Here is a 72,089-nt window from a genome sequence, read left to right as displayed (position 1 = left end):
CACCAGAACGTGCTTCTCTGGAAAGAAAGAAGAGAACCAGTCTTACAACAGAGTGCCTGGATGGATTTCTTTATCAGATTGAGGTTTAACATAAGGAGCTAAATTTATTATTACCATAGATGTCTTTTTTCAGTACCTGTAAAACACAGGATTACTTTTTTTCTCCTAAATTTTCCTCTCCTTTGCTTTCCTTTTCCCCCAGCTGTTCATACAAAATCTACTTAACTCATAGAATGAAAAATATCCACAATGGCTTCAGTTACTTATAATATTGCAACGTGCTCGATTAAGTTTCTCTTCTTTTGGTTTAACTATTCCATAGAGATACACACCACTCATCCCTGCTGCATAAATGCATTTAAGAAATATACCAAGACAGCAATACCATCCCTTTTTTACTAAATCAAATTTTACTAATCTCTGCATGACCTTGTAAACCATTAAGGATACCAATTCTGAGATAGGAGCTCACCCACCTCTTTCATCCCAAGCAACAGTCCCCCATCTAAGAAAGACAGCTGGCAGAGCAACCTCAGAAAAACCAACCAACCAACCAACCAACCAAGAAACACAAAACCCTTTAAAACAAAAAACAACACATCCAAAAAAACGATGCAGCGCCATTGATACTTTCATGGGCCTACAACGTCGACAGGCACTTATAATGGGTCGCTAACTCCCTAAGAATTTCTGAAATTTAAATGGACTCAGACCCTAAGTTCACAGATTTCAGAGAGACTAACTAGCTTTTAAATTATTTTAGAACACATTTCTGTGAAGAATGAGCTATGTGGAAATATCCATCATCTATGATCCCTGGAAAGATTTCTTCAGTCTGTCAGTGATAGCGCTCTTTGCAATGAGAACAATAGACGTTTTGGAAATAGAGAAGTCACACAAAGTTGCAGAGCTCATAAGGAAAGAGGAACAGATGGTTTCGCTAATGAGTTTTCTGAAATACACACCCTGTCCTCGGTGGACACAGTGCAGTAGCTAAAATATTCTGGCAATTTTTTTCTTAAACGATTAGATCTTTTCTAAATAGATTTACGTAGTCAAATTCTATTTATCTTAAAAAATCAATGAGCAAAAGTTCTGGGTTGCTTTTTTTTTGGCTTGCAAGAGGTGGTTTACATGCTGTAATGCAATTCAAAGGTACCAAAATTTTCTTCATGTCATAGCAGTCTCAAAACAACCATAAGACTGAATTTTCATACTGTTGTCAGATCTTCAATAATAATTTATGAAGACATTTTGAGCTCCCTGATGTTAGGCATCAACAAATTGCTATTAGAATTGTCAATAAAGGCATCTTCAACTTTTTTTGGGGTGGGGTGTCTTTTATTTTTTTTTTCTTTATTTTATTGAAAGGACACTGTAAGAAACATCTTGTAAGAAACTGCATCTGTTGCTCTTTCTGTGGTAAATGATATGTAGTTGGTGACTTCTAGAAAGTAATTAATTCAGTAGTATTCAATGTCATAACAATAAATTAATACAAATTGTATCCTCAGATTAAAATTAATAAACACTATTTTTAATTTGCCATTATAATGAAAAAATAAGACATTTGAAAATCATGGAGAACTTTGGAACTATATATTTGCATTTTTAAAATGTTTCCTGACATTTTCTTTCTTTATCTATATGCATTTTTACATTTGTTGTGTTATTTTTTTAATAGTACAATATCACTATGTGCATATCTAGAAAAAAAAACACCACGCTATAATCTTTCAGTGTCCTGTAAATACAACTGTACCGCAACTTTTACATAATCACAAATTCTATTCTAAATTCCTGGTCTTTTGAATTATGAATACAGGATCTACAACTCCACAACTGTTTCCTGTATATAATTAAAGCAATCAAGTCTCCCTTTGCTTGCTATTAGGCTAGAAGGAGTCCAAGGTGAGTAAGGGAAGTAGATGCGGTGATTCTGTGTCTCAGCAATCAAAGAAAGCTTAGATATTCCCATGGACAAACACTACATTTAAGTGTGCCAGAATGAAAGGAAAATTTAAGAGACACACACTCCTTAACCCATAAACTGGGAATCTAACGTAGAATACTTGAAATAAAAAAATTGATTACATGTTAGGGTGAAAAACCTTCCCTGCTGATAGGTAGTTTGTAGCAGTCTTTGGAATAATACGTACTATTTATCTCTGAGAGATAAAGGTATCTTCAAGAGTATGCATGGCAAGAAAAATATGCATTTGGTACTCTCAGACCTTAAGCAGTTTTGGGAATACCAACTAGTGAGCATTTAACCATATAGAATTTCGATGTTGGGCAGTTTGATATCTTTGCATTTGCATAATAGCAGAGGAAAAGCTTCAAGGATCCAAGTTTGGAATTAAACAACTGAAGTTAAGGTAAGCTTCTAGGTGCATCAGTTGTGAAAATAAATCTAGCTGAAATATGACAGTGGAGAAAAAAAAAACCAAACTTCTTTTAACTGAATTATGATTTTCTATCAATTATGAAAGAAGCTCTGCCATAACATGTTACATACTAGCCAAAAGGCAGATCAGTAAAAGTCTGTTTTCATGGTGGATGGACATGTGGGTTTATTTGGGTTTATTTGATATTCCCATGGACAAACACTACATTTAAGTGGGCCAGAATGAAAGGAAAATTTAAGAGACTTGCTTCACTTTCAAGTGAAAGTGTGAAGTAAAAATAAAAAAAAAAGCCACCGATGGATGCTTTCTCTGCAGTGTTGTGAAAGACTGATTAAAGACATCTAGTGTTAAATGAAGCTTTAGAAAATGTACTTATCTTTGTTGTGCTTTCTTTTGTTAGCACAACACGTCACAAATAGGCAAACATAGCGAAATACACTGCAAGTTATCTGATTCACTACGCAACGGCTTCAAATGATTTATTGCTTAGAAGAAGCTACCCTCGCTCTGTGGAAACTGAAGGAGGAAAGAGAAAGAATGAAGAAGCACGAGCTGGCATACTCTTCCCAGGCAGTCTAATTCAAAACCATCACCTTTATTTTGTATTACAGTTTTGGAGAATTTTCTCAAGTATCCCAGAGTCATCTGTTGATGGACGTTTGTCCAAACTTCCCATTCCTGGATCCTGACTATTAAATAAATAACACAGCCAGTGGCACTGCCAAAGGCACTGCAGCTGTTTGGGAATTTAAACAATTCCATACTCTGCTTCAAAATCATGACAAATAATTATGGTGCTATTTCATTTTTTTCTTTTCTATTAAGATGATAATAATAATAATTTTTGGGAGAGACAAATTGTCATTCCAAAGTATCAAACTTTTAAGAGTTTTAGAAAGGACACAGGCAATAAAGAATGATGAAACCTGTTAACAACCTTAAAAGCCCCAACCCTTTCTGGAGTATTACATTGTACATTTGGTCATTTGTTCATTAACCGTAATTCCTGTAAGATAAAATGTGAGCATTTTTTTTTTTTTTTTTTTTTTTTTTTTCACAAAAATGATTATCAGAAAGATCCGTGCCAATGGTTAAAATTCCTAGTGGAATCTAAGTTTCTTTTGCAAACACAGATTGCTTAATGTTTGTGAATGAATTTGTTTTCATTGATAAGTGTAGCTCTTTAAATTAAGAGTTTACCACAAATTTTAAAATTATTTACAAATCTAAATTGAATACAGTACATCTCTGAAGGAAAGGTTAGTTCAACAGCATTAATCGTTCATCAGCGCATCATTCCAGATTTGCAGCTATAAATGCATCACAGGAATACAGTGATTATTTGGGACCAACACCCTTATTCCTAAAGGAAACAATTACTTATAAATATTTTAATTTTTTTTTTTTCTGCCTTCTCTGATAATTAATTCATTTTCAGTTGGTACAATTCATTTGTTTTAACTGAACAATATGTGCTAGATGTTAGTTTAAAGAAGATAAAGGTTCTGATGTTACCCCATTCTGTTTAAATTTCATTTTTTCCCCTGAGTCTTAGCTATGGTGAACAGTTGGCACTCATTCTCTGATACAAGTAGTATTCTTAAAAAAAAAAAAAGAAATCCAATTATGAGATTTACAGAAAACCCCCACAAATTAAAGACAGGAATGCACGAGAGCATTTAACCTCTAGTCAGAATATACTTGATGGCTGTCAAAAGAATCTGTGTACCAAAATTATACTCACTCTCTTTTCACACCACCTTTTAGGTACGGCATTTAGGAATATCTCAATGTCTTAATACAAAATGTAGACTAAGTTTAATTCCTTTGAAGTAATTCACTATGCTTTTTGCAAGTCTTAGAAAGAAAATATTCCTCGATGCTCTCAAAGAAAATGGCTTGGTTAAAGTACTCTAGCTCTTAAATTCATAACATTTTTCTACACTAATTATTATTTTATCATCCATTATTTCCTGTTAGACTATCCTTGTTGTATATAACAGGTAAAAGAAAATGTGAGAAGAATAGTTAGAACTTGAATTGCTGAAACTTTCAAGCTACAACTTAGAAGCACTGACCTGAGCTACAAGTTTTTAAAAGCCACAGCTGCGTGTAATTTATCTGTGTAAATTATGTGCAACTTATCACTTGGATGTTATGGAAACGGGATGAATAAGTAAAATTGCATGACTACAATCAATGAATACTAAGTGACAGGCACTCCATTTGTGAGCAAGTTCTTACTGTATGCCTCAAGTATGGTGGGGAAGAAGCCCCCAAATGTCGTGTGAGTTGAACCGTTAAAGTACAACAATCCTCTAAAATGCACTGGTCAGTGTCACTTCGTTGTTATAACACAGAAATTATTGTATGACAGAAATGATTGTACCTATGTATTCAACAGGCTTTACTGCATTAGGGGTGACATCTCTGGCAGACGATCTGGCAACTCCCTTTGTGTCAGAAGTTCCAAAGCTATTTCAGAAACGTCCTTGAATCTAGTGCCAGCTCCTTTCGCTAACCGACAGCTTCTGTAATAGAGACTAGAACTACTACTGCTGCTGTGCTAAGGCTTTTGCTAGAATAAGCTGCTATTTTGATGAAGATTAGCTGCAATTAGAACAAAATAAAAACTCGTCATTAAGTAGGCGAAGCAGGTACTGACAATGTTTTATAACTAGCAGTGTGCAAAGGGCTATCAAAAACACTCACCAAAACAGAGCTTTGCAGAAGATTTCATAAAACTATAGTTATTATGAAAACAACGGCATTAGTTCATAACTGGATTAGAATCTGACTCTTGTAAAGGTTCTCATTCTCTGCAGTGTGAACAAAAAAGGGTGGGACTATATATGGATTTTTATGCAAGAAATTATCTGCATACTCCAAGCACTAGGCTTTAGAGGCTAAGTTATTGCAACAGCAACTTACCTGAGACCAGTTCTGATGGCAGCTGGTTACATACTTAAATTTTTGTAGCATATCTATATCCCATATAAACCTGAACAAGAGAGCATGAAACGAACCTGATTTCACCTCTTTAGATAAGCTGTCTTTCCCAATGTATAACCAAACTTATGTTAGGTATTAACAACAGAATTGTACTTATTCTTACATAGATTCACGAGCTCTGAAAGTATGCTCGTTTTGATTTTAAGAATACTTCTTCATAACTTAGAACAGCTTTATTGTAACAGCACTACTCTCCGGTTAAGGTGCTATATGTGAAAATACCATGCAGAAAGGTCAAAAAGGCCTCCAAACGAAAAACAGTAAATGAATTGGACTAAAGGGTGAATGTGAGAAGTTTTATAAATTGCTGACTCCATTCCCCCAGGTGAGGCATCATATGGAAGTCCTTGTACGTACTTGGGGTATATACATCGATCTGGGGAACTGCATGAAAAGAGTGAAGGAAAAAATAATGTTTTCCTGTCTCAGTTGCTCTTTCCTTAAAAGCACAGTCAAGTAAGTTGAGCTACTTATATCAGTTATCAAAAATGTCTTCTTAAGACGCATCTGTCTTCATAGGAGCATATAACACTGCTTTATGAAATAGCTTTTCATTATATCATGATGGAAAATTAAATTTCTTACATTTTTGTTTTATGATCCAAAAATTTTATTGATTATAGCCACAAGTCCTACCAGATCAAGATAAAAGAAACTACAGATCGTATTAATGATACTCCAGACAAAAGTATAAAGGTACTGATGCTCATTATCAGTGTTATACCAACAATTTAAAATTAGCAAAAGTTAGGTAAGTGTCCTAGTGATTTTTGTTTCCTCAGGTGAACAAAATTTTTCAGATTATCTGTAGGACAGTGTGAAAAGTTATGAAGATCAAATGCCACGTTGCACTAACCAAGGAAATGATAAATGTAATCTCAATGGATATTGCAGTTGGATAGACGCAGAGATGTTTGCTAGACTGTGGTTGAAAGATACTCAGAAATAAACGAATAGAAAACTTAAACTGAACAAGTATAATCTGTCCAAGCCAAGACAAAAAGGCATTTGCTTTTACAGCTTGTCCATTCTAATACCTCTACTTGAACTTTCCCATGGGGAAAAAAAAAAAAATTAGACCATTGTTTGCTCTCTAAAAATAAAGAGATGAAAATTCTAATAGGTAGATAATACCTGCTCTGGTCGTAGTCCTTCCAGTTCACAGATACTGCTAATAAAAGTGAGTTTCTCCTCTGTTAGTATCGCTAGTAGTATATTAATATTTATAGTTTAGCAAGCAGCATAAAGCTAACAATTGTTTACGGTGCAGGGGACACAGAAAATGTAGTAAAAGAAATCTAGTTTTCCTGAACAATAGTTCATATACAAAAACACATTTTCAAGTAAGACTGTTCAAGCTGGGTGGAAACATATTCATTATGAAAGGCTGTATAACATTTGGGAGGATTTATTATTTCCTTCCAGCTTTGAAGGTAGTAGTTCCTTCCAATATTTCCCGTGGGAGCAAAGCAGTACCCACAGCAGAGGAAGACAAACTTGGAGATTGCTTAACCTTCTTGGACATACATAAATTCATGGGACCATGTGAGATGCATCTGAGGGTGCTGAAGGATGTGGCCTGATGTCACTGTGAAACTGCTATCATCTTTGAAAGGCCACGGCAATCAGTGGAAGTTCCTGATAGGTTTCTGATCACTGGAAAACAAAGGGCAAAGCAGAGAGCAAAAAGGAAAATCCCAGTAGGCACAGGCCTGTCAGCTACATCTCCGTTCTGGGGAAGGTTACGGAGCGAATTTGCTTAGAAACCATTTATAAGCAGATTGAAGGCAAGAAGGGGATTGGGAGCAGCCAGCCTGGGTTTACCAGGGGCAAATCATACCTGACCAACCTCATCGTTGCTAGGATGAGGTGACGGGCTCTGTGGACAAGGCAAGGTCAGTGGATGTAGGATACCTTGATTTTAGTAATGCTTTTGACACAGTCTCCCATAGTTGTCATCTCATCAAATTGGTGAAAGACAGGCTGGATTAGTGGACAACGAGGTGGGTAGAGAATTGTCGGGGGTGCAGCCTCAAAAAAGTCATGATCAATGCTGTCTCTCAGGGATCAGAATGGGGAACAATACTGGGATTTGTCTTCATTAATGCAGGTGCAAGATGGAACAAAGTGCACTCTCAGCAAGCTTGTGGATGACAACAGTTTGAGGGGCAGCAGTCAATACGCTGGTGGGCCGGGCTGTTATCCAGAGGGACCTGGACCGACTGGAGACATGGCTGTATGGGAATCTACTGAAGCTCAGCAAAGGGAAATGCAAAGTCTCACATCTGGGACGTAATAAACCCATGCACCAGGAGGGGTGGGCACTGACTGCTGGGAGGAGTCTGGCGGAAAATGACCTGGAAGTCTTGGTAGGCAAAAAGTTGAACATAAGCCAGGAATATGCCCTTGCAGCAAAGGCAGTCAATGGTATCTTGGGCTTGGGTATCATGCAGCCAGCATGTCCATGGGAATGATCCTTCCTTTCAATTCAGCACTGGTTAGGCTGCATTGTGTAGTGTTCAGGGCTTCCCAATAAAAGGAAAATACTGACAGAGTGAAATAAGTCCAGTGGAGACCACTAAGATGGGTGGGGGCAGGGGAATATGGCATATGTGAAGAGGCATCAAGAGGTAGGTTTGTTCAGCCTTGAGAAGAGATGGCTAAGGGGACACCTTATTGCTTTCTTCAATTCTCTGCTCAGAGTATACAGAAAAAACAGAGGAACACTCTTCTCAGAGGTGCACACCAATAGGTTGACAGGCATTAAAAACATGTTGGAACGTGGGAAATTCTGATTAGATATTAGGAGAAAATTACTTATTTTTACCATAAGGGTGGTCAAATATGGGATCAGAATGCCCAGAGAGGTTACAGAATCTCCATCTCTGGAGGTGGTTCAAGACTCAACTGTACAAGCCCTAAGCACCCTGGTCTACCTAGACCTACTGTTTTCAAGGGGCTAGACTAGATGACCTCCAGAGGCCCTTCTTAAACCAAGTTGTTGTATGATTCTACAAGAGCAAAGGATCTTAACAAAACAGAGAAAAAAAATACTGAAAGAATCCATGCTACTGATCCATCATCCGATTTCTCTTGCTGGTTTTTTTTTTTGGTTGTTTGTTTTGTTGTTTGTTTTTTTTTTTCCTTTTTTCTCCAAGTCAGCATTGTTATACGGAACATTAGCCTGAGCCTTTATTATTTAATAAAACACTCCTTTATTCAAATGTAATGAAAAGCTTATTATGACTTTCCAGTTACCACTGAAAACAGTGTACTTAGCCAAACGGTAATTGTATTGGTCTTCCTTCTATTCCAATACTGCTCTGAAACTTGTGTCCCTCAAATGAATAATTACCTACAAAATAATTAAATGTTGCTGATATGGTCTACTCATCCCACTTGTACATAGGAACAGCAAAGTCTGTCTTCCCTGAAATCTATCTCCGTCATGTTGGATAAGCTTACTGCCCATCACAGGGCTGGCATCGATCCCTACTCAATTACAGATGAACACAGCACCATATTAAAAGACAAATAAGGTTTAATTTTAATCACAGGCAGCCTGTAAGACCATGTTCCATTACAGATTAAAAGAACCAATTATTTTTAAAAGTAAAGATTTAATGAAAGGCCTTACTAATATATAGACACATTGCTCCCTCTGCATTCTAAGTCAGACTCTGCAGTAATGGCTGAAATTGCTGCGAGCAATCTAAGCAAGGCATGGGGATGCATCTTGGAGAAAAATGTTTTTTCTTCACATCACAAACACACTTTCTCAACAGGGTTTCTTTTGTAAGATTTCTCTTTAAAAAGTGTAAAATCACAGACCGTTTATAGACAACAAATTAACTCCACGGCCAGAGTTTTATTTTTACTAAGACAGAGTAAATGCAAAATAATTGCATTTAAGCAGACAGAAATTCCACACTAATGACACCGAATGCTGCTGAAATCACTTTATCCCAGATTCAGAAAGGTAGTTAGGAGCCTAATTCTCATTTGAATTCAATGGGAGTTAGGCACCTACACATCTCTGAATCTAGACATTATAGTCTTCCATCTGTAACAAAAGAGCTGGCTTGCATAATTAACTCAGGAATCTAGGTCATCAGAATTCTTATTTTCTTGCTATTCATTCTTTAGTACTAGTTTCCAATCTTCCTTGTTTATTGAGTTACTATAATGTTTGTGAGACTGTGAAATAATAAAAATGTAGCTATAGAATGCTGTTGATATTAGTTCTGAGAATGTGAAGAGATAAATGTCTATTTTTAGAGAGACATCTACTCACTGGATAATCAGACAGTGGTGTTGGCTACTGGTATGAATGCAATTTCGCTTGTACTGAGAAAGTACAAAAAGTCATATATATACACAAAGATAAGATCTCATTTTTTAAAGCTATTGTAATATAATGGGTAGGAATAATAATGGTTTTGTTTAGGAACTCTACGTACACATTCAACAACTAATGGTATGGCATGGTAAATTCTCGTCTTCGTTTTCTAAATCTAAATCTTTAGAAGGGTTAAAATTAAAGCACTATTTACCAACATAGACATTGCTATATCAATCTTACAGCTACCATTTAGAGTTAAAAAAATAACAAATACCTTGTCTATAAAGTACTGGGTTTTTATCTGCCCTCCTAATCTTTGAGAAAAAGGGTACCAAAAAACCCACTAAGTTGGGTCTGTAGAATGAGATCCTCAGAAAAAAAAAATGCAGGTGTTTCTCAAACATTGTAAGGATCTCATATCAAAAGGTCACTTAGAATACTTCTGATGATAAACAGAAGACTTGGGAAACCTTCTCATCTACTTATGGTCAGTCCTTCTTGGTTTTATCTAGCTAAATTCCTTTTGGTTTTGTCCTCACTAATGCCTGAAGGAAAAAAAAATCTCAACCTTCTCTACACTTGTTAGATATTCACAAAGAGAATATAGGAAAACAGCAACTCATAATACAGGTGCATTGCAAAGATACAGCTTAAGAAAAAAGCCAGTGAGTTCATTTTTCAGCTGGGATTCTACCCAGTTTCTCATACACACACATACATACACAGAATTAACAGAAACTAGTAACTGAGTCTATCAGGCTTAGGGACAACAAGGCTTGTGCAGAACCGAGTCCTTACTTTCAGGCTGGAATCCTGATCCACCCAGAAACTCCTGTGGTAGCACATCCTTCATTAGCAATAAGTGGGTATAACCGTTTTTTGAACAGAAGTAACAGGTTTCACAAAAATATTTAGAAAATGCAAAGGTAAAGATCATGCTTTAGTTGACTTAATATCGGTTCAACTCAAGACCTGGATTACTGGGCCAACTATGATTTTTAGACCAACACAATTCTTTTATTATACTGAATTTTAGAAGTGTAGAAACAGTTTATTGTTTTTAAACACCAAACACTGTACATTCAATTTATTATCACTTGATTTTTGAAACTTTCTACTTTATTGCTATTCTAAACCCTGTCAGTAACTTCAGCAAAGAAATACATTTATACACAAAAAAAATTAGGGAACATATCCGGTACTTCCAAAAGACACTTCTGTACTTGCTCTGCATTCAGCAGTTAAGAGCTGCGCATTGAAAAAGTAAGCCGATAGCTCACGCTGAAAATGTCACCTGCTATATTCTTGCTCTAGAAGAATTTCTTTTCCTGTTTTCTTTTACAGATTCAAAGGCCTCACTAATGTGTATTATCAGAAACCTAGCTAAGTACCTGGCCATATTGTCTACTAAATCCTCGTATGCATTTCATCTCTGGAAGCCAAATACTCTTCAAAATCTGCACTTTTGCGTGCTATGTTAAGCTATCATAAAATGCATCTTTATAGAGCCCACTGAGTAACTTTCACATTCTGTGCTTTATTTAGCCAGAGATGGTCTGAATTAAGGTATTCTGCAAAAGCATTAGTCCTCCCTCACGATTTGTATTTTCGGCAGTGACAAATAAGATTTTATGTTATTAGCTATCATGAAAACCGATACTGTATTTTACACAGACTAATAGATGTCTTCATTCTCCCTGTGAATAACAGCACTGAGACATTTACAGGAGATTGTTGGTGTCAGAGATGGTAATTAGGTGCCTGATTCTGACATGGCCTTCCACGAGGTCTTAGATACCTCAAATTTATGTTCTGGTACATATGTATATTATTTTGGGAAAAATTTACAAGCACAGTACTGCAATACGTAGACATATGCATATAGGAACTTTCCTTTGAACAATAACGCAATATAAAAACTAGTGCACTCAAAGTCAGAAATACTTAATAAAAATGGCTGTTTTTATAAGCATCATTTTGAAATTAACTGAGTAGTTTTGGCTGCATAATCATACCCCTGAAGGGATGCAATAAAATATAAATTTAATCAAATACATTTTTAGAACAGGCTTCAAGCTAGTGCACGTACAATTTTGACCCAAATATCTAGTCATGAGTATAATATCAGACCTTTAATTATAATTTCTATTATAATTGTTCTATTGAAGAAAATGTAGCCAGTGCACTTACCTGCAATTATGCACACACAGTCTGTGGAAAGAGTAGATAAAGACTCTCCTGTGAACCGTCACTTGCTGAGCTAATTCACCCAACTGGTTTAATTTCGTTTGCCCTCAGTCTGTCGTTACAGTGATTACATCTAAAAGAAAAGACAAGGTAACACCAAAATGAAAAAATCACTAGATTTATTATTTAAATTTTCAATTTGACTTTTATTCGTGAACAATCAGAAAGTTAGGGTTACAGAAAACATGTTGTAAGAAAAATTAAGTGTTTTGTACACTTTCTGATTATAGCATATAGGAATATCTTATCTATTTGCTAAAATGAATGGCCACTCCAAGAGTCATTGCAATGCGTACCTGGTGTTCTGTGATAGGTGCCCTGTATTTTACTTCTGAAGTATTGTGATTTACGAGCCCATAAAGAAAAAAAGGCCTTTTTCTGGAATATCTACTGTGACATAGCAGACTGTTCTTCAAAGCTAAATACTCTTTTTAGGCCGCAATATAAAAAAGTTTTCTGTGACAAAACAGTCTGAAGCAATACACAAATGTTTATTTGAAATATTCATATGCTAATATATATATATGCATTACATTATAATAATATACATCATCTTCTAATACAAACAATTTTTACTGCCACGTAGCATCCACACCGCAGCGTGGAGCATGCACTGCGGGCTCTGTTACCAATATCCAAAGAATAGTAGAAAGCTCTCTAAAGCATGGATGTGTGGATTCAACAAGCCCACGCTTCCATCCATATGAGGCCCTATTTATAGAAAGGAATTAATCCTGGAGGTAACTCAGTCTCTTCTATTGTATGCATTATGAAGTAACAGTATTACATTTCCACGCAGTGCACCTTTTTACCTTTTTTTTTTTTCTTTAAACACAGATGCTATGAACACACGAAAGCCATTCCAGAAAGATACTATAGGCATAATACTTGTATCAAATGGCCCAGGACTCCCCTCCTCCCATCTAATCCATACTTTAGGTACTTCTCTGGAAAATATCAGCTCCCTGTCATGTTTTATAGTTGCTTCATGCAGCCCAAATTGTCATTTAATAAGTTATATAAACAATTCAACCCAGAATAAAATGGTCAAAAATCTTGTTCCAGTAAATTCCAAGCTACTGTGTAATTTACTGTGAGATATAATGTCAGTTCTTTTGAACATAAGCCCTATATTGAATGTTACAGGAAGCCTGCTCCTACCCCCAAAATCTAACTCAACCTTGAAAACAAAAAAGTTGTTACCTTAGTCTGCTAGGGAAATAGTAGTAATAAACACTAGATTATTTAGGAGTACCAGAAAATAAATTTCCACCCAAAGCAAGCAAACAAAACAAAACAAAACAAATTAATTGCAGCAATTCTGCATGCTCACTCCTGCACTTTGAGGCATCGTCGATTAACTTCAATGGGATGTCCAATACAAAGTTAACTATTATCAAAAATCTTTGAGGCAGTACTTCTTTCCAGTAAATCCCAAACATACTATTTACTCAATCGATTATCCCATACCTGTAAAATAGGGGCAGGGGTGGTGGTGGTAAGCCATGTATCGATAATTTCATTAATTAATTCAACCAATTAGATGCATAAGCATGAAATAAAGAAAAAAATGAAAAAGAAAACAAGCATACTCAGCCATGTTGGCCTCTCAGGCAAAACAATGCTGACTGTATTTTTTCCATCACAGGACAGGTTATCTAAGCAGTACTAATTACATCATCTCCTCATCTTGCTGCCACTACGCGCTCGATTGCTATGGGTTGGTTTCTTTCCCTGAGGCTGTTGATACCTTTATAAGCATGGTGTAGGCACAAACCAATGAACCCCACCCCCTTGGGGGTTTTATCTTAGATAGAAAATGTTAGAAAAAAATAAAATATCTCATTTTAAAAAAACAGAGATGCTAGGGTCATTTTCTGACAACTCTGATTTGCAATTAGAAACCAGCTTGATCACACAGATGTCTATATAACACTCCTTTATATTCTTTATATACTAAGCAACAAAACATCTTTCCAGACCTGCTACAAATACATACAGCATAATGGCTTTAATGAAGATATGTCTATTATCATAGAAGTGTTCCAAAGGCTTAACTCTTTATTTAGATAACAAACAATATGTACCAGAGCAACAATATCTTAAGGTAGGTAACTATCCAACATTTTATCTTTAAAGATCCTAACGCACTCAGCACATCAGCGGTGCAAATCATGATGTTAACTACAACAATATGATACCTATTTACCAAATATTTAATGACTTAAATTGACATCTGGTCAATATGTTGAGGCAAAATTCCTTACTTCAGAAAAATACATCATGATTTTTAAAGACATGCATGATCAACATCCATCTTCATATCAGTGCATTGCTTCAGACATGACTCAAAATGAAGAGCATCATTAAAACCCACGGTGTAAGAACAGCTTTATGGAGCTAAATGATTCATTTAGCATGAATGTTATGGTAATGTTCTCTAGCTGTTTTTTTTCTATTATTATTATTATTTTTATTCCATAACCATTACACTGACAAGTTACATAGATATTTTTTTTCCTACAACAGTTCAAATTAGTAGCACATCTGGCCACTTATCTCTTCTCCTAACAGTGACCAAGAAAGATATATATGTTAAAGAAACATATTTATGTAAAGGTACTTAGCTTGTCGCAAAATTTTCTGAACTGTCAATATTAGGAAAAAGCCTTATTGTAAGGCTAAGAAGTCATGTTATTTCCTGTGTAAATCAGAGTATTCAGACTGATCACTGATGCCACATACGCATTAAAAATATATGATAGACTTGCCTGTATTTTTTCTGCATGTGCAGAAAAATGAAGTTTTGTCTAATACCACCCTGGACTCTTGCTGGTATTTGTGCTTTAGACAGCAAATTCAGTATGAAGGATAGCCTTATGTACCAAATATCACATACCACGTCATTCTCCTCTCCATTTCAGGAGAGGAGAACGCAACCTCAAGAAACAGATGACATAAAAAGATTCTTTGCCATGAGGTATCCATTTTACAGTAACAGTACAAGTCAATAACGCAGTGTCAAGTATGGGGACAACATACAGCAGCATATTCACGATTACCCACAAAGAAAGCGCGTAGAAATGTGATCTTTAGAGTATTGGTAGAAAAATACCACATAACAGCCCACTAAGCTTCCTTTCAATGAAAGCAAAAGTTCCTTTGAAATAAAATCAGATATAGCTAGCAGCTGCAGAAGTGGAGAAAGCTCAACAATGTTATTAGCAATTCTGAATGTTACCAACATTAACAAATTCAAATATTTACGAGGAAGAATATAGGGGATGTCTGCTAGTGCGCCTTTATGACACAGATCCATAGGATGCAAGAGAATATTAGAAATTCAAAGACTGCCAGTGCTTGACAATAACATAAACAAGGATGTACAAGAAAGAAGTTGAATCTGTACTACATAATAAACGTATTTACCTCTCTCACGCTTGGAGTTATTGCTACTGAAAGACTGAAAAATAACTGAATTCCTGAAATAAATTAGCAGGTTTGGTCATTTCTTCTGTAAAATTTGTAAATCCAAAGTATTTCACACACACTCTCAAGGGTTTTTTTGTTGTTTTGTTTGTTTGTTCTTGCTTTTCTTTGCTGTTGTTGATAAAAGAAAAGGCTAGCAGTTTTTCTCCAGCAAGAATTTACAGCTGTAGCAACACTTGTAGGTCATCAGCTTCAGCTAGCCAGGCTGGCACAGTAAATTCCTGAATGCCAAAGGCACAGAATCCAGAAATCCCCTCATTTACAAAAAGAATGAAAAAATATTGAAATGAAAAGAAAAAAAAAAAAAAACAAAGAGGAAAGAAAGGGGGGGTGGGGGGGGAATGATCATCTTCTATTTCAATGACAATTCCTTCAGCTACCAGACTATAAATTTTGCAGGAGTAGGAGCTCCATCCTCTTTTGAAACTTTCACAATACACTGAAAATTTATGAAGATTTACTGGGAGAGAAAGAGAGAAGCTGACAGAGTGCAAATCTATCTTTTCACTCTACAGTGCCTTCACTTGGGAAGCTTGACAGGCTCTGGTCCACATTCAAGGTTTGGATAGTCAATACAGATTTTGAAAATAAAGAGCAACCCTGTGTCTTCTAATAAAAAGGTTATTACATCTAGGAGACAACTCAGAGCCCTGGGTCCCAAAGGTGGTGCATCACTGCAGTCTGGAAGAAGGCCACTGTGGTTCACCAAGGGACAGAATAGAAAAGAAACTCCAGGTCTACTGAGGGGATTAAGAGCTACTTCTGAGCTTTAGGCAGGTCCCTCAACAGCATGGAAGATATTCTGGGTCCAGACATTAAATATCTAAGAGATGGGTACCACACAGATGAGTTTTGCGATATCCTGGTCCTTTATTTAGGTGGTTTAGTTCTAAGTAATTTATGGAAAGTAAAAATTGAATAACGGAGACTTCTTGGTCTAGCCATCAAAGGTGAGCCAAATCCTAGAAGCATAAGTATTACAAATTCAAACTGCAAATACACACTTTTAATATTGCAAGCGATTAACCTCTGTTGCAGTTTATTGAGTGGTATAGTACACTTACAAACTCTGGACATCTTAAAATCCAGAACTGGATTTTGATCAAAGTACAGCTCCATATCAAAAAGGAAGTCCCGTGGCAGCGGTATGCAGGATGACAACTGTTGAAGGATCAGCTTGTTGGTCCTTCAGGAATTTTTATTATTCAAAGCTGATCTATACGGGAGACTACTTGGAACACAGCAGAGCTTATACATCCATGCAGACAACTGAATAAAAAAAACTATAGTAACTGTACCAATTCAACTTAAACTTAGTTGGCTAGCGAGCTTCAGCAGCACTCTAAAGTGGTAAGATGCAAATGAGACAAACCAATAGGAATGAAAATTCAAAAAAAACGGTTTACTTTTTCCCAACTCAGTCCAGTAACAAGGAGGTGATTCAAATTATTCAGCAGATGGCTCAAATGTAAGAACAGCTTGGTAGAAGCAGGACAAGGCTAATTAGAGCATTATGCCTGCCCCTTTTCTTCTTTGCTTTAATTCTCAGATTGCTTCCTCATCCCTCCCATAGAGTGTATCCAGCCTCTCCCTTTTCTCTACAGAATATCGTCTTATACTTCAGCAACGCTCTTTTGCGGCAGCAGACAGTGCAGAAGTCCTACAGAATAAGCAAGAGATTTCAGCTAAACAGGAAGCCAGGAGGTAGTGTTTTCCTCTTGGCAGGTATGCTACACTTTTCAGTTGCTCTCAGAAAAACTGCTCTTTTGCTATATTCTCAGCTGTTGAAGTTAAAAGCGTCTGTAAATACCCTATGAACGTTCATGTGAACTGATGTTTGTGTTTGCATGAACTACTGCCGAAATTAAAATCATGCAAACACCTAAGATTGAAGGCTATAGGTTTCACACATCTACTAAGTTTAGACTCTCAGAAAGCTAAGTACATGAGGCCTTTGTGATCCCACAGCGTAAGTAGTGTCTCCATATAGACAACCAGAAAGCTATTAGGCACAGGTGTCTAGGAGCCAACCTAAGATTTGGTCCCTTGCGCAGCTATGGTATTCTCAAGCACATATGATTCGCCAGCCTCAGGAGCCGCAGGCTTACACTGCCCCACAGTATATTAAGACATGCTTAATCATACCACCCTCTCTTTAAACAGGAGCTAGCTGAAAATTGTTCAAATACACTCTCATTAATCTAGGATCAGAATTGTCTTCCCTATCCAGTATTGCTTCTTCCATTTTGTATTCATCTTGAAGACATTTGTTCCTACAAACCACAAGATAGTTGCTTTGGAATGGATAAGCTTACTGACATCCAGAAGGTTGCCAGTTTACACTGGAAAACAGGAAAACCATTTTGTCCTGTGACATGAGTCAAACTCATACAAGCAGCCAGGAAAAAAAAAAAAAAAAAAAAAAAAAAAAAAAGATCTGCCTATGGGAATGAATAACTAGTTCTCTGCTTCACAAATAGATCATATTATTATACATGTTCGGAATTATCTCTCATCTAATGCAGAAATATAGCGTACATGAACCCTGGGGCCACCTAGTAACTTTTTTCTTTGCTCATATAATTTAAAGTAAGTGTGACGGCTAATTTTGTTTCTTGTCTAAAACTATATCAAGGAACAGGATGGGAATCCTTTATATAAATCCTTTATATTTAAGATAATCTAAATGTGTGTTGCTCAAAAACACTGCCACCAACATTATCTTAGCATGAAATAAATGGAGATGAGAATACAACAGGGTCATTTACCATCATCTTTTTTTTCTCCAGCAAAAGCTACTACAATCATGTCTGTGTTGAGCCGTTGTGAGATATGCAGTGTTATATGCAGACCTAATTCTTTTTTTACTTTTTCACTTTTGTTGGCAGACAAGTTGGTAAGATTGCGACTGTAAGTTAGAGTATGTTCATGGAAAGCAAGAGGGCGTTTGAGTTGAATAAATTTAAGAAAGTTTCTGGAGTTTTTTAATTAAAACAATGTTCTATTTCAAAGACATAAGCTTGTTGTTAGTTACCTAGGTGTGAATTAGGTGTGAGTAACTGCACTGGAATTACTTTAATGACTCTACATTTATACCCAAGGAACTGAGAGTAAAATTCATAATTCATCCTTTTTTTCTGACTTGATATGTCAGATGGACAGAAACAAATAAGAGCTAAGTCTCAATGGTCAAGAATTTCTGATCTACCAGAATTAAGTAAGCTTTTCCATGAAGCACTACCTCAACGCAGAAGTCATTTAAAGAGTTGAAGAAAAATATTAGACCTAACATTAAGGGACCAAAGGTTATTTGTGAAAAGCTTCTAAATCTATTTCTGGGAATGGAAGATCGACAGAGACCCAGACTTGAGGTGTCTCTTAAGTAATAAGAGAATTTAAAAGACTAATAACAACCCAAAGCCTACATATTGTCACAGGAATAAAAGCTTTCCAAAACTGCAAGGGGAAAATACGGTTGTGCCAGCCCTTCTGGTTTTCTGACGTGCAGATCCACAGCTGCATTGGCTATACATTAAGAGAGCATCAGTACAGTGGGAGAAAACAACTGGGAATCGGAATACCCAGATTGTAATAACATTTCAGTATAAGACATGAATTTAATGTGGCACGCTAAAACAATCACATTTAGCAAATTTTTAGAAAGTAGGGTTAAAACAGTATTTAATACTGATTATGAGATTGAACTCCAAGTAGGCCTAAACAAACAAATGAAAATAAATGAAGATTTTTTTCACTTTTTTTTTTTTTTTAAAGTCTCTTGAAAGTAAATGCAGTTAGAGCTCAAAATTCCCACAGCATCATGCAGCAGTGATCTGGAGGTACAGAAGCCAGGCATATATCACCTATCTTGAAAAATGCTTTTTTGTAGGAGAAATTACTACTACACAGAAGTTAGCAGAGTAATGACGAGATCTTCAGATTTCTCTACACCGCACTCCCCTGCAGACACTCAGATGATACAGCGGCTGAATGCAGCCAGGATAACAAAGAACGTACATGCATAGCTTTAAATCATTCTGATCCTTTGGAAACTAAGGATCACAAGGAAGAATAAACACACATCTTCCATTTTCTTAATCAAGCTGTTCCTGACTTAATAGGACTGAACCCCAAGAAATATTTTTCTTTTTGCTTCTTGAAAACATGCAAGTGGTTGAAAATATCTTAATTGGCTTACACATAACACAGGCCCCTGCAGAAACGTAAGGGTCACAGACAAACAAAGGCTATTGTAACTGGCCCAGTGAAAGAAACAAGGCCTACAGTAATATGAAATAGTATTGTCAAGATGATCCAACACAATTTTCCACAAAACTTCAACCATCATATTTAGCAAATGTATTGTTATCCACATTCAACGTTTAAGTTGCAGTCACGCTCAGCCAGGTCAACATACAGTTTTGCATATAATCTGAAAACATACATAATAATCTGTGACCCGAAGAGATCAGTCAACTTTAGCTTATTTTACATCAAATATTATAGCTTCCTGCAATGAATGTACTAGCATACTGTTCTTAGGCAAGCAAACTGTGAAAACCACCATGCAAATGGAGTAAGTTCTGTACCATATTATTGTAAAAATTCTTGTAGAGAGGGGGCAATCAGTACAATACAATAATTTGAAGCTGAGATGTTTTAATCATACCATCTGGGTTGTGGAACTAACTAGCAAAAGGTTGTTCCTATTAGTGTCACTAACAGTAATTGTTATTTTAATTGGCTGAAATAAACTCTGTTGCCCCCAGGCCAGTCATAAAACTATGTTGGTGTAGAGTTTTCCCTTCACAAGGTAGAAGTGAAATGAAAAACTTGCCCTTTGAATAAAAAAGGAGGAAAAAGCTAAAATAGAGTTGTTACTAATTTTCATTGAGGTTGAATGTGGGGTAAAAACTAAAAAAAAAAACCCCAAACTAGGATGAAGTACAGTAACATAAATTTCCCTGGGTACTAAAGCTTTCTGGTATTACACAGTATTTTAGTCATGCATCCGGTATGAATATTCATGCAGAAAGGGTGGTCTTGTAATGATTCCATCTCCTAGCCCTTCTGACAAGAATCGCATGTAGGTGATAATTATCATTAATAATTTGGGTGATTTAACATTTATTGGAAAAAAAGGATATTAAAAATAATTTTAGAAACTTACCTTTTCAAAAATATCATTTTAATGATCACATTATATTGCAAAATCATTGGATTTGGGATGTCATTTTTATTAAAAAAAATGCTTCTTGATATCTTAACATGCAGAGTGTCAAAAAAAAATATCTGTGTATAACCCACTTTGCATTTTCACTTTTAATCATTTGATATCATATATTTTCAATTTTTCTGTCTGAACACTTACTGAGAACTATTTTGTCAAGTCCTATGTATATGAAAACAATCTTGCTTTCACTTCTATGTATTCCGCAGCATGCTTCATGTGAACTTAGTTTTCATTTGCAACAGCAAATTTTTTAGCATATGCTCAAGGCCAAACCAATACATAGATTTTGATACCCAAAACACACGGAGGTAGAACCAAGGTGCCTAACCGGTTCATCTTAGAAACATTTACTTAAGTGTGTGTTTGCACCCAAATCAAATAATAAAGGAAAGTTTTAAGACATTGTTCAGCATTTCTGATTACATATTCTAAGAAGCTCTCCGCTCAGCAGGGTTGCTGCTGTGTATTCTATCCAAGGATGATTAACTCTCCCTAGAGATGTCTACAGTGCCTTAGGTTGTTATACGCATGGAGTTCTTTCAGATTTCCAGCTTTTAAGTACTCTACGTAGCTAAAGTCCAATTAGTTGGGCCCTCTGTAAGCAGTAGGCATCTTGTCATGTTGCAATTGCTTCGATGTTGAAAACAGTTGGCGTATATTAATTCTAGGTTCGAGCAAATATACTACAAGGAAAAAATAGATATAAAATATTTTTGTCTCAAAGGCAAGGCAAAACCTACGTGCTCTTCTTGCTCCTGTATCGAAAAAGCAATTGTTTACACTAACTTCTATATTTAACTATGTCCTGGTTTTCTCTTTCTTGGGGAAGATGATATTAAAATAAAATACACGAAGGATTTTGGTTAACACTGAAAAAACTTGAGCTGACCAACTTAATTGCTGAGGGTAAAAGTTTTTACTGCAGGAGACTGTAGTTGCCCGAGGTCTCCTGCAGACTGAACCCTCCTGAAGGACTTCAGGACTTCCTGCTATTATATTTGATATCTTCACCACCCAATGCTTAATAACAGTGTTTTAAGGGATCTGTAAAGAAAAGAAAGTTGCTTTAAAAAACCAAAACAAAACAAAATAACTTTAGTAATGTCACCTTGTTGCTGATTGTGCTTGCCATATTTTAAGGCATAGAAAAGAAATTGTGCTTAGGCAACCAATAAAACAGAAAACCAAGATTTCACCCTATGTTGAAACATAGGTCTTGTCATCAAGGAAATAAAAGTAGCATTCTACATTTTAAAGGACTGAACTTTGAGATAACAACGGTTGCATGTCTCATGTTATAAGAGGTTTTCACAGTAGTTGTATTCTAGCTTTCTAAAACAACAGCAGTTACTATTTAAAACTTCAAGTATTGAAAGATTTTAGCTACAGTAGTGCCCTCAACTTATGTTTATGTCTTCTGTTTAATGGACTTGACATATACGTTTTGGCTCTATGCTTCCATCTCTGGAGATCTTCAAAACCCGCCTGGACGCATTCCTGTGCAACCTGCTCTAAGGTGGCCCTGCTCTGGCAGGGGGGTTGGACTAGATGATCTCCAGAGGTCCCTTCCAACCCTATGATTCTATGATTCTATGCTTCCATAAAAAAACGCATAAAATCCAAGAACAATTAAGTTTGGATGTATTGTAAAGACAAGACAGTATTTCTCTGCTTAAGAGTAAAAGGCCACAAGCTTTGTATTGCCCAGACAGTGCAGGGTCTCAGGAATTGTGTGGGCTTGTTTAGCTCTGGTAGCATTTGTCCAGCAATTAGGGAGTTGTTCCTTGAATTAGCTTTAGTTAGTTTTAATTTATAGTGCTGACAAATAGTTATTCACCGTGGAACAAACGAGGTATCATTCCAGCAAAAGTGTTCTGCAGAAGAGTACATAGGCGGTATGAACAGAGGCCCCAGGATATAAGCACAAATCACAATGAGGAGTTAATGATCAGTTTGGGAGTACAACCTTGTTTTAATCCAGTGAAACCAGTTTTAGAGAAAACATAGTAAACAAAAAGACTGAACAATGACACCGATGGAAATAAAAAAGTTCAGAAGTAGGTTACATTTTATAAAAAGAAACCAAAATTCACCCTAAAACTGAGGAGGAAGCAACTACCAACATTACAGGGCTCCCAAAAGAAAGGAGAAAGAAACCTCACTGGCATCACGGTCCTCCTGACAAAGGCCTCAGGATGCTGACAGCTTTTTGTAACCCCTTCTGTCAAACCTAGTACCCAGGGGTACAATAGAAGCATGAGAATTACACCAAAGAAAAGCAGTAGGTACCAGAAGGTTTTTCTCTATAACCATTTTTAATTGCATTGTTTAAGTGTTCCTGTGTTTATATAGACTATGCATTATGTTATTGTAAACAGACTGAAAATTTGGACCACCCAATTAGTCGAACCAAATTCTTGCCTTCACGCGTAAGGTGTGTCCTCCTTTCTGCCCATAACAAGGTGTTGAGTGTGACAACCCATCAATTCCAGTGCTAAGCCTGATGACTCGGAAGGAATGCTTTTCACATCCTTTTGTAATTTGTGCAATTTTTCATTCTAAGCATTTATCTAGTGGCTTCTCAGGCATTCCTTATAATTAATTGTCTTACAGATTGCCATTAACTCTTCTGAGGTCACTGAAGATCTTCCTGTAAGTATAACAAACTGGTCGCTAAGGTTTTGATTACAAATACTCAACAAGGTTTTTTGGGGCACTATTTGATTAATAATTACAGAACACATCACATTTTGGAACTAGAATAGATAACAATTTGCATTTGTTTTCAGACCAGTGGCCCTGGTTTTCTTCAGGTCACTGAACACCTTTGGTAAAACTTCTCTCCCAGCAGATGCAAACAGCGATGCCTACAGGTATATCTCTCAGAGCTTGCCCCTACAAAGACACCTTTCTATTACCTTATAATAACAAATTGGTCTTAATCACCCAACTAAGGTGGTTGCTATGCTCAACTGCTTTCCTAGCATCAGGTATCCAAATACTTACTATGAATCACAGAAACTAAAGTTTAATTGGCTATTCTGACCTATAGTGTATTAAACCTACCCATGATACTTTTCACTTATACCACACATAATACGTAGTTGTTATACATAACTGGAATCAGATGTCCAATATATTTCACACAGCACAGAATCTTTTTGGTCAAATGGATGTTAAAAATAAGGAGGAAAAAGGAAGAATTGTGAAAACTAAAAGAAAAAATAATGCAAATGGGAATTATGGCAATAAAAGTTTGTATAGATAGAAATTTGGTATGCTGTATAAATAAAAAAGCTTATTGTTTTCAATAATGATAAAAGTAAGGATTTTCAGAAAATAATACCAATGAGACCACTTCCAAAATAAATAAGATGAGAACTATTTAAAAGCTTTGATGTTATCCTACGGAAAAAACCTCATGCAGACAAAAAAGGGGAAGTCGCTTCCCCTTGCATGTATACTTTTAACCTATCCTTAATTCTTTTTTCCCCCCTCTAAGAGAAAGTCCCTCAAGACTGCTTGATATATTTTATCTTTTAGATATGTTTAATTACCTAGGGTTTAAGACAGCGTTCAGAGAAGTCAGCAGGCATATCTGTCAGTTTTCCTCAAATACTGGAGAAAACTCTCAGCTCAGCTGTGATAGCATGATAACTTTTCTGTGTGGAGTTCCACTCAATTTAGCAGGGTGTGTAGAGCAAAGTCAGCTGCCAAATAAATGGTTAAGAAATTCAACTTTCAGAAAGTGGCACCTGCCTGATTTTTGTTATTTACTACCAACACCCCCCAAAAAAAACTTGTCAAAGCTTACCCTAATATACCATTCTGAACAACAGATTTTCAGAAAATAGCTCTTCAGACAGAAAAAAAACCTGAATTTAGGTTATCCTGGTCCTCCTCGTGGATGTTCATTTTTTTAAACCACTGCTAATGCACCCTTTTTCATCTGGAGCAGCTTCTTTAGTACATAGTCAATGGTGCCACGTGGAAACATTAGCACCAGACGTGGCTGATTAATAACTGTGTAGAAAACCTAAATTTTTTATGATAGACCACATAAATCTCTCTACTACGAGATGTCAACTCGTCAGCCTGTAGCCCTCGTATAGTTTTTCTTAGGTGTTTTCTGCCTTTTTCTCTGTCTTGAAGGACTCAAACGATACTCACGCTAAATAATACATAAATAACAGAAAAGCAAAATTAAATACATGCCATCACATTTTGTAAAGCCAAGAGTGCTAGGAAAGAAAAATAGGAATTGCAGGAGGTAGAAACCATCACTTCACCAGGTGCACACTAATTATCACAGACCTGCAGCATGATAAAAAAACACTTATGCATATTGCCTTCTGACAGTTCAAAACTAAAAAAAAAAAAAAAAGCCCTTACAGTCAAGTTATGTCAATAAATAAATCGGGAATACAATGTGGAAGATTTTATTGAAATAAAACCTTTTCTTCAGCACAAAACTTTTATGTAAAACGTTTTAAGTTATTGGCAAGAGAGAAATTTTTTTTCTTGATAGTATTTTCATACGTCCATAAACAAAGTACTTGAGAGTTTTTAAGTTGAAAGAAAATTCAGCAAAACTATTAATGTAAAATAACTTCTAGTTAGCCCTATGCTTATCTTAAGTATGTCTCTATCTGGAAAAGTACTTAAGCATGTGCTTATATCTTACTGAAGTTAGACTGTGGCTGAATATATGCTTCCATACCTCCTGAATGAACCTGTAAATCCCTATGAACTGATTCTAATGGGACAGATCTGAAGATTCAGAAAAATAAACGGGGCTTTCTGCAGTTAGCACCCCCCCTCCCATACTCTATTAACCTGAAGTTATGAAACACTAATATGACCTAAATTCTACCAGAATTACCCTAAAAATTCTACCCTTCCCCTTTTGTAAACAAAATCTAGTTGTTTTTTTTTTTTTTCATTTAAGCAAGACTTACAGTAATACCCGCATGTAAAATGTTAGTTTCCCAGATTCTATATTAAATTAAATATTGACTTACCAAGCACTGTGTCATTCATTATTTACTGTACTCAATCTGTGGGATTTATTAAAAAATTGATAAGAGCAGCTACTGGTAAAATCCCTACAGGTGAGCTCCCTAGCCAAGCCAATTATGAAATAAGCAAACCTACGGTTACTACCATAAAATGACAGTATTCGATTTTAGCAGTTGGTGATATTTTAAAAGGACGCTTTGAGACACTTACTTGAAATGAATAAGCTGCACAGTTTCATAAAAAAATTTAAGATTGCTTTTATTCTGTTATTTGCCAGACCTTTCTGTTCCCCTCTGCCCTTTTCTAAAAGCTGATTTCTCATTTTATTAGAATGTTTTCCTTTTTTCATGTATTTCAATAGTTCTCTTTCTACCCCTTACACTCTCTATTTAAAAAAAAAACACCCCAATTTTAATATATCTGAGGAGTGCTAGTCAGAGTGTGACAAGACCAAGCTGCAATTAATTGTGAAAAAGTTTTTAAGTGGAAAGACTTGTTTTAGAAGAAAAAGGCGATTTCTAGCTACCTATTTCATTGTTGTTTGAAAAATTCTGCTCGGTCTAAATGGTTAGGATTGTATACTCAGTGTGGGAATGAGCTTTTCACACAATTTATTATGCATGCAATTCTATGGACACAGAGTTCAGGCCTGCAGAAGTTTCAAGCCAGTATTTTACTGGCTTAGATATTTTAAGATAGAAATTCTTATTTATTAAGTGCATTCCATTTCACATACACAATGTCCTTGATTCAGATTCCCCATTACACCCTAAGCAGTGTACATTAAAGGAATGATCAAAAGCATTCTTAGTACTGTGAAAAAAAAAAACAAAATAAACAAACAAAAACCCCAAAGGCCCTATCAGCAAGGGAATAAGAGGTACAGCATGATTCCAGCAAGCATAGTTGTTTCGGGTTTGTTTTTTTTTAGTTAATAGATATTTTAAAAATTTATGGGGAATATGTTACTGGGTTGCATAGTACACGTCCCCTTCCCACCCCCAACCTTCATTTTGTTAATGTTGTGTAAACCCGTGATTGCCTTCAAACAGAGATGCACTTCAGCTCATTTTGATCCCTGGAAAAGGCCAATAACTTTGGAATATAAATAAGAACTTGCACGTCACGCAGAAAAAAAATTACAGCCACAGGGGTTAATTGGTCACATCCTTGCTTTTGAAGACCACAGCTAGTTTTAAAAAAGAAAATTAAAGTTTGTGAAACTTAACTACTAAGAAGGTTCTTAGCAGAGAGAGCTTAAGACCTTTAACCCAAAGAAACCCAATGTTTGTCATTTACACATGCATGCACTGAAAGATCCCAGGGGAAAACCACCTTAATTCATTTCATTATTCGAACACTCCTCAAATGTCAGCCTCTAGCTCTACTACTAATAATTTTTGATGGGAAGAAAGAGATTTCCATTCTCAAGGAGGTACTTGTTAGAGCAAAGATCCATAGTGAAATCACCAGACAAGACGTGGTAGCATTTTATTAGCAAAAAGCATATGTCAAAGAGTTTGGGGGTGGAGGGGTGGGGAGGGAGTGCAGGCACGAAACAAAGTTCATCATGAAGTGAAAAGGTCCCCTTCCTGAGCTGCTGCTTCCCTCTTGGAACAAGTCTGATGTGAAAAACTCTGTTTGCTCTGGCATAAAAACTTTGCTTAAGCTTTGCAGAGATCTAGATGAAAGCAAACAGCATGAGAAGCTAAGTTCATGATTTTTCATTATGTTTGGATACACTATTAATAAAGATTTCGGTACAGAAAATCCTCAGCAACATCATATCTATTGATACCAGCACTCCAACATTAATGCTATCAACAATAAAACAGTGATCATAATCTTACACCTGCACATAAAGAGCTTATGGGCTTTTATTTGATAATGAATTACAGACGTGGTGTGGAACTGCAAAAAAAAAAAAAAAAAAAATATCTCCAGGAGAGAGGGTAAGAATTAACATACCTATAAATCATAACTGGGGGGGAAGGTGGTGGTTCTTTTTTTAACCAGAGTGTGTGGGAAGGAAAGAAAATGGACCCTCACACACAAGTACAAACCCTACTTAAGTAAGAACTCTGAGTCTTGATATGAAGGGGACAAGATCTAAGATATGAATTTTAATAATTGCTCCATTAATTTTAGAATATTTTGCTAAGTTCATTATTGTTTACCATGCTAACATCTTACAACAGGGAGATGAGGACTAGAGCTAGGCTTTATTCTTGTACCAACGCAAAACCTACATTTTAATTCTTTTAAGCCTGAGAAAAGGTAGACTCAAGTCAACCCTTTCAAAATTTGAGATTTTCAGTTTAACCCTTTATAAGTAATACAAAGATTTTATAAGACATAATTAAGTATTTGCTAGGCATGAAGAAATTATTTAACATAACACCGAAGGGTAATCAAAGGATGGGCATAAACACAAATCATCTTAACAGGAACTGGGAATGTTTGGAAACATTCTAGATTCAATGCACTACAAAAAAATACAAGGCTTCCAGTTTCATTTCTTTTCACTTGCAAACAAGCACACTTTCCCAATGAAATTTTCTTCCAGGCTTTCAAAAGAAGCTATCCAATGTCTTTCTGTTCTTTAGGGGAAATCTGGAGGTAGGGAACTTACACGCTGATCTCTGGGTTACGTGTTGTCTCCTTTATAATAATCCATTTGAAGTGCCATTTTAAGAGATCGGGAAGCTTCCAAATGAAATGTTAGGAGCTTCATATTAAGAATTATTAAGTTATGAAGCCAATGTTTTAGAAATAAAATGTTATGTGGCAATTCCCAAAATAACTGGATTCTATAGTAATTGAGGATAAATTATTAGCTTTTAAATTCTCTAAAATACATGCACAAGCAAACAGCAGTTGTTTCTTATGTTATGAAACGGACATCCTATACATACATTTTCAAATATACATCTGAAGCACAGCAGTATATTGCATTTGAAGCTGTGGGGCTTAAACTTCAACTTGTTTAAACGTTTTGTAAAGATCTGAAACCTTTTAAATATAATTTCTTGAAATTAAAATACATGAAAGAAGTAGTCACAGACAGTGAATGAAAACACAGCATTTAGCTGTCACTAAGTTACTGAAATATTGCGTTTATTTGAATGCTGTCCCATGTATTTGCTACAGATGGGTGCTTTGAGACAAGACCACAGTGAATCCTTACATCATTCAGAATTGTCAGTCAGAGTATCTCCAAACCTCTCACCCCGAGCAGGGAGCTATGTAAGAATGCATGACAAGTAACTAAGGGAGGCTTGGTTGCTTCTATAAATATTTCGGTGAAAGTATTGCTGTAAATCTTATCAACTGCCTTTGGGTAACACCAAATGCTCCTTGGTGGTTTCTTCCTCCCTTTTAGGTCACAGCTTACACCAGGTTTTACAGAAAGGGTCTTGCAAACACTAAGCAGGCTACGCTTTCTTTTAAGAATGATTGCTCTCTCTATTTGCAGTTCAAGTACTCATCTAAGGTGAGACAGAGAAGGCTGGGTTTTGTTTCCATCCTCATGTCAGAGGATTTAAAACCTCAAATTCTTCCCACCAGAGCTGACCTAGTCAAAAAGGTATAGGAATTTGAAAGACTTTCAAGCGTGCCTAAGAGATATGACAAGCAGTACCATTCAGAGCATAGCAGTAGCATCAGTAATAAAAAAAAAAAATAAAAAATTACTACTATATTTTACTACATAATGTAAAAAAATCCTTAATTTGGGGCTTGTACCATTATCTTCACTATCTTTGCATTCACATTCAAAATTATGTTGTCCATATTTTAAATCAAGTCTTGAAGAAAAGCCATTGAAATAAATCGACAGAACTTTGGGTTTTAATAATGAGATGTTTTGATAAACAATGTATCAGAATTTCCTGTAAATATATTTCTTATCAATAGGAGATAGTTATCTCGCATGCACACCAATCAATAGGCAGTTGATTAGAAGGATGAGACTGAAAGCAATTCACTTACTTTTTCTTACTTTCATTCATTAAGTGCCACCTTATTGAAGGCAAATATATTATAACTTGCAATAGTGTCAATTAGAATCCATTAGTACCTGAATGACCTGCCTCGGCATTATACAGCCCAGAACAAGTTTGTCCTTGCAAAAATGAAGATCTTAGCTCTCAGAATTCTTCATTTGGCAGCTGCTCTTTCTTTCAGATCTGGATACCTTGATCAGTCCAATCAATTTCAGAGACCATTCCGACAGGACACTCAAACCACAGTTGTGCACTACTAATATTAATAGTTAAGAATACACACACACAGTGCTGTATTGCTATTAGTGTTACATTTGCTAATAAGGTACAGCAAAAAAGGAGCTTTAAACATTCCTTTCAAGTAATAATTTGTTAGGTAATAATTCCATTAATCCAGAAATTAATGTTTTCACAATCAACAAGAAAGTAAAAATATTTGCTTCTTTCTTTCAGATTTCAGTTTGTGAAACAATACCCTAAAATAGTTACATCATTCCATTAAGAAAATCCTCACTGTTTTACGAGGAATCAAAGTTTACATCATATCTATATTACCACACGACAGGAAGGGGGATAGTGGGTGGGTACCGCTCATGCCATAAACAATATACCTCTGTTCTTTGCAGTCCTTGGAATTAATTTATACTGCCTTAAGTATTGTAAGAAATACATATGTGCAGTCCGACAGTAACTATTCCCGAGAGTTATAGAAAAACTGAGTCTTTCTATGTGGCCCGGTCACCAAAAGGGGAGATACTGGCAACATAAGGAATGAAATGTTTCTTAGCTGAATACATAACAGGTTTGGTTCATTTAGTCTCTTGAATTTTACAACTTTTTTTTTTTTATGCTTCACTATAGGTATATTACTTTTCTATGTGACACGCTGTAAATTTTCAGAAGAACTGGTATGCTGACAAAAATGAAAATAATAATTATATAACTTCAAGGTAGAAATTAAAGAATGACAACCATTTTTCAACACCAATTTAATTCAAAGACGAACTGTAGATTTGTTTCATATTGCAAACCCATCAAATCCCTCTTTGGACGGTTTAAAAACGTATCTTGAATTGATCATTAAAGCCATCTCAGTTTTGTATTTTTCAGTTTGTCAAACTAAACCAAAAAAAATGCTTCTCTGCAAATTATGTATTTCAGACTGAAACATGTTTTATTTTCAGACATTATCCTTCTCGGTTCTTTTAAGTTATTTTTAATTCTTGAATATAAAAATACCTTTTCAAATTGAGAACCAAAAATGCTTAATCTTGAAAATACAAGAGCAAAATACTTCAAGGTTTTCTAAAGAAAACAGTTTGAGATAATGATGAAGTAAATTCCACAAAGATCTGAACATTAAGTTCCTTCTGACACTTCATTGACTAGTTGCCAAATCTGGCTGAAACCTTTCTGAACTCCACAGAATACTATATTACCTGTACTCTTAAATTGCCTTGCCAATACATCACCTAGCATGTTGACGGGGTGTGATGTGCTGTTAGACACAGTCCAGCTGTGATTTTTGCTTTGTCTGACTCAAAACTAAGTATTACAGTGTAATTAGGCCCTAGTTCCTTCTGTGAGATAGCCACTTTAATAACTATATTATCTTTCAGATCATCTGTTTGAAATGTTTTCTTTAATCTTATATAGCACACACAATTTACTTTTGGCCCACGTTTTAGCAAGCCACTACTGGGGAAAGGGCTGTGGCTCATCTTCACAGGCCCATTCCTCCTAAGCAGTTACTGTCTGTGTCGTGTTGTCCATGTCTGTGTTGTGCAAAATACCTTCTGAACATAAAGAATGTCCCACGGGACTTCTATTACAAGCACAAAAGTGTAATTAGCAGATACGGAGGGAAAGGAAACAATGGATAAAAAAACACAATTTTTTTTCCTTCTTTAACCTAGACCAATCAAGACTAGTAAGTATTAAAAAATTAATGACTGACAAATTTAAACCTCATCTTGTTCATTTGGGGCGTTTTTTTCTAGTATGCATTGTGTGGACGGTGGAGTGATTGACACTTACCCTGCAGATTCAACCAAACAGCCAGACAATGCTTCAAAGCAAACCAGTACAGACGCTAATTTTACCCAATGCTAAAATAAAACCAGCAGCCCAAAACACATTACCCCATTTTCTACATTTTCAGTGAGAATAGCTTGCAGCTGGCTTAAGCATCAGTCAGATAAAGATCAAATTTTTAATACCTTTTTAAAAAATTTTCCTCTAGCTCAGTGCATATCCTGCTTTTCCTTCCATCTACACAATTCCAGAAACTCTTATGACATACATGAAATATTTGTTCTTTTGGTTTGATTCCTTCTTAGTTTAGAGAAAGGAGAATTAGAGAGACCCGCAGGTATTTAAAGTAGATTGAGACTGATACTCCCATTGTGAAAAATTTCATTACCTGCGTAATAAAATGAGAGCAAGAGAGAGGAGGGAGGGAAGGAGAAATTACATCCTTAACAGCACGGACTTTGTAGCTTTCTAGTGTGGATGTGGTCTGCAGTGGTGTCCTTCCGAGCTGTACAGAGTAAAGCCGCTGGGGCAGCTGGACACGGGTTTTAGCCTCTGCCTGATCGGCGGATCACAGTATCCCATGAGCCTCTATGCGAGGTCGTTACTAACTGATTGAGTATTCACTTTCATGCCTTAAATCTCAGAAACCCAGGTGTGTTGTAGATTAGCACAACTTACAAGCAGTGTGTGGAAATTTATTATGATAATTGTTGCTTTTATTTTTTATTTCCCTGAACTCAAAGATAATTAATGCCAGTATGTGTCCTGATGTCTGACTCCCTTAATTGGCCCTATGGTGCCTTGGGTGTTTGAAAATCCGCTCACTTAAAGGCGCTTTTTTTTTTTCTTCTGCCTTTTTTTTTTTTCCTTTAGACTTGTTTTCCTGGAGCTGTTCATTAGTGCCTAAAATATTTGATTACATTTAATTGTAATGTCTTCAATTCTGTGCACCTGCTGCAATTTATGTAGTGGGGGAAAAATAAGACCTACAGAAGCTAAAAAGTGAGATGAGAAATTGAATGTTAAAAAGAATTCCCCTGCAAAGGGTAATTGGGGTTAAATATGGAAGCAAAGTAAACATATTTTCAGTTAGGTTTTCCTAGCTGCTGTGATAGTACCAAAAGGATTTATAGCATAACGTTTTCATTTTTAATGTATCTAAAACATTTCCACATCCGAAGATTTCATCTCCATTTTAATATTCGTAGTTATTTTAAACTGTATCTCTAGCATGAGAAAGTCCACATGGTGTGGGTCCTGTCTGGCCAGCGGTACTGACACCCACACCCACTTGAAGATTCGCTGCTCTAGTATAAATCTTTCCACCAGCTTTCTTTCAGTAAAATACGGACATTTTACTACCATGTTTGTTTGGGTTTTTTTGTTTGGTTTTTCTTGTTTGGTTTTTTTTTTTTTTTTTTTTTTTACAAATCCTGAACTGGATAAAAACTTGCCTGAATGACACTTTAGTTTTAAAAACACAGCTTACAGCATTTGTAAAGCAGTCAATAATACCAATACAAATTAGCATCACTGAATATTCAGATTCCCCTGACATCAGTAGAGAAGGCATAAGGGCTAGAGTAAAAGACAAAAATCTTGTGCATTTTTAAGAGGGAAATTACGTCAGCACTGTTAAGCTGCACTGCATCTTCTCATTTATCTGTAAGGGGTAGCATAAACCCATAGAACAGCTTCTAAAGCCTTCTAAAATCTATTTTTCAGAAGAAAACTAATTCAATTAGTTTTAACACACTCCGTGCTGGCATTGCACGACAAATTTTTGTTTCAGCACTGCAGTGAAGTAACAGAGAGCAAAAGTATCACCTACTGATGGCTGTTGGTTTAGAGAAAGCAGCCTACTGTTGTGACCCATGAAGTACTCTTTGCCAAGAAAATCCCACAATTCATATACTGTAGCATCCCATTACTTATCTTTATTTCTCTGTATTGTAAATATTACCAGGGGCATTTTACACCCACAGTTACTGATCAATACAAATTGAGGATCAGAAATCAATTTATCCCTGACATCACTTGCTAAGTATGGAATATGCTGAAAAATACAAACACTGACATCTCTGTTTTTTAAACCTATATTATTAATAAGAGTTATCAACTGTAATGAACTGACATGGATCCTACGAACATTTTATGTTAATATCTACATTTCGCTCTGTTCTGGAAACCACAGAGCTGTCAGCAAATGCTAGAAATTAATCTTACATAGAATCAGTGACAGCATATAGCAGTGTATGCAACATGTTGATGAGAGATGCGATGACAGAGATATACACTCTTCTCTACGTGTTCCCAGCTAGCCTTTAGACAAATGTTACTACACACGTATGGCATATTTTTACTTCCATTCAACAATTGTCCCTGGCACCAGCAACAGAAGACTGCTCTACAACTGAAGACATGGGACAAGAGTAAGCAGGACGGTATTTTATTCTCTAGTTCACAATGGATTTCCTGTCAAGATCCTTGTTTTATGTTTGCCTGTCCTAATGTGCAAAATGGAAATAAATGATGCTCTTTGCCAGTTTTTAATCACAGCATATTTGGTACCCTCAGAAGACACTGCTTTTGAACCTCATTATAACCAGACTCTCAACCAGTTGTACTCTAAATTACAGGGATTCTGAGATTTCAAGGGAATATCCATTCAATTCAATGTTTTAATTCTGTTTTTACAAATAAGTCTGATTAATTACCTCAGAAGAGATGACAGGACGTATTTTATTTAATTAAGATCACTCTCATTAACTCTATTTTGGAATCTTGCAGTTGTTTGACAGTTACAAGCCAAATGTGGCCAATGCTCTACAGTTCTTACAGTATGACATGCAACTGTGATAATTTTGGTACATAAAGAGAACCTTAAAGCAAAGCAGCAGAAGTGTACGCACAAGCAACATGCAACTCTTAATACGGCAAGTAATTCTTTTTAATTTTAGACTTTAAGATAAGTGGATAAGTCAAAAAAATTTGGGGTTTAGTATTCAGATTTCAGATATAATATATAAATAATGAAAAGGATGCAAAACCTGTCTACTTGTCTTTTTTAAAAAGGCAAGTAAAACTAAGACATTCCTTCCAGTTGACTGGGAAGGGAGAAAAAAAAAAAAAAAAAAAAAAACCCCACACAAAAATCTGAAACATACATTTCCACCCTGTGATAACGTCAAGCAAATGAGAGCCAAACATTTCAGAAAAGACCAGCAATTGCCAGCTTAATGTTTATGCAGGGTAAACACCAGGCTATGAAACAGCTCTTTCAGGCACTTCTTTCTGCATTGCCTCTTTACATCTAACAGGTTTTTAGATCTTTCATTTTAGGGAAGGTCATGCGTGCACCTATGTTGTATCTGATGATCACATTCAATTTAACTACAGAATATAATCTCTGCCTAAGATACTGCACTTAAGCCTTCTCTCTTAGCTACTGAGAGAGTTTGAGGTTTATGAAGTTTAGTAGCTTTGTGCTGTTAGGCTTGGAACTATTCCAGAGTCATCCTTTGTGCTCTCCTACCTGCAGAAACACACACGTACCAGGACAACAGATAGCATAGATGGCATTCTGTACGGCTACTCTCAGGCTGAATTTTCTGAACATCTGTCACGAGCACATAAATATAAAACAGAATAAAACTGTGTAAAAGCAAATTGGACAATAAGAGTTTAAAGCTGAAGCATAAAAAAATTAAAGGCTTCTTGGAGAGGCAAGAAGCAAACTGACAGTTGAGAATACGTACAGTGCACAGCTGTGTGGGCAGCATATTGTGCGGCATGGATGAATCCTGTATGTGCAGTTGTCACATACTGACTAAATTTACACACAAAAGATCCGTTAGATGATTGCACACCACATGGTACGTAGTAACACAAAGGAAAACACAGGTTTACACAATGAGAGCTAGTAACAAAGGTTTAAAGATATATACAATGTTACAGTAAGCTAAAATTTTTTTGCTTCTCAAATTCTTCTATTAAGCTCATCATGATGGCACCTCCTGCATTTCTCTTTCTACAGGACTGCTGTTCCATGATGTACTCATCAACAGCTGAAATATTTCACCCTGTTAACTCATGAGCCCATAAAGAACTCGCTCTATCATAAAGACTTAAAAAAAAAAAAAAAAATATTGTATATGACCAAGAAAAGCATAAATTCCACCCCCTGACTCTGGCTTCAGCTGTTTCCATCTCTAAGTTCCAGCAACTGTTCTTTTCTCTTGTTTTTAAGCTACTCATGAAAGATACCACTTTGGCAGAATCTATAAGCAATTTGCAAAAATCAGTGATTTATTGATTTTCAGACCAATCCACTTTTAAAATATGCTAGTCCAATTTTATGATAATCAAACATAACAAAAAGTAAAATGACTACAAAGATGCTGTCATCCTGAACATTTAAATGTAAACAGCATATGTGTTTTTAGCTCTAATATTCCTCTAGTGTGCAAACCAGTGTTCAAGGAATAACAAGGTTTTTGTTACAACTTGAGTTTCGAAATAATATTCATAATAACATTTCAAAGTGGAAAAAAAAAAAAGTAATCTTCCTTTGTGTGCATTATGAATATTTAGAGATCCAGAAAAAAATCTTGCTCACATGTAAAAACCTGAAGGTTGTTAGAATCCTCCCCTTGATAATCTGGTTCAAGTACAAAAGTTTAGGGAGAAAGGAAGAAACGTAGTCCAATTATAATCCATGAGCGATCCAATTATGAAATAACTATATGCATTCTGTTCTTTTTAGGTAAATCAGCCAGATCTTTCTGTTGTTTTATTTATCCCAAGTATTAAAATAATTAAAGAGGAAGATGCGGGAGGCATAGAGCAGTGAATGTCAAGGACACTTGATGCAATACCCTAATGATGAATGTTCCAGCATACTCAAATAAACAGGTTTCTCTAGAGATTGTTTGAATGAAAATAATGTAATTGCACAAATAGCATAAACTGAGTGTGTGTGTGCAGAAGAAAGAAAAGGAGAGACAGGCAGCAGTCATGCTTCTTGTAGTTGATGGCGTGTGGTGAATAATTGATCATTCCTTCCTTCCTTCTGATGAGTTCACTAATTCTCTCAGTGCCGCACTTCTACAAGTGTCACGATCACTATTAAACCAGCAGAGGAACCCAACAAGCCCTTGAGAATACCTACTGTCTGAGATGCCTTTTAAAGCACCAACTGAAAAATTAAATGCGAAAAGCAAGAAAATTATTCCAAAGTCTTCTTCACCTTTGCTGTGTGCTGTAATGCTACACTCGATAGGCACTATTCCACAGCCAAACACTGAACTTACAGTGCCTGCTATTTATAACAAAGGAAGGGAAAGTAGATAGAGCCATTCAGTTTATCGAGAAAAGAGGCATTAACTGTTTTTTTTTTTATATTCAGTCAATTAACAGCACAATTTACAGGCTTTAAAACGATTTGCGAGTTAATTTGTGCTTTTGAAAACGGTGGGCAAATAACATAGCGAAAACTGTTCACTATAATTTCATAGTGAATAAATTTCCCTATGAGATAATGAATTAAGAACATTGCTCATTTCTAATCCTGAAGACAAAACTGCCCTGTGTTTTTAGTCTGTGGTTAAAGAGATTGAAGAAAAAAAAGGATTTTTGTTTGGTTTTAGTGATCCACAGAAGTAATTCAAAAGTCAATGCTTTTTCCTAAATTCAATAAGATACCCACTGCCTTATTTTTGAAACTATTAAGGAATCCAAGAGCTCAGATGGACAAATCTGTAGGTACACATCTGAGCCACCTGTATGAGTAAGGGCAGATTTGCCTCAAAACATTTTGGTAAATGAAATGCTACAAGTAACAGTAGCATACACTATTTTTACAATATCAGCACTCACACAACTGGAACCAAGAAAGCTATGTCACAAATGAAGTGGCAACTGAAAGCTCTTTCTAGCACTGCTACCTAAGTCCACCATTCTCCTAGATGCCATACATGCACACAAAACTATTCTCTTGACTAAAGGGTTCTCACTAACTGAATAGACAAATATGAGAGATATGGGGAAAAAAATCCAAAATTGTCTCCATTTTGCATACAGGCTACAAAGACACAAATGTACAATCCCTCTCTTCTCAGGAAGCTAAGGCAGAGAAAAGAATTAAACAGAAAACTTCTCCCTGAAAGTAGCGATGCTAGGAGGATACAGGAATTTATCCTGAAATTTTACCTCGGAGCACACCACTGAGAAGAACTTCCCTATTTCCAGCTGAAACTGTTTCACCCAACTCATCTGAAATTTCTGGTTCTTTCAAATAGCCATTTTTGCCGAGTTCACTATTTATTGGAAAGACACTCTCAGACTCACTGACCATTGCTTTTCCTTCAAATTCCACAAGAAGGACCTATATCGAAGTATGTACGCTCCAATTATATGAAGTGACAAAATTAAAATAGATAAAACAGGAAAAGCAAAAATAAAAATGGGTTGACAAACAACAATATGAGGAAAAACCTGCACAAAAATGAGCAAAGCCGTGCAGAACAACGACAGAACAAAAACAAAGACAAAAACGCAGCATGGGTAAAGTCAATGTACAGAAAGAAAAATATGCCAGGTTTTGAGTGAAAGCCATTCACCCACCGATCTGTCAAAAAAGAGAAGCGTTGTCCTCTAATATAAACTATGACAGGTTTACTTTGTCAGAACACAAAGAGAATATAGTGCTCCTGCATTTATTACTCTTAAACATCATTGCCTTATTTATATGAATTATATGTCTTTTTGCCCATGAAAGGCTGATGACATCTAAACAATAGTCGGGAAGCTCAGAGGCACAAAACAAAAAGCTATCTGTGCACACACAGAAACAATGGAACAAAGTATTTTGGACTCTGGGAAAGGCCAAGTTCAAGGCCAGGTTGGATGGGGCTTTGAGCAACCTGGTTTAGTGGAAGGGGTCCCTGCCCGTGGCAGGGGGGTTGGAACTAGATGATCTTTAAGGAACCCTTCTGTGGTTCTATGAAACCATGTTCCCCTGGCACAAAGCAAAACCGAAAGGCTTGAATTGATGCTGAAGACAGTACACATGAACAATTTCTGCTTTGCAGCTTCAGTGGCTTAGGAACACACGCATGGTCCGTTACCAGCTAACGAGCAGCACATAAGGAAGCCATGGGGAATTGACTGCCTGCCATTATCTGTCTGTGCCCTCTGTTACAGCAGAAAGACTCAACACTCACGGACGCACAGACATTGCTCTGATGGGATAAGATCATAAGAATGTAATATCACAGGGAGGACCGTAGCTTTCTGACATTTGCAGACAAATAAGCACCAGCATATAACATAAATGTGTCACTCTCTCCCCTTCAAACTATCACCTCCACCATTTTGATATAAACCTTGAAAGAGAAATCAATGTAGAGACACAGCCCAGGCCTACCAGCTACAGTCACACCTGGGACAGGCTAGCAAAACACAGTCACACGGGTTACACATAAGTACACCTAAAACCCAGCCTATCCTTTTTGTGAGCCTTGGGCATCTTCCTCTAAACACATTTTGGCAAGTATATTCCTATATTCCCGGTTCTACAGTAAAGGCCAGGCAGCATTTGGCAAGGCTGTTGGCTATATATGCCCAATATAATTTTATCCTAATAACTGTAGGAATCCTTCATCCTTAACATGAGATTGAATGGAGGGAGTGATCGTAATGTTCTTTGCATCTTACTAAAAATTCCAGGTCAGTTCAGCTAAACCATTTACATGCTGATACTTTGCATAGCAGCACATTGACTGAAAAGTAGATGTGCAGAGATCATTTTCACTGAAAGTAATTGCCACGTTACCAAGCTTTCTTTGATGTTGTTTGCCATAGTATTCTGAGCTACAGTATATCTTATGTTCAGCATTGGAAGCAACGGTGATTATTAATAATGTTACCAAATAAAGGTTAACAAGAAAAAGTTTTTCTGTCTCTGAACATTTCTGACATATCAAACATTATTACATCCTGAACTCAAGAGACAAAAAATCAGAAAACATACACATACAAAAAATTTAAACCATCTGAGTGACTCAGAAGACTTCGTTTCTGTTGTGAACTTGGTTACTTGTAGTACTGCAGATTACCATAATTTCATACAAAGTTGTTTCAACTTGAATAGAGGTACATTTTAATTATAGACAGTCAAATGGAATATTCTGACATATTTCAAATGTTATTTCTGAAATAGAAAACTAATGAAAGCTTGCCCTTTCCTACAAATACTTTTGATTTCCTTACCTGCTCCATTGCTGGTAAATCTAGCTCCAAAGTATGGAGTCAAGTGTCAGAAACTTAGAGAGAAGCAAATGTTGTACACGAAACTGTTGCTTCTTTGAGTTATTGTTCCTCCTTTCTAAAGGAGGACATCAAATAAATCCATTATAGGTTTGCTCATGCTTTTAGCTAATGCTATTAGCTGATATCGCCACAAGAATTTAAGATGACATAGGTACATTAACTCAAAGATACACAGCACACAGTCTGAACTAAACAGAGAAAAAAAAACAAAAAAACACCAAAAGAAAAGCAACAACCCAAAACTCTTATCGTGGAAGTAAGAGCAAAAGACAGACTTCGCAAATTTTTGCGGAAGTAGACGCTTGTTATGTATGACATAATCTAATGGTGTAACAAATGAGGATTCTTGTTTTCTTTGTCCTAATGCAAAGTGGATATGAGTACCCACAGAATGACAGTGTGCTTTTCTTTAAGCTTATTTCCCTAATCTTAGCAAATCAAAGTGGAAGCGTATAAAGATTCCAAACAAGCTATGCCAGTTCATACACAATGAATCACTTCCTTAAAAGTTTTTTCCTTGCAATCATCACCTACATAGCTATAAAATTCTAGTTATGACACACATGAAGTACAAACTAAATGTCTAAATTGTTGAAAGGCAGGAAACTTGCCCATTTTTTAAAGGACTTCCTTCCAAAAAAGTGATTTTAATTAGAAAATATAAACCCCAACCAACCAAACAAAAAAACACCACAAAAGAAAAAAAAAAAAAAAACACAAGAAAAACCCCAAGTGTATCCTAGCCCCAAGAGTGGAAAAGGGAGCAACTTGGCCAATCAAGTTTTTTTAAAGAGGGCAGACAACATCCTCAAATGTTTTATATAAAAGCATACAAATAAAACCTGATAGACTGGATAGTTATACAGTAATAATATCTGGAGTTAATGAAAAAAAAATAATTTCTTTTAGAGATTCACTGTTTGGAGAAAGATAGCAGATAGCATATTTACACAAAGTGTTTCACAATTGTTTATTCCGTTATGACCCTTGCTTTCCCACAGTACCCTGTAAAAGGAGGGTGCTCATTAGCCCTGCATATCCTCCAGTAAGTTGGTTAGTGCTCTCTAAGCCTGATCATTTCAAAAGCTTACAGTAAACAAAGAAGAAATGCAGAATTTACAGTGCAATTTTAAAGCCCAGACAGAAAAGAAACTCCTGTTGGGCCAAAGAATTTCCTTCCTCTCTGCCTCCCCTGCCCTGACTGTTGAGAAGAATACTGGACTAACAACTGAGTTAAGTTTTTTCTAGGAATGTCATGAGAAACCTCTGTGCGTATTGTTATGTATTTTCAGGCACATTTTTAAACAAGAGTTAATCCTACTAATAACTCATAAGCTTGCCAAGCAGGCATTCTTTCAATCAAGTGTTACAAAAATTAGCCTGTAAAATACTTAATTGAACACACAGGTGCAACTCCACTTTGATGGAATTTTGTTACTTTTTGAATAACTTGGAAAATGTGTTGAGGGGCTGTACATATAGTAATATGTTCCCCTATCCTATTTAATAGATTTATCACGTGATTGAGTGTCTTTTTTCTTTCCTCGTTTAAATCATCAGAATTGACATTAAGAAAGCTAAAACAGAATGTAAATAAGCTTCTATTTTGTTTACGATCATGAAATAATACAGTAAAACATTTAAAAATGCATAAGCGAGCAAATGAAAGCAAACCTGCAATTTATCTGTTTATATGAATATTATATCTCACAGGATATTCTTTCTCTGAGTCCAGCTGAATTGCTATACTCATTTCTCCAATACACATTATCTGGGATTTCTCCCCAAATTTCAGTTCTTTCTTATTTGCCTTTCCACTTCATTGAAGAAGTAACATGCTTTATTAGACTAGATGTCGTTTCTTGCTCTTCGCTGATTAATCTACAATTCCTCGACACAGTAAAGGGTAAAGCCCACACTTAACTCACAGTATATATGGGAGCTAATATATATATATGTGCAATATATATATGTTCCTCAGCATAGAACATTCAACAAAGCATCTCCATTCACAGGCTACTTTTATATCAATTTGTATGTTACCAAATAAATTGACATAAACGTAAATAGTATCAAGTAGATCTAATTTGTCACTATTCTTTTGTTCAAAACTGTATACAACAATATGTATACAACTATAACCATTGACTACGGGAGTCACTGAAGATTTGGATAACTACAAATGCCAGTATAGCAATTTTAAACCACATAAATTTTTCAAGGTGTTGTGGATTATTAGCATCTCCATATATTCATTATTAACCATTATAGATTGCTTAGACTTCACAAACCATATCTGTAAAAAGCTATCAGTTAAGCTGTCACACCTGCTTCATTGCAAATTAGTACTCTTAAATCTGTCTACTCTAGAGCTTATAATTTTAAAAGGTCAATTACTTCCCTAAAGAGATTTCATCATTTGTTTTGTATTTTCAGAGAGTTTCTAAGCCTCACTGCTTGTTTTTCTATACACTTAGCAGCAGCATTTAAGTTCTTAACTAATCAGTGGTATACGCATCTTTCAGCTATAGAAATCAATGAGAGATATAATTTCCATAAGCTTCAAGTACAGGTTCACTGCTTCATTGTCCTTCATTTCAAGTCAATGGGATTCGAGGTACTATTTCACTTAGGTTTCACTACTGAAAATTCTACCCATGCTGTACAGGAGCCTTTGCTATTTGCTCTTTAAAATAGCATTTCTGTTTTCCATTTTTTTCTGTTCGGCTCCACAAAAATCCACTCCAAACAGATCAATGCTATGTGACCACATGGAGATAGATCTATCAGCAGGATTTCCAGGACAACACAGAAGCTTAGGTTATCAAGCAACAAATGAACAGATGGTCCTGTCATTCCTTATTTCAGAAAAGGTGATTCCAGTGATAACATCTGCTAATAAGCCTTTCTTGAGTATCCTTTAGAAAGTCAGCAAGCTATGGTGTTAGAAATGAAAGATCAAATTGGGTCAGGCATGCTCTTCTCAAGGTGCACTGTAGCTTTCATAAAGGTAATAGCAAAATGGATTGAATGTTCACTCCACATCAGCTTCTTTTAAAGACCTAAAAGTATGTCTAGGCTACAGCGCCTAAGATGTATGGATTGGAAGGGGCTGCGGTGGGCGGCGAGGGGAGAAGTGCTTGGGCTATGCAGATTGCTAATCATCATGGAAACATCCCAAAGTTGATTTTTTTTCTGTTGTCTCAGCATCTTTTTGTTAATTTTGGGGTCAAGTTTAAAATAATTTTTCTACTGCAGGAAGAACTGAAAGTCCTTAAATAAACAGAAATCTGAACTCCAGATTTCTCTGTAAATGTATTACACTATCAGGAATGAGGTGTATTTTTCTTTTTATGCTATTTGACATCTATATAGAAAACAGTCTACAAAATCCTACAAAAAGCCACTGAAATGGGAAAAAAAACCCAAACCACCAAGTATTTGAAAACAACTAGCTTTCTTTGAAAGTTTTAGTCTATCAGTGACTGTTTAATAGACCTTTCTTCTTGGAATATTACAATAGGATTAGACTTTTAAGGTATTACGCAACTACCAGAAGAACACCAAGTAAGACTTTCAAAACTCCCAGCTATTAATTTCCATAAGTTACATGGGCTTAGGCAACTATGTACTTTGAAAATTTAATCGAAAGTATTTTCTGGTAATTGAAATAATTTTGAATATCTAGGGATCTTTAAATATTTGACGCACAATACTTCACCATATATTATCTCTGGTGAAACAATATAAACTCACAAATTCAGTGGTGTTTTGTTTGTTTTCCTTGTTTTCATCATTCAAAGCATTCAAAAGGCTAGCTATAATATTCATGATTTACTCTACCATCCAGGAAACAAGCCCTTATTTTATACTGTCTCTTCAGCAGGACCCAAATGTCAGGACAGTTGGGCCTTTGTAATCAGGTTACCCTGTCCACTGCTTAGGGAAAGAGTGAAAAAATTACAGTTGAGGTAAAAATTCAGGAGAGTTCACTTGAAACTCTGGAAAAACTTCCACATAAAGAACACTGACATAGCCTCTGCTCAGCAGTTTCACACGGATGTTCCACAATGTATATTTTTTAATACAGGCTTTTGTAAAATTAGTGCTTGAGCTCATTCAGCAGTAGAACCTAAAGAAACGTATGAGGTTGTGCAAGCCTAGAGATCCTCATATTCTGCCATGTTCTTCAATTCGGGAACAGAGCTAACTCTTTCCCATGAAAGCCTATCTGCCTCTGGTTCCTTCAGTGAGAAAAGTTTGGAAACAATCCATCTGTTTTAATCACTGTCTTATTTCAACAAACTGAGTGATTCTACTGTTATCTCAAGAACGTAGCTTATGAGAGAGCACAAATAGCTCCCCCAAGGACTTTGAATATCAATTAGATGCATTCCTTCCTTCCATTTGCACCTCCTTCCCAGACACAGACAGTAGCAGAGATGTAAAAAGCAAGTTCAACACCAACTTTTTTCCTTTAGCATCAATAAAATTATAGCATCTGCAGAGAACTAAAGTAACAGCAGTAGAAATCAATATTCAGTGAAGCACCAGAGATAGAAGGATGCTCAGACAGACTCTAAATTTCTAGACTAGAGTTCATAGGCGGGTACAAATCTCAAATAATGAAGAAGCTTGATACTAGAAATTCTGAGGATTATTCTTTAAAAGTTAAGTTTTAAATTAGCAAAGACAAGTGAGATAGATTTAGATGTTCTGAAGAGGAAGAGAAATAGAAAGCCTAAAAGACATAAATAGAATTCACCCAGTCTGGAACTATCCACCAAAGGAAGTTTCCAGTACACTGGCAACATCAGCAGCTCAGCTTAAGTCAAATACCAAATATGAGGATGAATTACCTAAGAAAGATTTGCAGAAAATTACTAGCAACAATTATTAAGCATGTCTACTTACTAACACTGTGTAGAATAAGATGACTTTCACACAGATTGTAATTAACAAATGGCAATACTATCTGCACCTTATTTTCAAACTGTGCTTTCCATTCCTCCAAACAGCACTGTGTTCTCCCTGTTTATGGAAAAGAGATACTAGGGAACAATCATCAGTGGGTGTATACGCTTAGCTTCATTGTTTACAGTAACATTCATCTGGTGGCTTTAGAGAAGCTGTACTGAGTTATATCAGCTGAAGCTCCACATCCTCTTGTCAGATTACAATGAGTACAATTGTGTTATTTTAACCAAGACAAACCAGGAATACCCTTATTCCTCTCTACCAGTACACACTTATTCAATTATATTTGAAAAAGTTTCTCATACAGTGTCTACCGTAACCAATCGCTTTTATTCCTTAATTATTCTCAACATGTCAGCATTCAATTCTATTTGATTATGAATTGCTCTTATTATGGAGTGAAGAACCACTGCTAAATTTCAGTTTTTCTTGTTTGTTTTTTAATTATTAGGATGCAGTTTACAGACTACCCAACCTTCTGTTTTGCTTAAGTTGTATTGCAGAGAGAAGGCTAATACAGTTATTTTTGTTGAAACATTTTAAATAAAAGCAGATGAATTACAAGCTTACTTTTCTTTGGTTACCACAGCTTGTGGAGGATGAGAAGGAAGGCCGCTGAGATTGTTTGTGAGATCATAAAAAAAATGAAATGGTAATAAGTAAGCCTATAATCTGTTATTCTCTTTACATAAGATAGCGAAGCCCAGGATGTTCAGCGAGTTGTGAAATACAAAGACCAGCAGATATAATATCAAAAGAGGCTTTTTTTAAGAACACAGTTTCACTTTTCCATAACTGTTAATAGTGAACTTGTGTTCTGGAAGACAAATAAAAGTATATAACATACTGTGTTATTGTTATGTTACACAACTTTAAAAAGAAAAAAAAAAAGGTGGAAAACAGACTACTTAAGAATTCTGTTGAAATACTTTTCCTGAATGTTAATATATTCATGAATATATATGTAAACAGTCAGATATCATGAACTATTTATAAAATGATAATACTTTACTAGGGAAATATCATCTTGATTATATTACCATGAAATGCAATCTGATTAATTTATTTACTTAATAACCTCTTTCAGAATTAGGTGCTTCAATTACAGTCATTACAATCCAAAACAACAGGTAAATAAAAGACTAAATAAAATGCATGGGTCCTAAATCAAGCCTCAGTGATAGCAAACTCAAGCTCCCGCTCCATGAAATACCTGGAAAGGTGCTGGTTAGAGATGGGCCCTCCAGACTAGAAAGCCTTTACGCCCAGAAAGAGAACAAAACCTAACAAGGCAACATAGCAAGAAGCGAATCTCCACATACCAAGACCAGCAATTCATTCGCAAACTATAAGTTGTCATGACAAAAACTCCTAAAGGTGCTCTAAAGTGTCACTGAAATCATTCAACACAGTCATGTTTCTGTGTTGACCGTGTCACTGCTATGTGTGCAGATGAGTATTCAGAGCTTTCTGCTGAGCTTCCACAGTTCTTTAATCTATGATATGTTATATCTAAAAAAAAACAATGCCGAAGAGACTGGTATATTGTGGTGCTTGTACCTTCGAGATACGGTCACACACTTCCCAGGCAGTGTAGCATCGTCACTGGATAAGTGGGAACTACAGGCTATTTTGGAAGTCACGTGCAGCTCCAGAAAAATGCGATGACGTACTCTCTGTTCACTAACCTACATAAAGCAAGGATTGTTTTCAATTTATCTGAATATGCAAAATCTGAATTGAATGAAATTGAAAAACGGAAACAGATATTTTCAAATAACTTCCACTTCCACATTTCAGAGTTTCTGTCTTTGAGTAGATTATCAGTCAGAGCCGGGCAAGGAGACCCTCCTTTTGGATGAAAAAACACCCCTACAAAATACTGTAGATTTTAATGCACTATTTTGGTCAGATAATCTTATCTCTAATATCCCATCTGTTTCACAAAAGATAAATTCTTTACCAGCTTATACTAATAATATAGTACTTACATTCTGGGGAATTACACTTAAAAGTTTCACATATTGAAAGACATGTGGAAGAAAACACGGTTGTTACTTCTGTATTATGTATTATAGTCATAGACTAATGGGAGTAAGAGAAATTTCATAGTTCTTTTCTTTTAAATTTTAGATAAATATCTTCCAATCTTACCATTATTTTTACCATGAAATAAATGAAGATTGGAGACTGAAGCTAGGAAGTACCAAAACTCATTACACTGAGCATGCTTTCAGCTTAGTGGTAGCAATTTGTACAAAATCTTCAATTCACTAACTAAATTGTGTTTCACCTGTTAAAGGAATAATGGGTCACAGTGCACATTCTATGCGTTTCAAGGCATCAACCAAACTTCTAATACATTTAATATGCTGAATACCTGATTATTTTCAAACTAGTATGTTCGGTTTGGGGGTTTTCTTGTTGTTGTTGGTTGTGTGTGTGTGTGTGTGTGTGTGTGTGTGTGTACAAAATGTAAGAAATTTCATCAAATGAAGAGCCATGTATTTCTTCAAACAACTTTCAGGAAAACAAAAGAAAAAGGCTTCTTATTAATATCCAGTCACTGTTTGGATACTTTTGATAAAAGACCATCAGATATACCACAGTCTAAACCTCTTACGTTTCACTATTGCTCTTTATGATTGAAAACCTCAGCAACAAACCAGACAAGAGGTGTGACTACAGTAACATACTGTGCATACTGCGCACAAGGAAACTCTCCCTGACAACTGCCACCCATATTTTCATTCTGCCTCTCCTCTGCTGTAAAAAACAAAAAACAACAACAACAAAAAACAAACAAACAAAAAAAACCAAACACCACCCCACAAACATTTCTTTTTCATGGTTTGAGGCAACACAGAACCAGTTTTCTGTTCAGTAATTTTACTTTTCAGTTAAGCGTCTTCTAACTAACTGAACTCTCTGAAATTAACAGCATATTTTTAAGACCATCATCCGCTCCCAAAGTGATAAGACCTGATTGTTTATAATTTATGCCCAGGATGGTATGCAGAAAGGCTCTTGCTTATACTTACTGCTACAACTCCCAAGGTCAGCTAACTTTGTTATTTTCCCCGTTGGAGAGTCGGAAGTGGAAAAGGGTAGCAGGGTCACACCTTCAGGGAGGAGTGGACAGGACAGATGACCCAAAACTGACCAAGAGGGTATTCCACCCCATCTGCCTCCCACTTGGTATAAAAGCTGAGGGACCAAAGGATCAGCCTCTCTTTCTTCAGCGGCCAGTGTTTGAGGAGGACTCTGTCTGTCTGTCTGCCTTTGATTCCAACTCGTGCATTCCTGAATCCAGATCTGTAAACCAGTTGCTGTCCATCACTGAGTCCAGTCTGGGACTTTCCCAGTGCCTGCTGGTGACGCGATCATCACCATGGCAGCTCGATATGGTTTTGTATATATTGCATTTATTTCATTATTTTCTTTTTTATTATTATTTTATTAATATTTCCATCAAAGTATTTTAGTTTCCTTTTTTAAACGTGTAAGTCTTTCTCCCTTTCCCTCCTGTCCTTAGAGAGAGAGGTGGGGAGAGCATCTGTCATTTGTTTCAGTGGCCAGTCCAGCCCAAACCACAACATTGTTCAATAGCATTCTTGAAATAAAGCTACACTAGGTATCACTATAATTGCCTAATTAATTTGATTTTGATAGACACAAAGTAAATGAATGGACAAGTGAACAGACAAGACATAATGAGCACAAACTGAAATACAAGAAATACCATTTAAACTCAAGAAATAATTGGAGTTCTTTTTGGGTTTTCTGTAATGAAAACAAGGATGGAACCAAACCACAATTTAAACACGCTCCAGGACACTTCTATATACAGACTCCCTAGACATTACTTCACAATTCCATACCAAAAAGGAAAATGAATTCCAAAAGTCGCACTCAAAGCTTGTAAAGTACACAGGGATTTTGTCCTTTAACAGAGGGGCTCAGAGCCAGACAAACGTACTGAAAATCCTTAGAGAAATACATTTCACAAAACATTTTGGAAACAGATCCATTACTGAAAGGATTAGACACTTTGTAAATCTATGCTTTGTGCCGCATTCTGCTACCATACTGCTGATAACACATACTGTACCATAAAAATCACAATAAAAGACAATAAAGAAGAGGCAACAAAGCTTACAATTAGCAGAGATATTCACTGACTGAATATCAGAATGTCCTTTGCTTTTTTTCAGTTGTGAAAAAAAATATTTTTTCATGCGTATCATACTGTTCATTGACACGTCCAAGTGCATAAGCAAACAAAGTTCAGTTTCTGGGATGGATGGGTGTGTGGGTGTGTGTGCGTGTGTTGTTTTGCCTTTTGTTTTGTTTGGTTTTTTTATACACAAAATACAGAAGATCCGTCACAGTATTTGAGTCCTTACTACACGGTCTCTGGCCTTCAACATCAAAACAGGGGAAGGATATTCCTGATGCTAGGACTTAAACTCTGAAGCTAAATTTTCAGGTGAGCTGGGAAATGTTCAATTTCAGCTGTGCCAACCGCTGTAATATGGTCTCTAAAGAATTCATGGCAGTATGCATCTGAAGTACTCGTCTACAAAGATCAGATCACTCAAAACCACTCTACATCTCAAGGACATACTATATATTATTTTAAAAGTTAAAAGTTATTATTATTATTATGCCTCTGGTAAGCGCACTACATTTTTCTCCAGTATTGGTTCAAAATGGCCTGCCAAACTAGGATTAGTCATCTCATAGTCTGCATTTAATCAAGGACAAGAAGAAAATTTTTGTGAGTTTGGCAATGAATATTAAGCAATGTTTTGGAAAATAGGGGACATGGAAGATGAATGTCCACCTATTGGTGAGAAATAACAACAACAAAAACTGATGAAACAAAATATAGGAACGGATCATCCGTAAAAGGATAGGCAATATAAAATAAATACTGTAGCAACTACTGAGATTGTTACAACCAAGCAAGTGCTAAAGTTAATGAAATATTCCCTTGGACAGCTTGCTCCAGCCTGCTCCAAGTTTTACCTTTAGCCAAGAAAATGCAACAAGGAGTTTATAGTAACACCGTATGTAAATGCAACGGCACAAGTAAATTCCTTCATTTTTTCTTACAACAGAGTAGGTGCATGTAACAGGATAATCTATAGAGATCCTCAATTACACTCACACATTTTGCAAGATAAAAGACTAATGTTTATATTGCAATTTAGTGTGATGTGTTTGTCTTCTATATTTCTCTCTAAGTTATAAAAAGAAATGCAGTTCCATATCATTCTTGGACTGTACCTCAATCTGACTGTGTCAGTACTCTAATGGTACTTAATACACTTTTCCAATTAAAGTCAGAAATGTGCTGAAGTACTTAGCTGAACTGAGGCAAATATACAATAATCAATAACTGGTCTTCTGATCAGTGAAGTCCATTAATAAAAGAGTACTGGAGTAGAATGGTAAGCATATTATCCTGCTACTGTACATTATTAGCAGATTTAGGTCACAGGAAAAACTCTTGGAAAATGAAACAGAATAAACGTGGCTGTAGACTAGATACAGATCAGAGGAAAAAACACCATGGGCCACCTGCCAGAAAGCATTACTTCTCTTGAAACACTTTGCCATTCTGGCTAAAATTCCATGGCATGGACATTCTATTAGCTATATCTTCAAAATGTTCTTGTCATGACCACACCACTAAGTAAAGAGGTATATGTAAGAAGACTTATTTTTAAGTGCAAAGCAGATATTCAGGAGGCTTGATTCCAAGGTAGTGAAAAAGATTTAGCTGATATCAAATATTCTTAGAGAGAATATAGCTCCAACAATAGATTTGGAAACTGCGCTGATGGATCCTGAATTAAGAATTGACAGCAGGATTTTTAAAAGACCCTGAAAGCTAGATATCCAATTCAAAAGAAACACTGGAATACCCTAGCAATAACCTTTTGCACTAAAACATCCTACCTTTCACAAGGGCTTAAGATTGCAGTTGGAGATTTTAATGTAACCTAATACTGCTTAAAAGAAAACATTTCTAAGGTTCATTCACATCAGCCAAATCAGTGAATGCTTTAAGTGTAACTTTCAGAGAAAACAAACATATTTCCACTGTTAAAAAGAACTAATGTTACTTATAACGAAATTTAACAGATTAAAGACTTCAGTAAATCTTGTTTAAAGTGTTGTCCTAGATTTAATAGTAAATTCTCACAAGAACCATTTTTAGAAAGGCAGAAATATGAAAGGACAACAGAGCAATAGAGTGTGCCTAATTCATTCCAATTCACAGAGTAATGCGTTTCTATTCACACAGTGATGCATTCTGGTTTCCAACAGGAGAATCCAATCTACTTGATGTTTAGTAGAGTTGAAACAAAATCACAGCAGCAGAAAACTGACATTGTCTATTTTGCTAAATAGAGAAGTACTTTAAAAATGGCTTTTCTCTGTTCATAAACAGTGTTGGGCTTTATTTATCAAAACACATGTTATGACAGTAGATCTAAACTATTCACAAGAAATACCAATATTCAACTGTATCTCTCCATCCTGGTTTCAGGTAAAACAGAACCAATTTTCTGTTCAGTAATTTTACTTTGAAGCTAAGCTTCTTCTAACTAACTGAACTCTCTGAAACTCTCCGAAATTAACAGCATATTATGAAGACACTTTTTTGTTTGACAACTATAGTTTAGTTTGTTATGCACTTACACCTTGAAAAGCTATTACTCTGTGACATATGTGAACTTGTCACTGAGATTTATTTTTTTGAGTTTTGTGTCTTACCAGATTTTGATACATGCCTGATTGTTGTGATGGGTACAGGCTAATCAATATTCATATTAAAAAACTCAATCAAAAATAGTGGATTACTTCGAATTGCAACAAACTAAGAGAAGCCTAATTTAGAATACAGTTCTGTCTGTGTAACGCTGTGAAGTCTTTGGTAACGAGCAGAAACCTGAAGTACAAGTCGCGCATTTTTGGAAGTGAACACAACCTGATCTCTTAAGTGTTTTTCCTGTTTTTTAAATAGGTTTTCTGAAGAAGTATTCAAAACTATTTTTATTTCTGGTGTACTATGCAAGAGTGTATCCCAGCCTTATTTGATACAGCGAATTAAGCCAGTAAACTGTTTTGAAGAATGTTGGTAACATGGATTTTCCAAGGGACTTTGGGTTCTAAATGCACAGGTGCTTTTGCACATTCTTCCTCTAATTGTTTGCCACATAGAAAATACTATGGTTTTTAATAACCATACACTAAAACTTTGTATGCCCATATAACTAAGTTACCTTTACATTGACCCTCGTACTCCAAAGTTCAGTATAACATAGCTCAAACTGCCCACATAATGCACTTCAAAGTTATCTCCTGAGTGATTTCCCATCTGTCCCCTTTTTGCACACTGAAAATAACACATTTTTTAGTATTTAATCTACTTTATTAACGGGTATAAGCAGTCTTTCACTGTACACAGACACAGGATAGTACTTCTTACAAATACACGTTGGTATTTTACAATCTTGCTCTTTAAGTCCATGTGTGGTGTTAGCACTGAGCAATTTACAACTTCCTGAACTCTGTATTAGTGTACACTAAGACATATTTAAGAACTTGACAGACAACATCATTTTGATAAACCCGATCTAAAGGGGAACAGAGACGGAATCACACGTTTGTTGTGGAGTTCACCCATTTCCAGAAAAGCAAAGATGTCTGTGTGAGTGAACTCAAGTCAGGATTTACACCTCATATTTCTGTATATGTCTATTGCAAAAGCAGATTTGCTGTATTATGATGCAGGAGACAAACTGGGGAGTGATGTTTCTTTTTAAATGGTGTTTCTAGGTCTCCATATTTTTTTATAGCAATTAAATATGAGGACTAAAGGAAAGCAATTCTAAGGAAATACGTTGTCTTATTTATTTATTCATTTCATAGAACGGTTTGGGTTGGAAGAGATCTCTCCTGTGCTGCAAGCTAGAAGTCCATTTCTGTATAAAACAAGATAAATGTTTGTCATTTAACTACACTATCATAATTTTCTCATTAGGTGAATGTGCATTCAAACCAATTTCCTTCGTAAGTAAACCCAGCTCAGCCCCAATAACATACCATTTACATAGCAATCCACACAGAATATCTTGCAATTAGAACACTGAGCTTGCTTGATCTTAAACTATCCTATCTTGGGTCACAGAAGTGACTGAAACACTGAAATTCACCTTGAATATTACTACATTACTAGCCCTTTTTATGACCTGACATTTTAACAGTACAATCTAAATGCTATCAGTAAGTATTAGTGAAAGTGTATCCTTGATCTGCACTTATTTTAGTTCACTAAAGGTCCCATTTGTTTTTATTGAGGTTAATGGATCTGTATTCACAGATCCATTAACCTCAGAATTTTTAAATGTTAAATCAGCAGCTTTAAATAAATGTTAACACGAGGCAGCAATTACTGATACCGTAATACCAACTGGAGGGCAAAGTTTGGAGCACGGACTCCTGAGAATATGTTAAACAACCCAAAGTCCTTTATTAGTAAGTTAAAAAAAAAAAAAAAGCCAATATGAAGCTGAATATTCTCTAGAGCTACAAGCAATAAAAGTGTATTTCCTTGAATGAAAAATAGAACCATGCAGCATCTAACCAAAGGCTTACATATCTACTAATTCATCTCTTATTTTTACTCTGACCAATTGTCTTAATGTAAAAACTGCATCTGCAAAGTCATGATGTACACACTCACTCTGTGAGTATTATTTTGAAATGAACATGTCACAACTAACATGTACGAAAGAAAGTTTGTTACCCCCAAAATGATGATTATATAGTGTTTGAATAGGTTGACATTCAGAATCTGAGGTTATTGTAGACCAGCTATTTAATATCCACAGCAATTGCTGTAGGGAAGAACTGCTCTCAGGGAAGTTGGTAGGGAGCTTTAGTATCAGTGAGAACGGCCCTGTGCAGCTAAGTTAGAGCTAAGACAGATTCTTGAACAGTGATCTGGGAGCACCCCATCACAGACTCCCCCTGCCCTCAGCAGCAAGACAGAAGGGAGTTGCCACAAAATAGGCACTTATGATTAGATGGGGGTATTTTAAATTTAATGACAAGATAGTCTTTAAAGGAATACACCTGCTTTTTAGTTACTAGAAATCTCATCTTTTCTGCTATGAGGCTGTGTTGACTTGATAATAAAGCCAGAGAGATTAATGGCTTTTCTTAGAGACACATATTGAGTCAACGGTATATTCAGATGAGATTTGTGCAGCCTGCTGAACTGCAGTTATAGTCGTCATGGCCAACGGGCCAGAGCCACCATAGCAGACCCACAGGCTATCTTCAGTCCTCACCAAGGAGGACAAACACATACGCAGACAGTGTGAGGGCTGACCAAGGCTCTTGTATGTGGGAAGCGCGTACAATGCCACTAAGCAGACACCTGGAGGGCCACAGATATGTGTGCTCTTTACTGCCACAGACTGAATTTGTATTTACAATTATTGCAACTGCTTCAAATGTACTCTGTTTTTTAAAATGCTGGTTCCATCTAAACGGTCATGCCTTAGAACAAGGAAACACAATGAGCTCTGCTGTTTGCTCATTCTAACTTTATGGGACCCCTGTTTGTCAATCTGCTGCCAAAATTGACAGCGAATTGGAAAAAAGGCTCTTTTAGATTCTTGCCTGCCTGAAATTCCAATTACACTAAGTTAAGTCTATTGTAATTCCACTCTATTTATTACTTTGCTAACAACTTGTCACCTCAGGGATAATGGTATCCACAGAGCTTGCAACAGGGGCCTTTCTACTCCGTTTTAAATAAGGCAGCCTCAATTTCAAGATTAAATCAACGTACATCAAAAAATAGGATATATTTTAAACAGTCTGTCAGACCTTGCTGGGAGTGAGATGTTAAGCTCATAGCTTAATATTAAGTAACAAAGACATCTAGTACTGTAGATAATATAAAGAGCAGAATTTCCAATGAACTTTAACAGAAACACATTAACAGGCCAAAACAAATGTTTACAGGGTTAACCTACTTCTATGAACTGCAAATGGTTCTAAACATAAAAAGGAGGAATAAAGAGAAATTAATTAGCAAATGGCATCTCCACATGCTTCTATCTAGCATAATCATCAACCTGCCTTCTAACATCATGTATTAGCATGTGGGACTATCACTTTAGACTGAGTTTGCCTTCATTCCTGAAGATGGGGAGAGTGCTACTTGTGCATGTTCAGATAAAGATAATGTTTCCAGGCAAATTCTTGTGATGGAAACCTGTATCTGGTCTCATAGGTTTGTGCTGGACCCCTGTGCCATAGCTTTCATTCTGCCCACATAGCAAGTGTATTCTCTCAAGCCAGCTTTCTGTCATTTCACATACCAGTCAATCAGACCAATGGTATTTTGCACTGTATCATAGTTCTTAAGATTTGTTTCTTTTAGTGAGTTATCCTTTCAAAGCTGCCCAATAGACTGTGGTCTCTCCCACAGTGAAAACTTTTGATTTTATCATACAGTGTCAGGCATGGGATTGGCCTAATAAAAATGCTACACAACCCACGTGACAGCATTGCACAACCCTGTACAGTAGGTCATACCAGGAAAAGTAAATTAATTACTTTTGTGAGCTTCCTGGTCTACGACACACATCCAGCCAAACAAGCAGTACGAACACAGAATAAAGACACTTGTTAGCTTGGTACATATCCTTCGAAGCAAATATTGGTCAGTCCCTATCATGAACACAACAAAGTTAGTAAACATAAAATAAGCCTCCTTGCCACTTTAATCTTACAGAAATCAGGCACAGCAATAGTACTTCACTTTTCTGAGGACACGGACTGCTTTCTGCTAGAAGCTCAGGGTCCGACTTCAGTACTGAAGAATAAGCAAGGGAGGGGAAGACATTTGCTGTTTTTCAATGTTTTCCATGAACAGGCCAGAGAGAGGAACCTTCCCAATTTTCACTATTTATGAAACAATGTCTGCATACTAATTCAATAGTTTCATATTGGAGGAAAGCACCCATCTAAGAAGTATTTTCTCTCTTAGGGGAAAAAAAAGCAAACCACAACACAACTCAGTTGTTTGCTAGCTAACAACTTTGACACCATTTCCCACAGCATTCACTTGGAGAAACTGGCTTCTCATCGCTTGGATGGGTGTATGCTTTGCTGTGTTAAAAACTGGCTGTGTGGCTGTACCCAGAGAGTGGTGGTGAAAGGCGTTAAATCCAGCTGGCGGCCAATCACAAGTGGTGTTCCCCAGGGCTCAGTACTGGGGCCGTTCCTCTTTAATATCTTTATCAAAGACCCAGACAAGGGGATTGAGTGCACCCTCACTAAGTTTGCAGACAACACCAACTTGGGCAGGAGCGTTGACCTGCTTGAGGGTAGGAAGGCTCTACAGAGGGATCTGGACAGGATGGATCCATGGGCTGAGGCCAATGGTATGAGATTCAACAAGGCCAAGTGCCGGGTCCTGCCCTTGGGTCACAGCAACCCCGTGCAGTGCTACAGGTGTGGGGAAGTATGGCTGGTCCTGTTGGGTCCTGCCACCTGCCCAGGTGGCCGAGAAGGCCAACAGCATCCTGGCCTGTATCAGGAATAGTGTGGCCAGCAGGACTAGGTAAAAGACCATCCCCCTATACTTGGCACTGGTGAGGCTTCACCTGTGTTCAGTTTTGAGCCCCTCATTACAGGAGGGACACTGAGGGACTGTAGTGTGTCCAGAGAAGGGAAAAAAAGTTGACAAGGGGTCTAAAGCACAAGTCTTACGAGAAGCAGCTGAGGGAACTGAGGTTCTTTAGCCTGGAGAAAAGGAGGCTGAGGGGAGACCTGATTGCTCTCTACAACTACCCAAAAGGAGGTTGTAAGCAAGGCAGGGCTGGTCTCTTCTCCCACGTAACAGGTGATAGGACAAGAGGAAATGGCCTCAAGTTGCCCCAGGGGAGGTTTAGGGTGGATATTAGGAAAAATTTCTTCACAGAAAGGATTATCAAGCATTGGAACAGGCTGCCCAGGGAAGTGGTGGAATCGCCATCCCTGGAGGTACTATAAGACGGGTAGATCTGGTGCTGAGGGACATGGTTTAGGGGTAACTTGGCAGTGCTAGGTTAACAGTTGGACTTGATGATCTTAAAGGTCTGTTCCAACCAAAACGAGTCTAACAGCCCACTATTCACTGCATGTCTCCATAAGAGCGCACACCTACAAGCCCATATATACTATTACTGCCTGATGTATTTACCAGCCTCTCTTAAGTCTCAATAAAATCTCTATTATTTTCTATTTAAAAACACAACTACTACTAATAAAAAAATAAAGTTAAAACCTTTTAATCTTATTAAAGTCTCACTAAAACAAGACAGTATTTATCAGACAGGACCATTCTGCCAAACATCAGCAAAATCTACAACTCAAATCAACATTCATGATTTAATTAGCTACTTGGCTAAGTTCAGGTGGTTGGCTGACACTTCTCTTGATCTGTTCCCTCAAGGTACATGCTGTGCTGTCACATGATTCCTTACCATTAATCCCTAACCCTGAAAGAACATTTGTTTACTTTACCAAACAAGGGAACAGCTACAAAACAAACATGCAGATTGCAGAGGAATACTGCAAAGATGTAATTTTTCTCATATTAAAATAGAGAGCCAAAAAGATACATTTCATTAATTTCTCTAACCTACAAGGTTCAGACCCACATGCACACTTTATTATTAAGCTAGTTAACAACTAATGAAAATTATAAGCGTCACTATGAGAAAGAAACAAATACATAAACGAGTCACCCACAACTTCTCCATAAGAATACATCCCCAACCAAAGCTTCACGTGCAAGAACACAGACCAGTTGTGTTATCCCTTTAAGGATGTAGGCACAAGCACAATCAGTCCATAGTCCTCAGAGAGCATAGAAAAGCTACAAAGTAATTTCAGAATACATTTTATTTAAGTAACCCTTTTCCAAAATAAACACTGAAACTTATCATTCACTTCAATACAGATGTATGACCAATATTACCATCAAAATATGGCTCATATAAAATCTTCCCACTATGGTCTTTGAACATTTATCTACATACCCACTCGGCATAGACTGAAACTGGAACGACCCTCTGCTGAAACTATTTGACATCAAAGTATGTACAAACAGGCATATTGGAGTAGTCTATTTATTGAAACCACACATAATAGGAAGCTGAATATATCTGATGTCAAACCAGTGCCTGGTACACATAATGGAGAAAACAGTTAAAGGAAAAGTTTGTAGGCAGGAAATTACTTCAATCCCCTTTGCATCTCCTTCCCAAGCCCCGAACGGGGAGTAACACTTCTGTGATAATGAACAAACCAAGTAAATCAAAACTAACACAAAACCACTTGCTGTTCAACATTATCTGTAATTAAAGTTAAACTGGAATGGGAATATGTTCCTTCACACAACTCCCCCTTATTTCCCTCCACCCCAATCAAGTAAAGCACAGTGCTAAAGTCATTCTACGACTGGGGATCTTCACACTGATAAGTAAAGATTCTAATTATATAAGATGCTGTAAAACAGGTGCAGTTGCTACCCAGTCCTTTCACACGATTTTTTAAGAAACTCATGTTAAACAAAGAAAAAAGGGAGAGATGCTCCGAAGTTACCTTTCACACTATTCAACACCATTATTACAGAACATTAAATAACTGTTTGTTATTCAATACCTATTGTACTTCATATGATTAGTTGGCAGGCCAAAGGGAAATTGTGTTCTACGGTACCACCGCAGACTTCCCTTCTTACTCACAAAGGGTGTAGAATAAAACACCATCCCCAACAAAAACAACCTGATCTGGCCACAATTTCACAGTCACACAGCATACCACTGCTATTTTACTCCTCTTGAAAACAGAGCGGATGTCTGAGAAAGCTAACACCTACTTCTTCAGTGAGGTGATCTTTACACTAGCTTTCAGGAGGTATTCATGTCTGTTGAAGCACACCGAGTATCTGCTGCATTAAGAGGTCTTGAGAAATCCACTTGATGCCAAGCAGGAGAGGATGGAAATAGTATTCCCATACCAATGAATAATAAATACAGGAGAGACTATGAACACTGTGCTTTTTAAGTAATCCCCTTGAACCATCTGCACCTTCAGAAGACAGCAGTTAACTTGGGAAGGGGACTTTTTAAGTGGACTCATCTTTGGAGATGGTGTTTTTCCAGAAAAGATTACAGTATGATTTTCACCATGCGTGCCTGGCGAGGATACTCTTGTGAAAGACATGCCCATACTGAAAAATGAATGCAAACACTGGAAATCAAAGAGTATTTATCTATCAGAAAGGAAGAATATGATTCCCAAACGACTTGGATGATGAAATACTGAGTTTATTAAATTTGCAGAAGCACTGAAACTGAAAGAGATTGCAAATCCTCTGACAGAAACCCCAGGAAGAGACCTGAACAACTCACTAGTCATTGCAGATGTACTGATTTGCAAATCCTACATGCAAAGCACATGGGGATTGCCTGTGATGGTGGCACCTGTAACCTAGCCATTTGCAATAGATCCAGCAGTTAGCTGTTTGGCCACTGGCACAAACATTACTGGTGTGGGGCCTGTGCCTAGTTACAGAGATGACTTTTTATTATTCTTCTCAGATTATACACATACCTGACAGTGCTCTTCAGGTAAACTACATACAAGATATCACATACAAGACATCACAGAGCATCTGACACCTAGTTCCTCATGTGGAAGACATAGATCCATAGCCTCTGCACACTCAGTGTCCCACCATTGCTGCTGCAAAATGCTAGCCCTCATATCTGCTTCATGAGGGGAGAAAAGCCCTATTTTTATTTTAACAATAAGCAGTAGGATTTATCAGATAAAAGACTGAAAAATATCAGCAGTGCCAAAATCCACTTTGTAGAATTCCCTGTACCCATTTGCTTGTATCCTGAGGAAGTGTTGTTAACATAACTGATTTTTTGTCCATTTTACCACTAACAATCCATGTAATCAAGCTATACAGACCCTGGAATCTGAAGAATATGACTGTTGCGGTTTTTCTTGCTGAAGATACATCAGCTTTGCAGCTTCAAATAAATAAGTCCTCAGTGTCAGTTTTCAACAGGTTACCTGAATTTGTGGACTATAATACATATGAAGGAAAACATGGGCAAGATATTACAAAAGTCAGACTTTCAATTATTAAACAAAAAATGGGAAGCATGAAATAAAATGTCAAAAGAACAACATAAAATTACAATCTAATCGTAAAGTAAAATAAAATATTTTTCAGAGTGGTCCTCCTTTTACTTGTAGCAAAGAATTTGACCTAATTTCATGTACAGGTAATCACAAGTTTCTAATTATTTTTCTACAGTTACTACCACAACTCGGTCTGAATCTCATACATACAATGAGATCAGCAATTTGTAATGAATTCAGCTTTCATTTTTCAGAGAGACCAGGAAGGGAAGGAACAGAATTACTGCCGCTCAAAGGTTGTAGGCAAGTGGCATAAACTCTCCCATATCACCTCACTACAGATAGTCTCTTAGTTCAATAAGCCGCAGGCTCTTCATTACCGAGTTCTGCTATTTTAGTTTGTGGGTACACCAGGAAAGTCAGAGCGTTCCCATCCACTACTGTCTCATCTCAACACCTTTCATCTCAACAGAGCTTGGGAGAGGCCTATTTTACCATCTCTGAGAAAACGTAGCTACAAATACTTTTCAAGCTCTGTGAACTGTAACAGCAAAGCTCTTGAAATGAAGGCTCTTGAAGGGGCTTCCCTATCTCCTGCAGGTCATTTTCAGAAACTGTCCTTACCTCTCCAATGCAGAGTCTTGCGCTCTCCACTGATGTGAGGAATAGGTGTAAGCTTATGTGGAATAGGGAGACTATCTGGGCTAAGTTCATAAACCGGATCTATACTGTTGTATAATATATACACGTGTCCTGATGATCAACATTACCCAGATTACACACACGTGCATATAAACATATGCAAACACACAACATATACACATAATTTTTACTAGCTTTACTCATGATATATTCTTTTTTTTTTGCATAGTGATTAGGTATTTATGGATTTAGCTTAGGTCAGCTTTTATTACAAATATCAGTTAGACATATAAGTATATTTAAATAGATACATTAAAAAAGTTTCTGATAACATTAAGGATTAGGAAATAAAAGTGTACGAGCCTAGACTGAATGGAAAAGAAAGTACGGTAACTGATTCCATTAGAGAAATCAAAGGAAAGAGACAAATGCCTTACCGGGATTTTTTTTTTTTTTTTTTTTTTTTTTGCTGCAGCCACTTTCTCCAGTCCATATGTAAAGCACCTAATCTTTTCAACTCTAGACATACATCTAATGAAACCATTCAGCTGTGATGCTCTAATTCATAGACCTAGACAGATTTGGTAGATGTGGTGCTCCATTGCAACTTAATAGGTAATTGGTAGAAAGGATGTTCTCTACTTTCTTTCTCTGATAGCGTTAAGCACGTATTGACAGGATGCCTCTCTGTGCTGCTCAACGGTCGGCACTTAGGAGAAGTTCAATTAACCAACCTTTCATCTGTCTGTCCACATAAGATACAGCTTTACTTTCTTGTGGCTAATTGCTAAGCCAGACTACTTACTCGCTCTGCAATTCTAAAGCCTGGCCATTCACTTGGGAGCATTAAGTACGCAAACTGCTGCAAAGAGCTGGCAGAGATAACCCGAATAACATTTCATACCAGCTTCTTGTCCTCTCCCTCTGGAAGTTTTTGTCCACGCAGGCTAGAACAAGGAATGTGCCTAATTTGCAGGACTCCCTGCACAACTGCACTCGGTGAAGTTAACACATCGTACTTAATCCTGAAAGCATGTGGGTCCTATCTTTCCTAGCATGAATTAGATTTAGAAACATTCATGTTTTATATAAGGATAAAAGCCTATTCATACTTGTAAGCCAATTAAAATGTTGTTTCAGTGCTCAGAGGTTAACGTGGTTGGGAGCTTAGAAGTGGATACTTCTAGTAGAAATAATGAGAGGATGGCAGACAAAGAATTAATAAATTATCTTAATCTGTCTTTGTTTACAAATATACAATCCCTGCAGATGGTTTTGAACGGAAAGGGGTTTTAGTAGCATAATTCAAGCATACACAAAATGATTATCAGCCAAAACTTTAATCAGCAGTTTCTTCTTGGACAACTCCCTGCATGTCTCTGTTCCTGCAGAGAGCAGATTATTCTCTGAACAGCTCCACTTACATTGCTCTCTGTATGCTTTTGCTCAGAGCTCCAAAATCTCAATCACATTCAAGATAAGTTTGAATGCCATGTTTTGCTTTACAAAGAAGGAGCAGGAGAGGTTTTCTAGTTTCAAATTTAGTTTAGCTGACTTACGTGGTAGGTAGCAGTCTCCTTAAAGTACCAGCACCTGAAAACTACTGCTTAAATATGGTTCTTCATTTCTACTTAAGAAATAGACTCAATGAGTGTTCCTAGCAATGTAGCTCTGGATGAAAACCAATCCTGAAAACTTGAGTAAAATTACTTCCCGAAGTTCAGAAATTAGGGGAGAAACAGGAAAAAATCCAGTATTTTATTACTAATTATAATAATATGGTGCTATTTTAATGCTTGAATTAAAGGGTTTGTAATATTTCAGACAGCATTGGCTTCAGTTATAGAAGCCACCAGAGTTTTCAAGGATGAGAATTTGTTGACCTTTGGTCAAATTGGAAATGTGATTTCAGAAGCTACAGTGAATGCAAGTTATCAGACTGTCTAGAACTGTCCTTAAAAAACAAACCAACAACCAAACAAAAACCAACCCCCCCAAAAAAGAGGGATCCTTTTCGCTGCTCCTTTTAAAAGTATGTAGCTAAAATAAATCAGGCAATTTAACCCAGATGTGGAAAAAGGCCCAAAGGGGACAAAGCAAAAAAGTTTTAAAAAGCAGAAAGACCTATTCATCTACCTTGCAAGCACGTGTAAAAAACATGACGTATGACTATAAAAGTTACAACTTTATTTTCCTCCTCAATAAAGGAAAATCCAACCTTAGCACCCCCAAAAATTTAAAAATCTCTCTATATACATAACTTTGGTCTTATTCAGATCTTTTTCCATTACTGACAACACAAGTATTTGATGGAAATACCAAGTTAAGGACATCACTGAACTACTTTAGGAAAATTCAGTAAAAAAAAATCTCTACTCCTGTGAGCATTTACTCCAAATAAACAAGTCATGAAGTTAAAGGACAGAAAACTCCACTTTGTATTTTCAAATTTAAGTTGGCAGGTAAATGTTAAAGTTCACACCAAAAGGTGGAAAGAGGGGCCAAAACGTACCTCAACCTTCACCATACCTTAAAATGTTATTTTTCAAGGGAAGAAAACTGTGGAAATACAGTACAGATTTGTAGTTGCATTTAGGTTATAAGTACATATTGCTTCCCTTCAGAAAAGTCGCATCAAGACTGATAACTGTTGCTGGTTATGATTAGAGAAATTAAATAGTAGCAAGTGAAATCCTTGAAAACCAAGATATTTATCATATCTTTGGTGAGAAAGAAAATGGTATCATTTAGTCTTGACTGCCGATTTCCCTACTGCAAAATTTTCTCATTTCACTGAATTACCTGTTGCTTGAAGCAATCTTGTCATTACGCTTTAACTTCTTTCCGTTTAACAACGGGAAATAACTTTAACATATTTGTATCTTAGCCATCAAGGAGATTACTATATAGTATGAACGTTAATTTAGCACGAAAAAATATTTTATGAAACAAGTGACACTCTCTCCTTTAAAAATAGAAGTTTTATCAGCATTTGCTCTTGTCATAGAAACAATTCCATTCACTTCTACAGAAATCGCAGGAGTGATTTACATGTGGTGTTTTTTCATTGTCTGTAGCCATTAAAATGAGTCAATTCTTTCACAATTCAGTATCACTGAAGTATTAGCTCATGTTCCAGTACTTTCATCATCAGCTTGAAAGATACAAGCTTCAACTTTCTAGACATAATTGTATAGGCTAAGATTACTTTCATTTACATTTAATGCAACATAAAAAAAAAAAATGCAGTTCAATTTGAAATCATTGTTAAGTATCCAGCAAATTTGCTTAAATTCCAGGCACCTGAAGCACAGGCAGTAATTGGAAGAGAGCATACTAAACCCTGTAGTCACAGATCCCCTGTCTCCATACATCCCTTTTCTTGTACAGTTAACCTTTGTTGTGATAGATGAGGACAAGATTATTTCTCATGTGAAAGACTCTTTTCATAAACATGTAAAAATAATTCCACTGAAATTCTGCTAGGACATCCAGAATACAGTATCAGGTGCTACTGGAAAAGTAACTTGGCAAAGAAGATTTCACTACAGCACTTGCTTACCACCAAAATGTAATGCTTACAGCCATGTGTCATGCTTACTTTTGCTGTTTGTTATTTAAGTAATATAGTTTCCAAATTCATATATGGCAAAAATCGCAAAATTTCTTGGTGGACACTGTTAAACAGTGGATAGGGTGAAAAGAACCAAATGGGAGACTGAATTATAGATTCAAGAGCTATTTTTCTTCTCAGAAAGACACTACTTAGGTTGAAATGAAACAAATCTTATAACAGTGGTGCTGCAGGGAGGGGAGAGCATCTTCAAGTGACAACAGAGTCTGCTCAATAAGTAAAATCATTCTATTTGTCAATTTTCCAGATACAGCAGGAACTGGAAGATCTCTGGCTACTTTTCTTGTTTCCTGAAACAAGAGGATCTTCTGTATAGTATTTGGTCCTGCTCAAGGGCTTACAGAAAGTGCAGGGAAACAAAAGTTTGCAATAAAAAAGAAATCCCAAATTTCTGCCACTGATTTGTTTTCCAATTCCCATCTAGTATCTGAAATTTTCTACTACTCACAGAAACAATGGTAAAATTGAAATTGATATGAAGTTAACTCTACAAAATTACAGTAGCTACCTATGAATAGTCTTTGTTACTGTGTCATAGAATCATAGAATCATAGAATCAGTGAGGTGTCATATCCCTTTATTCTGTATTTTAGCAATAACATGAATTAAGTTGTACACGTTCAATTATTTGTTTTGTTTTAAAAAAAGACTATATTAGTTTAATTGATTATCCACACATGTATGCTTGGCAGATTAATTTGTTCTGAGCTCTTTTGGAGAGAGGCATTTGAGGCTCAGGTTTGTGATTCGCGCAATTACGGAACTGCCCAGAATTAGAATCCTAACAGTTGCATAAAAATAAAACCCCCCACATCCTTGAGATCATATATTTCCAAACATTTACTAAGAATAACTGAGTTATTGGAAATCACTTTTACTTGCTCAGGTTTCTTAATACACCTAAGCATATTTCAATTTTAAAAGTCAATATCCAAAACCAGTATCACAACTCAGCTGCAGAATCCAACTCCAGTGCAGCAATGTATTAGTTTGATCATGATAGGAAAAATGTATCATTAGATTAATTAGGCAATTATCAGAATTCACAGCTGCTCTCTTTGACAACTGATTCAGTGTTTCTGCATTAATGAGGGATACTTTCTATACACTTCCTACAAATAGGAGTTTATAGAAACACTCATTTCTTTGATGTTTGTCATGAAAGCTCATAAAAAAGGGACTGTACACTCAAACTAAGCTGGTATTCAAGAAGTATGATCAAAAGGTAGTTCTTATATCCATGCTCCTCTAACTAATATACTGCATTCAATAATGAATTGAGAATGCTTATGATGTCCATTAACTTCAGTAGTACTTTTTTTGTTTTTCAAAGCTTTATTGAAGACTGGGTTGGGCCCAACTTGATTTATATAGCCAGTATATTTTTCAAACCACTGAATTAAACAAAGCAGGAGTTTGTACAGTAGCTTATTAACAAAATATCTAAAATACAGTAATGAAACATGAGAACCTGATCCTCACAGTACCAATCAGATATAAGCTGAGATATGCCAGGTCATCACCTGTTCAGTGATCCTACTCAACCGTATCAGTTGAGTTATGTGACAAAAAGCATGCAGTTGCTTTTCCAAATCATACTTCTCAAAGTCCAAAATAATCTTGTAAAGCAAAGAAATAGAACAGGAGCTCTGTTATTTATGCCCCTTTAGAAGAATTCTTCAATTTATCCTCCCTGGGGCAGAGAAATTAATGACTGGCTGAAGGCACAGTCCACTCGCCCATGCAGGAACAGCCAGGGCTTCTTTCCTGGGGCAGCATGCAGTTTTCCAAGCACGCAGTGCCCAAATCCTGCTCATATCACCCGTCCTGTCCACTGTTGCACCACTGGAGATCACCAGGGTATGCAAGGCTGCAGCTGCCACTAATCAGGGCAGCATCTTCCTTAAGTGGAGTTTTCTTCTCTCCCTTTCCACCCTAGTACCATTGCAAAGCACTGAACGGGTTGTGCATGAGCACGTTCTTTTCATCCATTCATCATATTACTACAGGTAATGTTTGAATAGGAATATACATGACCATGGAGATAGTACAATGAAAAGTCATACTAGAGAATGCGATATGCAGAACACACAGACTATCCAGAGGGTTAAATCAGGTCAGTAAACACAAGATCAAAGCATTGTTCTACAGAAAAGTTTTACTTTAGTCCTGAAACAAACATGTAAAAAAATGCAAAAAAAAAAAAAAAAAGTTCTGAAGGCTTTGGCAGTAGAGCTTTGTTTCTGCCATTTCTATACTCTTATATAAAAGCTTCATTGAAACTTTTACTGAAATCCTTGACTTCACCTGAAGTATTTTTGTTAAGGTTTATTCAAGTTTCAATTGGAGCCTTTTATTCAAACTCAAGGTAATTTCCTTTTTCTTATCTCCTTATATTGAGATAAAAAATACAATCAATTTTTCAATCAGTAACGGCATCCCTGAAAAACTCCAAAACAAACCTAACTCATCACTAGAGGTTGCTTTCACATGAATTTTCAAATGAACATCTGAATACAAGTTCAAATACTACTCTTTTATTTTTCATTAAGTGTGATTGATATAAGGGTAAGGACATTCCTCTCTAGTGCTCAGAGAACAAAATAAACACACAGAAAAATATATCCTAACGAGAAGAAAGCCCATATTAATGTATTAATGACTGATGAACACGAGATTGACACACACATAACGAGGAAAGTTGGCTTGACTAATGGCCAAACAAGGAAGCTGAAATATGTTATGGTGAGAAGTCCTTGCCTTGGGAGATCTCAAAAGCTATTTATTAATTTCTTTTACACGGCTCTGCTGCTAGGCAGAGCCTTTGCAAGCTCTCAGCTTTAGTCAGCATTTTACATAATCTCCTCACTTAAAGCTACACAAGCCTCTCTAGCAAATTATGAAAGCTGCTTTTAGATCTTGTACAAACAGCACCGCCCTCCCAGATATACGAATTTCTTCTCTGGGAAGAATGATCCAACTTTCTTGGCCAAATCCCTGCCTAATTTTGTGGATATTCATGAAGGATAAATACAGCACAAAAAAGACAAAGCAAATTTGCTTTGCTAGTCAGTAGGCACGATTGCTTAAATACCATTAGCAGAAGGTGGGGCAGGGGGGAAGGGATACATTTCTTCAGATATGCCAAGCTTCTAAAGCAAAGGCTTCATAAGGAAGTTTGCATATCGTTTGGTAATACCAACAGAAAACAGAGAGTGATCCCATACTAAAATTTGTGTTATCCAGTTTGATTGAATTCTCCTCCTGAATGTGAAGGTGATACTCAAAAACCAGAATCATAGAGTGGTTAGAGTTGGAAGGGACCTTAAACATCATCTAGGTTATTTCTATTTTTAAGGCCTTTTAATGTTAAATAGTAATATATGTATATAGTGCAAATTCCAAAACAACTCATTCGCTTCTCTTTTCCATCAGGAAAAGCAGTATTATGAATAACTTAAGAATTCAATATAATATCAAGGTGTTTTTTTATGCTCTCTCTGAGAAATAAAGGGCATCCTTATGATATATGATGGGACTCCATGGAGCAACTGCTGAGATGGCTGAGCAGTTCTAAGACTACTTTTGCTGACAAAGGAAAACTTGTTTTTACCATGGGTTAAGTAATACCTAAAAACTTACCATTGTAAGAAAACATTGGAGTCAAAGCATTTTACACAAGGTAAGCTCAGCAAAATGACATGAACTCAGCCAGAGTAATACAGTTTAGCATGCTGCTGTTAATAGCAACCTCAGAGGAATCAAAACGCCCTGCTTCTATTTAAGACTTTGCAGTGGTAAAGCTGACATTCATTTATTTAATAACAAAGCAAAAGAAATTATCTTTGAGCCAGTGAGTAAAACACCTAAGTTAACAAATACTGCAGATAAACTAGTTATGCTTCTAAAGCTTCTAAAACTTACTGATGTGTGCAGTACAGCCACCAAACGCAAAAGGTAGAATGCCAAAAGCAACACAGAGAAACAAGCAACATTATTTGTCAAACAAAACTTGGATGGATAGCAAGAAGACAAAATGCATTATTGCTTCTTGATTTATGCCACAACATATTTTTTTCCACTAGTCACAACTACAAAGATATGAAATTATTTGTATTTTCCATAGTACTTTCCAAATTCCACTCCTAAGTCTATTCAGCTGAATTTCCAGGATATCTGCCACTGTACCTCTTGCTTGCCAGTAGCTGATGAGATAGATAATATTACTTTTTATTCTCTGTTTTTGTGAGGGGAAATCCATAAGCACAACAGTACGGTCTATTTTATGAGCTTTACAATACTTCACAGCCATGACTGCCTCTCCTGGTTTCTACACTTGCAGCTACAAGATGTTATCTAGTGCCTATACTAAAATGTGCGTCCCTCTACATAATAGGGACTAAAAGCAGGAACACATTAATTTGTGCACAGAATTGACCGGCTGGGGTGAAGTACAATAACATATGTGAGCATCTGCATTTAGACAGATCAGCATCCTTCTTCCCTCCTGATGCTGCCATGAATTTCTGATGATGTTCCCTGATACTCTATATGACTAATACAGGGTTAGACACCAACAAAGGACCTAGATAAAGCATTATTGTATGAAGAAATACAGAAGGAGTAATGCACAAATACTGATTGTAGTCTTTTCTGGTGAATTTGATGTCCTGACTTTGAATCTGTGCCAATTTAACAGGTTTTTGGTGGTGTTTTTTTTTTTTTTTTTTCCCCCAACAGGTCTTTGAATAAGGTCTGAAAAACCAACTGTCTTCTTCCACAAAGTATTCTCACTGGGAAAACTAGTATATAGATCAAGTCTCAATACTAAAATCATGCTCGCTAATACACTCTTACTCTCTTCTGGTCTACTGAACCAAAAGCACCTTCTGCATCACCACACACTATAAAAAGGAAAGTTAAGTGTTGCAACCTCCTCTTCTTAAGCTACAGCTGGCTGAAAACACAACTGATGTGAATATAATTTTCTTGGAAGGGAGAAGGCACTAAAACAAAAGCTGTGCTTCATCCATGGTGTAGGAGGAGGACACAAACATTTCTCGTGCTAAGAAAAACTAAACAGTAATTGATGACCTGTATTTGGAGTGTGGCATAAGCAAGATCCAAACTGTTTGGTCCTTTCAAGAAAAAAAGCTCTTTTAAAGCAATACAATGTGGCAAAAATTATTTTTTTTAATGCCTTAGCGCGTCTAAAAATTCTGATCAGAGAGAAGTTGAGGAGACATTTTTAGGACTGCAGTTTTGGCCACATATTTTATTTCATCACTGTCCCAACTTCCAGCACTCAAATCCCATATCCCCATCTTATGAAATGGACTCCTCACTCCTAGAAGTGAAAGGGCAATATTAGATAAACCTTTTCTAATGCACATCTAGACAAAAACCATACTTGGAATAAAGAAATTAAACCACTTCTACATATATTTGAGAGCACTGCTAAAGAAACCAGATCTTCTAGCTTGGAACGTTTTTGAGGCTTCCACGACATGGCTAGTACAAATCTCATTAGCCAGTTAATTCTCTGTAGCCATTTGAAAACTAAATCTGTTTTTGAAAAGAATCACTTCAATTGCTTAAGCATCAGTCTAGTGAAGTAAATTGCACATCTTTAATTATGAGGGATTAATTCTTCCATCTATCTTATTTTTGGCCAACTTGAGAAATGGCCAAGTCTCTCCATACTCTTTACTACCTTGCATTTCATCCTTCATCACACTGGACATCGGTTCTTTATTACTGCCGAAGATTTTTAGGTGAAAGTTCTTCATCATTAGTTTCACATTCTCGCCCTCACTATGAATTACTTTGATATTTTTCCTTGATCACCATGATCAGCCTAATGCATTTCTGCCAGTTACAGAAACTATGACTCCCTTGAGAACCTGGCAACTAGAGTCTGGCCCTCTGTTGCCACTCTCCTTGGTGATCAATTCTCTCATTGTTTTCTTCTATGTTGTTTTTTTTTTTTTTTTAATCTTTATCATTTCAACAGCATAGTCATACCTTTCCAAAAATCAATATTCAATTTTATCCCTTTCACTGCACATCAGGCCACATGATATAAAGAGAATTTTTCTTTTGATCCTGAAACCCTTCTTTTTAAATCAGGTTCATTCTGTAAAGTCACTTTTTCCTAATTCCTTTCTTAACCCTCAACTTTTTAAATTAATACTCCTCTTCCTTTGGCTGATTTTTGGTTTTGTTCATTTTATTGAACATTTTTATAAAAGATATGCTCATTAATAGCTGAGTTGCATTCTGTCCACATCAGGAAAAAAAAAAAAAAAAATTATCTTAAAATATTAGCCCTTCAGCTACATGTTCAGGGAAAAAAATATCAGCTCAGATTCGAAAGTGTTTTCTGTGCAATAACATGAATCATGTCAGAGGAGTTGAAAATTAATATTTTCATAGAGAACTAATTTGCATATAGCAAGCTATTTCTTGGTACATGGTAGAAGTCACCACTTTACTACCCTGGTGAGGAATTTTTATTTATAAAACAATAGTCACAAATGCATATAGAATTTCACAGCTCAGTGATTGTCATCTATTCCAGTCACATGAGAAAGAATCATCCAGAGTTAAAATATCAGTCCCCGAATCTATGGCAGTTGCTGTGATCTTGGACACATCACAAGACCACACAGCCTCAGTAGGAAGGAGATGGGAAATTAACAAATTCTGAAGTGGTAAAACTATGAGTCTCTTAACCAATGCAGCTGTAAAGCATGGAACAAATCTGGTTTTGGAGATAAGAACTGACTGTATAAACTCATATCACATGGGGTCATCACTCCACTAGTCCCAACCATCTCTTATCTCTCTAGAAAGAAGTTTTTTGCTTGTTGTTTGGTGGGGCGGTTTTGATTTGCTTCATATCATCAAGTAGGGTTTGGTTTTATTTTTCTTCTTTTTTTTTTTTTATTTTTTTTTTAAATTAGCATCTTATTTATCACCAAGACATTGAAGTTGCAGAGCTAAATAGAATCTAAGGAGATTTCTGTTATATGCAAAGCTCTCATAGTCCAAGCGGGCTACGAGACGCGTATACCCTTGACATGGGTCACCATGCACACAGCTCCTAGAGAGACACAGATTTATATTTTTTCCTGTAGCTTTTGTCACAGGAAAAATAATAAAAATATGGATATTTAAATATTGTATCCTATTAAACATACCGTGCAAAAGCATTCACATAATTAATAACAAAACCCAACAACTGTGAACCTCTTGCTACGAACCACTGATTCTTCTTTCTTCTATTACTAAGCAAAGCCCCTGCAAACTTCATAAACAGTACGCGAACACAAAAAGACATATCCTGCTGGAAAGAAAGTAAGTAAGGAAAAATACTCTGCATGGAAGTGTACAACAGTTAAAAGCTCTGCGGAAGGTGAAGGTCTTGAGACACAGAAGATGGAAGGAAAGATTCTAACAAAGTACAATTGTG

The sequence above is a fragment of the Vanellus vanellus genome (genome assembly GCF_965231255.1).
Source record: "Vanellus vanellus genome assembly, chromosome: 13".
In the NCBI taxonomy this organism is placed as follows: Eukaryota; Metazoa; Chordata; class Aves; order Charadriiformes; family Charadriidae; genus Vanellus; species Vanellus vanellus.
Note: the sequence above shows the minus strand (reverse complement) of the source record.